Raw genomic sequence first — 72,089 nt, forward strand, 5'->3', positions numbered from 1 at the left:
TGCATATTCTTTGTATAATTCCTGAAACGGAAATTGCATAGTATTAGAGTACCACATTATCTCATACAAAATTCATATCCTTGTTATCATCAAAACTAAGAACATTGATCAGAACAAATCTTGTTCTAACAATCTCCCCCTTTTTGATGATGACAAAAACATACATAAATGATATGAATTTGCGATCAGAAAGGACAGACGGCTAAAGACAATTACACAGCTATAGCATAAGCATATAGACAATGTGTGAATATGTCTCCCCCTGAGATTAACAATCTCCCCCTGAGATAAATAATCTCCCCCTGAAATAAATACTAGAAGAATTTTATAAATAAAAGACTTCCTTGAGTATTTCAGTAGAGACGTTCACATATGCTTAGATCTTCAGAACATTCACAGCTTCTGATTCTTGCTTCCATAGGATAGCTTCAGAACTTGAATTTCCTAGATCTTCAGAGTATTCACAGCTTCTGATTCTTGCTTCCATAGGACAGCTTCAGAGCTTGAATTTCTTCTTGAATCATTGCATGCTAGATTGTATCAGAACATTGTTGAATGTACCAGAGTATATCAGAGCATCTCTACATCCTGAAATGTTACAGAACAAACTAAACGGCAAAAGTCAGCATGAATGAATCAGAACATAGAATATGTTTCAGAACATATAATATATATCAGAGCAAACAAACATAATGTATCAGAGCATATTTTCTAACTAAAAACATGCATCAGAACATATAAAGAATAAGAATGAAAGTATATTCTATCATCAGAATATCAGAACATTCTTCCTTCTTGCTTCTGATCTTGAAGCTTTCTAGCACTCAGCTTGCTTCAATTTCCAAAAGCTTGATTCTTTATAGAATTGTTTTTCCTCATCTCTTTGTTTCTCATGTTGAGCTTTAAAGAGGATCTTCAATTCCTGCAAGACAACACTTAAAAATATAGAACTTTGCAAGTTCTGTTAGAAATGTGGAGCCTTTCTCCCAGCAACTGATAAAATAAATCATATCATTTATCACATATTTCTCCCCCTTTTTATCATAACATCAAAAACATAAAAGATTCAGATGAAAAACGAGACAAACACATAGAAGAAAAGGATAAATATCATTAAGCTCAAAGAAAACAGAAGTGTAGAAGTACAAGAGGATAGTAAAAGAAGATGCAAAAACAGATGCAGCAAAGCAAAAGAGAAAGACAACTAAGACTCAATCTAAGATGACCCTAGCTTTGACATGATCTTGGCCAGCATATCATGAATCCCACTGTTGCTCTCATTCTGCGTTTCCATGAAAGCACGAAACTCAGCGTTGATTGATCTCTGCTCTTCCTGGTTCTTCTGAATAACTTCCAGAGTCCTTGCAAGACGGGAAGGTTCATCAGAAGAAGCTTCACAACTTCTATCCACAGGAATGGCATTGTGATCCGCAGCTTCCATTGTTAGATCATTTGCAGGATTTTCCTCAACAGGAATTGTTTCAGCAACATGATCCTCAGCATCTGCTTCTTGCATAGAAGCGTCTCCATATTCTGCAGCAGGAATCTCAGAATCTCCATCTTCAAGTGCCTGAAGAATGACAGCAAGATTCCTAGGAGCAGAAGGTCCTTCAACTTCTGGTGGGTCAACAACTTCTGGAATGACCAAGCTTGGGTCTTCCACAGAAGGATTTTCCCTCAGAAAGTCAAAGAGCGTCTTGAAGTCTCCCAGCAGAATAGGATATTGAGGTTTCCAAACCACAATTTCCCTGCAAGGATTAGCTTCCATTGCACCAGCAATTCTTGCTTCTTCCAATTCATCCACAAACCGCTTCTCCTCAGCAGCAACACTGTTTCTGAGGGGATGGTAGTAGATACCATTGTCACCCTCCAGAAGATAACCAGCATACCCAGAGGCAGCAGCCACTAGTCTCTTCTGTACTCCCATTGCTCCTACTTGAAAATCCTGGCGAAAGTTTCTCCAGAGGTTTCGCGTAGAAACATCATCAATACCACTGAAGAAAGCATCCTTCAGAAGATCCAGCCTGCTAATCACCTCATGTCTAAACAACTCCAGGTAGATATGGGGTTCAGGTTCAGGTGGGTTGAAGGTGAATTTGTAGTCAGGGTAGAGAAGGCAGTAGAGGTTGGATTTTCTGGTAGGTAGGGGATGGGATAGAGAAGGTGAAGGTGCGGTGTTTGAGGAGGATGGGATATCTGTGGGGATGATTGAGGATGAAGGGATATCTGTGATTGGGGTAGGAGAAGAAGGAATTATTATGATGGGGGTTGATGAAGATGGTTTATCAGAAGGAGTTGGGGGGTGGATACTCAGTGGTGTAGGGTTTAAGACAGGAGAGGAAAGAGAAGGTGGAAGAGGATTAGGTATAGAGAAGGTATTTTGTGGTTAAGAAGGAAGTGGTTGGGTAAAGGATTGAGGAACAGAAGGAGGAGGTGTAAAAACATGCCTTGTAACTATTGCAGAAGGAGCATTTGCAGATCTGGGAGTACGAAACGAATCTCTGATCTTCTACTGCTTGTATTCTGGAGTTTTCACCTTGTCATGATCATAGGTGACCCTCTGCTTCTTGGCTTGCTTGGCCTCATCTTCTTGAGCCTTTCTTTTTAGCCTAGCCTGTTGTTTCTTCTGATCCTTCTTCTGAAGATCAGCTTTGGACAGAAGTACTCTGCCACGGATCCAAGCAGGATCAACTTCTGATTGCTTCCTAACAGAATCTTCCAAGTGATGCTTGACAGCCTTGTGAAGTTCTAGATGGAATAATGTTGGAAAACCTTCAACGGGAACTCTTCTTGACAAAATGTCAGGAAAGCTTGTACCAACAGAAGATACCGTCTGGATGAGATCAAGTCTGAACAGATCCACACTGTTGAAGACGGGACCTTGAACCACTCCAAGAAATTGGGACGCATCAAGGGTCCTGATGGAATCCAGCAAATTGCTTTCAGTCAGAATGTCAGATATCATTCTGGCAAAAGGAATAGTGTTCCTTGGAATATGAGGGTACTTCGCCCTTTCATCTTCTCTTGACTCAAATATAGAAGTTTTCAGATTCTCAAACAGAATGTGAGAGATGTTGAGTTCTATCTTTCTGCCAATGCAGAAGAGAGTATACTTGTGATCCGGACTGATGTAGGCGGAGGAGGAGAACATCTTCTTTCTGTGGTGAAGAGAACCCAGAATAATCTCAGCCCATACTTGATAAAACGGCCTCAAAGTGCCCGTTTTATGAGATTCAGTTCCGAAGGCAAGAGAGATTTAATTTTCAACTTGATACCAGTTAACCGTTCCAGGTTGAGGACCAGTGCAACCTTCTTCATCATTCAGGTTGTATAGCTTCCTGATGAGCTTTTCAGTAATAACCACTTCATGCCCTAGCACGAAGGAAATGATAGCAGTTGGGGTAACCGTTGCATGTACCCAGAAGTCCTTCACAAGTTCAAGATAAATTGGTCCAACCAATCTATCGAGATATTTTGACCATCCTTGCTCTAATATTCTGGCGTCACACAGAAAACCATTTGCTCTGAGGTTGTTGAAGTCAACAGCAGATTCACAAAGAACTTCCAGTTCGTCAGTGGGAATCATGCAAGTTTTCAAAGGAGCATACCCATATTTGCGTAGAAGAATCTGAGTAGAGGTGAGTCTTTCTACTGGGCTTGATGAACTTGAAGATGAATACATGATGATTTATGCTTTGAGTTCAGATCAGAAACTAGGGTTTGAAGGAAACAAATGCAGAGAGAGAGATACACAAATGGAGAGAGAGTGAAAAGGATGAAATGAAGATGAAGCGGGTTATTTAAACGGTTTGAAAAAGAAATTAAAAAAAACTGTTTTAAATGAAATGATTACAAGAAAAAAGACATCAATATGCATTTAATGAGAAATGACGTTAGGAGAGATAATGTGACAAAGTGAAATGATTTGCACAGTTACCTAGGGCGGCGTCTCCTCAACTGCACGCATGCTTGTCCAAAAATAGCGAACACGTGTTCATTTTCTGGAAAGACTGGTGACAGCTGCTTTGCTTTAAAAGAGCTTCTGAATCAACTTAGATAATGAAACATTAGTAATAACAGAATCAGAATTTCTAATTGATTAGTATCAGAACTTCTTATGGCTGCCTAGTCCTAACACATTTCAGAAGATATTCATACAGAGTTCTTCTCATCTTCTCATTCTGGGCACAAATCCATACTGATATTTTTCAGAATGAATTTAAACCTATCTTCAGCCAGGGGTTTTGTAAAGATATCAGCCCATTGATGGTCTGTATCCACAAAGTTTAAAGATAAGACACCCTTCTAAACATAGTCCCTTATGAAATGATGTTTAATCTCAATATGTTTAGCTTTGGAATGTAAGATAGGATTCTTAGATAAACATATAGCAGAAGTATTATCACAGAAAATAGGAATGTTACTCTCATAAATCTGATAATCTTCTAGCTGACTCTTCATCCAGAGCATTTGTGTGCTACAACCAGCAGCAACAACATATTCTGCTTCTGTTGTTGAAAGAGCTATAGTAGCTTGCTTCTTGCTGTACCAGGAGATCAGATGACTTCCAAGAAATTAACAACTTCCAGAAGTGCTCTTCCTTTCAATTCTGTCTCCAGCATAGTCAGCATCACAGAATCCCACTAAGTTGTATTCTTTAGATCTTCTGTAGACTAAGCTAACGTTAGTAGTACCTTTCAGATACCTCAAAATTCTCTTAACAGCAGTTAAGTGAGATTCTCTAGGATCTGATTGGAATCTAGCACACAAACAAACACTGAATAGAATGTCAGGTCTAGAAGCAGTTAAGTATAGAAGAGATCCAATCATACCTCTGTACATCTTCTGATCTACCTTCTTACTTACCTCATCCTTACCTAGGACACATGTTGGATGCATAGGAGTTTTGGCTTCTTTGCTTTCAGAAAGATTAAACTTCTTCAGAAGTTCTTTCACATACTTTGTTTGATGAACATAGGTTCCATCAGAAGTTTGGTTGATTTGAATCCCAAGGAAATACTTGAGTTCTCCCATCATACTCATTTCAAACTCAGCCTGCATAGACTTAGCAAACTCCTTTCCAAGTGAAGCATTAGATGTTCCAAAGATAATATCATCAACATAAATTTGACAAATTAAAATATCCTTCTTAGATGTTTTACAGAAGAGATTTGTGTCCACTTGTCCTCTAGTGAAACCATTGTCCAGAAGGAAAGAACTTAATCTTTCATACCAAGCTCTGGGAGCTTGCTTCAATCCATACAATGATTTCTTAATTTTGAAAACATGTTCTGGAGACTTAGAGTCTTCAAAACCAGGAGGTTGGTGGACATAGACTTCCTCATCTATATAACCATTTAAGAAGGCACTCTTAACATCCATCTGATACAGAGTGATGTTATGTTGAGTGGCAAAAGAGATTAATAAGCGAATAGATTCTTACCTGGCCACTGGTGCAAAGGTTTCTGTATAGTCAATCCCTTCTTGCTGACTATATTCCTGAGCCACCAGTCTGGCTTTGTTTCTTACCACTTCTCCCTTTTCACTAAGCTTGTTTCTGAACACCCACTTAGTACCAATGATGTTGAATCCTTTTGGTCTAGGAACCAAATCCCATACGTCATTCCTTGTAAACTGATTCAGTTCTTCTTGCATGGCAATTATCCAGTCTGGATCTTCTAGAGCTTGATCAACAGAAGTTGGCTCGATCAAAGAAACAAGACCTAATTGGCAGTATGCATTGTTCTTAAGGAATGCTCTTGTTCTGATGGGATCGTCTTTCTTTCCAAGGATCACATCTTTTGAATGAGCTGATGAAATTCTAGATGATCTTCTGACTGTTGGTTCTTCAGAAATCCTGAGATTCTCTAAAGATGCAGCAACTTGATCTTCTGATCCATTGCTTCTGAGACTTTCAGCTTCTGGAGCTTTGCTTCTTGGTTCTACAGCTTCTGATATGTCAATATCTATATCTGCAAAATTCTCAAACTGCTTTGGTTTTTCAAGACCAAGCTTATCATCAAACCTGATATTGATTGATTCTTCTACAACCAATGTTTTAGTATTGTATACTCTGTAGCCTTTAGAGCGTTCAGAATATCCAAAAAGAAAACATTTTTGTGCCTTAGAATCAAACTTACCAAGATGATCTTTAGTATTCAAAATAAAACACACACATCCAAAAGGATGAAAATATGAAATGTTGGGCTTTCTGTTCTTCCACAATTCATAAGGAGTCTTATTTAGAATAGGTCTTATAGAGATTTTATTCTGAATATAACATGCAGTGTTTATTGCTTCAGCCCAGAAGTGCTTAGCCATATTGGTCTCATTGATCATGGTTCAGGCCATTTCTTGCAGAGTCCTATTCTTTCGCTCTACAACTCAATTTTGCTGTGGAGTTCTAGGGCAAGAGAAATCATGGGCAATACCATTTTCTTTGAAGAACTCCTCAAAGAATTTGTTCTCAAATTCGCCATCATGATCACTTCTGACCTTTATAATTTTACACTCCTTCTCAGATTGGATTTGAGTGCAGAATTCAAAGAACACTGAATGAGACTCTGTCATACCCCAAAATTTGCCCACAATTTTTGAAATTATTTTCAAAATTGGATTTTATAAAATATTGGGTTCATTTACATTGACATCCTGAATTTTATAAATATTCGATTTAAAGTCTATTTTAAAATATAATAGTTTACTCTTAAATTGTTTATATTTTAATAAATAGCAAAATGCTAGCCGATGCTTCATATACTTTCAATTGGCTTTTTATTTCAAATAAATAACATAGCACAATTGGTAAGAATGAAAGGCTTTCAAACAGAAGGTCACGGGTTCAATTCCTGCTTGGTGCATTTCTATGTTTTTTTATCTTTTTTCTGCACCTGGACGCACCTGGACACAAGTTCGTTGGGTTGGATCATTTCCTTTTTAGGATTGGTTTTAACCTAATTCTCAGTCTATAAAAAGGGCTCCTCTCACCCTCATTCTTCACTAACAACCACCAACAATTATCTAACAATCATCCACAATTCACACTCCTACCATTTTTTTTAACTTTTTCATATTCTCTTTCAAAATTACCTTTTAAGAGAAAGTCTCCTCCCCAACTCTAAGGATTGAGATTGGTAATCTACTGTATGAGATGCAATTTGATTCGGCTCCGAGAAAGTCTCCTCCCCAACTCTAAGGATTGAGATTGGTTTGACAGCGTTGCGGATTTTGGACATATTTTCAACTTTTTTATAAAAAATATATTAAAATTGGCCAATAACACACATTTCCTTGAATTGGGTAGTTTTACAAAATTTGCTCTAATTCTTTGGTTCAAACGATTTTGAGTTGTTTAATTCAGTTTTTTCAAATTTAACGAGTAACAAACCCGTGCGTTCGCACGGGTTCTGGTACGGGACGCGCATTATATTTTTTAATAGAAAAATGTCTGGTACCCGTTAAAAAATAATAATTGAATGTATAGAAATATGTCTGGTACCTGTGAAAAAATAATAATTGAATGTGTAGAAAAGTGTCTGGTACCTGTGAAAAAATAATAACTGAATGTATAGAAAAATGTCTAGTACCTGTAAAAAAATTAATTAAATGTATAGAAAAATGTCTGGTACCCGTAAAATATTTAGATAAATAATTTTTTTTGCATAAAATATGTAAATAATAGAAGATAAAAAATATAATAAAAAATAAAAGCTAAAAAAATTATGAATAAGAAAAATTAATGAGAAATCTTATGAATATAAAAAAGAAAATAATATTTGAAAATAAGAATAAAAGATAGGAAGATATATTAACTCATTGGGAGTAGAAGAATATTATTTGAATTTGAAATTTATGAAGAAAGAGAAAATTGAGATAAAATATTTGTGTTTCTAAGGAAAGATTTAAAATATTGTATACTATATTATATTTTAGCCAAACCATGCATTGGAATCAATGTATGTATCATCATGACTCGTGTACCTAAAAAAATATTTTGATCAGTAACTTCATGTCCCGTTAATAATCAGTATTTTGATCAGTAATTTCATGTCCCGTTAATAATCAATATTTTGATCAATAACTTCATTTTGATCAATAACTACATGCATGTACAAAAGGTTTAGTAAAACATAATCTTATTTTTGCATCACATTTTATACACTAAAACTAACTTAAAAATATTATTAATTTCATTTTAGAAGCATAAAGTTTCTTATATATTATTTTCTTATATATATATATATATATATATATATATATATATATATATATATATATATATATATATATATATATATATATATATATATATATATATATATATATATATATATATATTTTTAAAAATTTACATATCCCATATCAATTTCAACCAATTATTTTACTTGACTTTTTCATATGCAGTATTTTGATTTATTTAATTGATTATAAGTCTTTGAAAGTAATATCTTTTCAATCTTTATTTTCGAAATTATTACATTTTATTGCATTGGAATGTATTTTGAACCTTAAAATAAAATCATTTATTTTTGTTGGCTAAGTCTATTTTATCACCAAAAAAACTTTAACATTAAAATTGTTTACTACCAAAATCATTAAAATGACTATTATGATAGTAAATGATACTGAATAATAAGATATTAAATGGTAATTAAATTAATCAAATTAATTGAAATTTATTAGCTACCATAAATTAATACAAAATATCATAATTTGTTTTCCGTATAAAAACATATAAGTATTAAAACAAATCTTGTAAATCTTGTAAGTATTATCTTTATATAATTTAATATTAAAATAAATCTTTTAAATTTTAAGCATATAAGAAGTTATTAAAAAATCCATAATTTTATGAATTATTTATATTAGCATATAATTTTAACATCATTTAATTCATACTTTACTTATGCTTTTTTATCCAATATCTTTTTACTTACTTATTTATATATATATATATATATATATATATATATATATATATATATATATATATATTTGGCTCATTAGTTTATTTATTTAAACTTCAAAATAAGACATAACATATGTCAATTCCTTGATAAACATTTAGTATAAAAAAACACAAAAGCTGTGTAGAGTCAAAATGTTGTTAAATATATAATACACAATTATCGATTAAGAAATTTATACCAAAAATTATATATACATATATATATATATATATATATATATATATATATATATCAAATGACACCAAGGTGTCATAGTTTAATTTAACACCAAAATCTCAACCGTTAAATGATTTATCCAACGGTGATACTAAATGAAATAAAATAATGATAAAAAAATACATAGCATATTTTTCTCCTAAAAAAGAGGCTATTTAGTATCACCGTTAGATCAATTCTTTTAACGGTTGAGATTTGGTGTCAAATTAAACTTTGACACCTTGGTGTCATTTGATCCTATCACATATATATATATATATATATATATATATATATATATATATATATATATATATATATATATATATATATATATATATATAGATATATATATATATGGGATAGGATCAAATGACACCAAAGTGTCAAATTTAATTTGACACCAAAATCTCAACCGTTAAAAGAATTGATCAAACGGTGATACTAAATGAAATAAAATAATAATAAAAAAATACATAGCATATTTTTTTCCTAAAAAATAGGCTATTTAGTATCACCGTTAGATCAATTCTTTTAACGGTTGAGATTTTGGTGTCAAATTAAACTTCTATCCCTATATATATGTATATATATATATATATATATATATATATATATATATATATATATATATATATATATATATATATATATATATATATATATATATATATATATATATATATATATATATATATATATATATATATATATATAAAATTTGATTTTATGTTTTTATAAATGTATTAATATTTTACACAAAAATTTAGATTTAATAGATTTATTATTTTAGAAAAATAAGACTTTTTATAATGACAAAATAATTTTCTAAGATAGGAAATGATTGAATAGATTTGGAAAAGTTGCATTAAAAAAAAGAGTGTTTTTAATTGAAATTGATTTGATACATGTATTTCCAAACAAAAGAGGTATTTTGTTCAAATCTCAAAAAAAAAAAAAAAATAGAGAACAATCATGTACTTCTCTTAAAAGTAAATAAAAGATATTAATTTTTTTAAAAGATTTTGAATAAATTTTTCTTACTAAAAAATAAATATATAGATTTTTTTTTCGTAAATATTAAGAGCAAGAAAATAAAATTTCTAAAATTCAAAATAATATTAAATTTGTTTAATTTTAAAATTAATAAAAAATTAAAGATATGGAGTCTCTAAGAAAATAATATAAACTATTATGTTTTTATTTATTTTAGAAAAATATATAAATAAAAATTAATAATGATGATCGTCAATTGATATTTAATTTTAAAATATTGATTGGTTTATCAAATCATTTAATCTATGGTCCACCATTTTTTACTCTTTAATCGCAATCTTCTTTTTCTTTAGGTTTGATGTATTTAGGTCTTTGTATGATGCAGTGACAAAAAAAAATACATGAAAGACTGGGATTATGTTGTACTATAATGAATAAAAGAAATGAGGAAAAAAAATGATGATTTGACAACACAATATGGAAAAGGCATTGGAATAGAGAAGCAGGAAAATGCAATTTGCACCATACTGTCAATAGAATAATAGAAGGGGAAAGCAAATATTTGTCTTTCCAAGAAATTTTTTTTAATTAATTGATATTATTATATTTGTCTTTCCAAGAAGCAATTTTAAAATTTTTGACAAAGCATACGAGCGGAATGAAACGTGATGATTGTAAGAAAGCAATAATAAATAGTGGAAGATGAAGAAGATGTCCACGTCGATCAATACAGAAGCAAAGGGATATTTAGGTATTTTCTAGAGGTTTTTTTCTTATATTATATTTTATATATATATATATATATATATATATATATATATATATATAGGGGATGTATCAAGTAGGAGGAATTTTTAAATAAGAGATAAGAGGATTCAATGCTAACCATTAGATTAATCAAGAGAGAGAATTTAATTATTTATTAAAATATTAATATAATTATTATTTCTCTCTCTTGATTAATCCAATGGTTAGCATTGAATCCTCTTATCTCTTATTTAAAAATCCTCCTACTTGATACATTCCCTATATATATATATATATATATATATATATATATATATATATATATATATATATATATATATATATATATATATATATATTAATGGTATTTTTAAGAACAATGATTTTTTTATATTGTTAATGACATTGACATGTGCTTACATTTTCAATAGTTGATAGAAGTTTTGTTATTTGTTTAGACCATAGACATTTCAGTAAGCCATAGTTCTTTAGGTACCAAAACAAAATAGTCGTGGTAGGGATCCGTGAAACGTGAAACATTGGAAGTTGTGACAAAAGTTGTAAATGGGAAACCGTAAAAAGTTGGAAGAAATAAGTCATCATGAGTGTGTCATATCATATGTAGAGTGTTTGGATCAAACTTCACTTAAAAAGATGTAGTATCATAAAACCATTATGGTAAAGTGTGGCTATTCATACTTTTTAACTTTTTGCTGATACTGAGTCCACATGTGTTTAATTAAAAAATAAGTATCTGATAAAAAGTTTTTAATGTCCCATTTATTAAACTTTCAATCCTATTGTGAGACATGAATATAGAGGCAAAAATGTAGGTTTGTGATGAAAAGTTATAGAAAAATATACCATAAAATGAAAAATAGGAAAACAAATTACATTTGTCCTTAATGTTGGTTGAGAAATCAACTCTCTCCACAATATATTTGAAGAAAAAGATCTCGCATGCAGTATAATCTCTTTTCCATATTTCCAACAAAATCTTTTATTTATTTTTTTCATAAAATCATCATCATTCTTAATATCTTCTCTCTCTCTCTCTCTCTCTCTCTCTCTCTCTCTCTCTCTCTCTCTCTCTCTCTCTCTCTTCTCCTCTCTCCATAAAACAAAAATTAACATTAAAGAAAAAAAACAACACAGTAGGAAAAAGCTTCATAGAGCGGGGATGTTATGAAGCTCGACGGTGGAGCAGATGAACGTTACCATCGGCGCGCGGCAGTCCGGCACGGTGGTTGCCGGAAAAAATTTCCAGAACTCATTTTTTTTTACATTTTTCTTGCCCTCTTTTCAAATCCTGAAATAGTTTTCTAAAATTGTTTACTGGAATTTGTAAATCTATATTCTCAGTTTGAAAGTCAAAATCACATTATCAACACAACTATGCAGAAAGCTTAAAAATAATGGCGGATTTAGCTTATTAAAAAAGGAATATCAACCTTGTAGTGCAAAGAAAATGAAGAAAGGTGGAAAATAATTTTCGAGCGCAGTGGTTGAGGATTCAGGCGGTGTGTTTGTTGTTGCTTCATCAGCTATTCCCGTGATTTTTCATCTCCAAATCTACAGCGAATCAAACCAAAATAACTTTCAATAAAATATAACCCAACTTAAAATTAATCTCAGTCTCATCAAGTAAAAATGCTTCAAGCTTATTTGTGAGATATTGGATCGAACTCTAGTATGGTCGAAGGGTAGCTTCTTGGTTCGACAGGATTAAGCATGAAGTCGAAGGTTGTTCACATGCTTGTGTCGAAGATGCTGGGGTTGTTAGCATGTTAAATTAGGTTTAGTGTTTAAACCCTAATTTGTTAAGTTAGCTTGTTTATTAAGTTGGCTTGTGTAATGGGCCTTGCTGAAAAATCCCATTAGTTAGTATGTTAGGTTTTATTATAAATAGCATACTAGTCTCTCATCATTGTAAGCTACAAATCCTAATTTAGGGTGAGAGAGGTTATTTGTTATTCTTGTAAACTTGTAATCTTGTTTTAAGAGAAAGTGAAAGAATAGCAGTTATAACCAATTCTTGTGTTCTTCTTCTCCTCTCTAATTTCCTACTATACTTTGTTATTGGTATCGTTTTTCACAACAAATTGGTGCGGTGAGCATGGAGAAGATGCCGTCAACAAAGTATGAGATTGAAAAGTTCACCGGAGTGAATGATTTCGGTCTGTGGCGCTTGAAGATGAAAGCCCTACTGGTTCAGCAGGGTTGTTTGGAAGCGTTGAAGGGAGAGGCAGCCATGAATGTTGCATTAACGGCAGCGGAGAAGACGACTATGATCGAGAAGGCACATATCGCAATTTTGTTGAGCCTTGGTGATAAGGTTCTCAGGCAGGTATCAAAGGAGACGACGGCATCAGGGTTATGGGTGAAACTTGAAAGTTTGTACATGACCAAATCGCTGGTAAACCGACTCTACCTGAAGCAAGCTTTGTATTCATTCAAGATGATTGAAGACAAAGTGTTGGCTGAGCAGTTGGATATGTTCAACAAGCTGATTCTTGATCTTGAAAATATTGATGTGAAGATCGATGATGAAGATCAAGCGCTGTTACTATTGTGTTCTTTGCCTCGATCACATGCTCACTTCAAAGAAACTCTTGTATGGAAGGGAGTCCCTGACGTTTGAAGAAGTTCAATCAGCCTTGTATTCTAAGGACTTGAATGAACGAAAGGAGCAGAAACCTTCGACTGTTGGTGAAGGTTTGGCCGTTAAAGGAAAATTCTTGCGAAAGAATGGTAAGTTCGACAAGAAGGGCAAAAGCCAGTCGAAGTCTTACAGTGGCGAAGCATCTGGCATTCGATGCTATCATTGTAAGAAGGAGGGTCACACAAGAAAGGTGTGCCCTGAACGCCTGAAAGATCATGGAGGTAAGGATAATGGCAATGCAGCCATTGTTCAAGATGATTTCGAATCATCTGATGTTCTTGTGGTTTTAAGTAGTGACTCGAGAAGAGAGTGGATTATGGATTCAGGTTGCACTTGACACATGACTCCAAACAAAGACTTGTTCGAGGAATTATGTGATCAAGATGGTGGATCAGTATTGCTGGGAAACAACAAGGCTTGCAAAATTGCAGGTGTTGGATCTGTGAGATTCAAGCTCCATGATGAGTCAATAAGGTTGTTGACTGAAGTCAGATATGTTCCTGATTTGAAGAGAAATCTACTTTCTCTTGGTGAATTCGACAAGAAAGGATATGTTTTCCCAGGAGAGAAAAGTATCCTAAGAGTCATGAAGGGGTCGAAGGAAGTCTTGAGAGGCGTGAAGAAACAAGGCTTGTATACCCTTGAGGCTGAAGTTGTAAGTGGTTCGACAAATGTTGTATCCACGAAACCTTTGTCGAAGACAGAAATCTGGCACATGAGATTGGGCCATGTCAGTGAGAGGGGTCTGGTCGAATTAGGGAAACAAAATCTGCTTGGTGGAGACAAAGTCGAGAAGCTGAAATTTTGTGAACCCTGAGTACTTGGAAAATCTTGCAGAGTGAAGTTCAACAAAGGAAAACATGGAACACATGGATCCCTTGATTACATCCATGTTGATCTTTGGGGGCCTGCAAGGTGTCCATCACATTCAGGAACAAGGTATTTTCTATCCATAGTAGATGATTATTCCAGAAAATTATGGGTATTCATCCAGAAGAGTAAGGATGAAACTTTTGAGAATTTCAAAAGTTGGAAGACTCTGATTGAAAATCAGACTGGCAGAAAGGTCAAGAGGTTGAGAACCGACAATGGCCTTGAATTTTGCAATGAGGCATTCGACAGCTTTTATGTTGCCTCTGGTATTGCAAGGCACAGAACTACTGCAGGTACTCCACAACAAAATGGTTTGGCTGAAAGGTTTAATCGAACTATTTTGGAGAGATTCAGATGTATGTTGACTAGTGCGGGGTTAAAGAAAGTGTTCTGGACTGAGGCTGTTTTGACAGCAACATATCTGATAAACAGATGTCCTTCAACAGCGTTAAATATGAAGACACCTGAAGAAGTTTGGTCGGGACATCCACCAAATCTCGATAAACTGAGAGTATTTGGCTGCGTAGCCTATTCTCACATTAGGCAAGACAAGGTCGAACCTAGAGCTCTGAAATGCATGTTCATGGGATACCTTGAAGGAGTCAAAGCTTATAGGCTATGGTGCCTAGAGCCAGGTCACAGGAGGTGTGTCACCAGTCGAGATGTAGTTTTCAATGAAGCTGAAATGGCTTTTAAGGAAACTGATGATGTTGGTCGAAGTACAGAAACATCTGACGAAGAGCTGGAACAGGTAGAGATTCCTGTTGAGGTGGAGCATGTTGATGCTGAATTGCATATCCCTGATGAAGTCGAAGAAGAAGCAGAAGATGCTGAGGAAGTCGAGGAAACTGACGATGACTACTTATTGTCGAGAGATAGGTCGAGAAGAGTCATCAAGGCACCTCAGAGACTTGGGTATGCAGATCTTATAGCTTATGCCTTAATCTCTGCAAGTGAGGTTCTAGACGAAGAACCTAGAGCTACAAGGAAGTTATGAGGAGTCGAAATAAGACTGAATGGTTGAAGGCATGGATGTTGAAATGAAATCTCTTCATGATAATCACACTTGGGAACTGATCAAGAAACCTGCTGGGGCAAGGTTAGTCAATTGTAAATGGATTTTCAAAGTTAAGGAAGGAATCGAAGGAGTGACGTCGAAAAGATACAAGGCAAGGTTAGTTGCAAGGGTTTTCACTCAAAAAGAAGGTGTCGACTTCAATGATGTGTTTTCTCCTGTTGTGAAGCATAGGTCCATTCGAATGTTGCTTTCCATGGTGGCACAATTCGACCTTGAACTAGAACAGATGGATGTGAAGACTGCGTTCTTGTATGGTGATCTAGATGAAACAATCTTGATGAGGCAACCTGAAGGGTATGTCGAAAAGGGGAAGGAAGATTATGTGTGCAAGCTAAAGAGATCTTTATATGGGCTGAAACAATCTCCTCGACAGTGGAATAGGAGATTCGACAATTTCATGGCACGCATAAGTTTCATTAGAAGTCAGTTCGACCACTGTGTTTACTTCAGATTTCGACTTGGTAATTCATTTGTTATTTTGTTGCTTTATGTGGATGATATTCTCATAGCAAGCAACAATGTCGAAGATGTGACGAGGGTAAAGGCTGAACTCAATAAGGAGTTCTATATGAAGGATCTGGGAGCTGCTTCTAGGATTCTTGGAATTGACATTCGAAGAGATAGAAAGAAGTCTAAGTTATGCTTATCTCAAGAGGCATATCTACGGAAGACTCTCGAAAAGTTTGGAGTGTCGAGTTCGAAGTCAGTTGTGACTCCAACAAACCCTCAATTCAAGTTGAGTATTGATCAGTGTCCCAGTACTGATGTCGAAAGAGCCTATATGAATAGCATCCCATATGCTAATATAGTTGGTTCTTTGATGTATGCTATGGTCTGTACTAGACCCGACATAGCATATGCAGTAAGTCTTAAAAGCAGGTACATGGCGAATCCTGGAAAGGCTCACTGGCAAGCATTGAAGTGGATTTTAAGGTACATAAATGGGTCTCTGAACAGAGTCTTAATTTATCGTGGAGCCTTGGGTGAAGATAGTAAAGCAGCAATCGAAGGATATGTCGACTCTGATTATGCAGGTTGTATGGATTCTAGAAAATCTATTTCTGAATATGTTTTCACTATATTTGGCACAACAATTAGTTGGAAAGCAACACTTCAGAAGGTTGTTGCTCTATCAACCACTGAAGAAGAATATATTTCTCTCACTGAAGCTGTGAAAGAAGCATTGTGGCTTGAAGGTTTTGCAAAGGAGCTGAAACTTCAAGGTCAAGGTATCACTATTAAATGTGATAGTCAAAGTGCAATACACCTATCGAAGAATTCAGCCTATCATGAGCGAACTAAGCACATTGATGTGAGGCTGCATTTCGTCAGAGGAGTAATCGAGCGTGGAGAAGTCCAAGTGCTGAAGGTTTCGACCGAAGACAATGCTGATGATATGATCACCAAGACATTGCCGAGTTGCAAGTTTTTCCACTGTATGCAGTTGATAAAGCTACACGAAGAAAGCTAGTTTGTTTCCTTGATGTTGTAGAGTTAGATCCAAGGTGGAGATTTGTGAGATATTGGATCGAACTCTAGTATGGTCGAAGGGTAGCTTCTTGGTTCGACATGATTAAGCATGAAGTCGAAGGTTGTTCACATGCTTGTGTCGAAGATGCTAGGGTTGTTAGCATGTTAAGTTAGGTTTAGTGTTTAAACCCTAATTTGTTAAGTTAGCTTGTTTGTTAAGTTGGCTTGTGTAATGGGCCTTGCTGAAAAAGCCCATTAGTTAGTATGTTAGGTTTTATTATAAATAGCATACTAGTCTCTCATCATTGTAAGCTGCAAATCCTAATTTAGGGTGAGAGAGGTTATTTGTTATTCTTGTAAACTTGTAATCTTGTTTTAAGAGAAAGTGAAAGAATAGCAGTTATAACCAATTCTTGTGTTCTTCTTCTCCTCTCTAATTTCCTATTATACTTTGTTATTGGTATCGTTTTTCACAACAAATTGGTGCGGTGAGCGTGGAGAAGATGCCGTCAACAAAGTATGAGATTGAAAAGTTCACCGGAGTGAATGATTTCGGTCTGTGGCGCTTGAAGATGAAAGCCCTACTGGTTCAGCAGGGTTGTTTGGAAGCGTTGAAGGGAGAGGCAGCCATGAATGTTGCATTAACGGCAGCGGAGAAGACGACTTTGATCGAGAAGGCACACAGCGCAATTTTATTGAGCCTTAGTGATAAGGTTCTCAGGAAGGTATCAAAGAAGACGACGGCATCAGGGTTATGGGTGAAACTTGAAAGTTTGTACATGACCAAATCGCTGGTAAATCGACTCTACCCGAAGCAAGCTTTGTATTCATTCAAGATGATTGAAGACAAAGTGTTGGCTGAGCAGTTGGATATGTTCAACAAGCTGATTCTTGATCTTGAAAATATTGATGTGAAGATCGATGATGAAGATCAAGCGCTGTTACTATTGTGTTCTTTGCCTCGATCACATGCTCACTTCAAAGAAACTCTCTTGTATGGAAGGGAGTCCCTGACGTTTGAAGAAGTTCAATCAGCCTTGTATTCTAAGGACTTGAATGAACGAAAGGAGCATAAACCTTCGACTGTTGGTGAATGTTTGGCCGTTAAAGGAAAATTCTTGCGAAAGAATGGTAAGTTCGACAAGAAGGGCAAAAGCCAGTCGAAGTCTTACAGTGGCGAAGCATCTGGCATTCGATGCTATCATTGTAAGAAGGAGGGTCACACAAGAAAGGTGTGCCCTGAACGCCTGAAAGATCATGGAGGTAAGGATAATGGCAATGCAACCATTGTTCAAGATGATTTCGAATCATCTGATGTTCTTGTGGTTTCAAGCAGTGACTCGAGAAGAGAGAGGATTATGGATTCAGGTTGCACTTGGCACATGACTCCAAACAAAGACTTGTTCAAGGAATTATGTGATCAAGATGGTGGATCAGTATTGTTGGGAAACAACAAGGCTTGCAAAATCGCAGGTGTTGGATTTGTGAGATTCAAGCTCCATGATGAGTCAATAAGGTTGTTGACTGAAGTCAGATATGTTCCTGATTTGAAGAGAAATATACTTTCTCTTGGTGAATTCGACAAGAAAGGATATGTTTTCCAAGGAGAGAAAAGTATCCTAGTCATGAAGGGGTCGAAGGAAGTCTTGAGAGGCGTGAAGAAACAAGGTTTGTATACCCTTGAGGCTGAAGTTGTAAGTGGTTCGACACATGTTGTATCCATGAAACCTTTGTCGAAGACAGAAATCTGGCACATGAGATTGGGCCATGTCAGTGAAAGGGGTCTGGTCGAATTAGGGAAACAAAATCCGCTTGGTGGAGACAAAGTCGAGAAGCTGAAATTTTGTGAACCCTGTGTACTTGGAAAATCTTGCAGAGTGAAGTTCAACAAAGGCAAACATAGAACACATGGATCCCTTGATTACATCCATGCTGATCTTTGGGGGCCTGCAAGGTGTCCATCACATTCAGGAACAAGGTATTTTCTATCCATAGTAGATGATTATTCCAGAAAATTATGGGTATTCATCCAGAAGACTAAGGATGAAACTTTTGAGAATTTCAAAAGTTGGAAGACTCTGGTTGAAAATCAGACAGGCAGAAAGGTCAAGAGGTTGAGAACCGACAATGGCCTTGAACAGTATGCCAGTTTATTATCCCAGGATGTCAAACCTGTTGATCTAACAAAACTTAGTTCAAGTAAGGAGCAAGCATTGGCATCTTTACAAGCAGAGCCGCAGTCAGATTGGAAGCTGGCAGTGCAGTATTTTACTAACTTCACAGTAGTCTCAATAGTTTTCATAGGGTTGTATGTGCTTGTCCATATATGGCTTGCTGCTCCGAGTATAATTCTAGGGCTCAAGTTTGCTGGACTTGATTTACCAGGTTCAATAGGCGAATTTGTTGTTTGTGCTGTCCTAGTTCTTCAAGGTGAACGCATGTTGGGTTTAATATCACGTTTCATAAACGGATTAAAACTGAACTTCTAGTGCAGACCGAGTAATGCAGGAAGTAAGACGACATTTCAGGCCAGAGCTATTGAATCGACTTGATGAAGTTGTTGTATTTGATCCTCTTTCACATGAACAATTGAGAAAGGTTGCAAAATTGCAAATGAAGGATGTAGCTAGTCGTCTTGCTAAGAAAGGAATTGCATTGGCAGTGACTGATTCAGCACTAGATTTAATTCTTGCCGAGAGCTATGATCCTGTAAGTGTTATATTCATTTATGTACTCAATCATTTTGATATGGAATACTGCAGAAATACTGCAGAAAAAATGGTACTAACTAGGTTTTTTGTTGTTGTGACTTGTGTAGGTAGAAGACTTACTAATATATTATTTGTTGAAGTTACGTGATAAGGTAGAAGACTTGTTTAGTTACAGCCTGCTGCAAGTTGGATAGTATTCGATTTTTTTTTAAATTGGTAATATAACTGAAAATGTTTATTAACTTAATCTTAGATAAATAATTCATTTCAGTATAGGTTAGGTTGGTCACTTGGAGTGCCAAGATTTCTGTCTATCCTTCTTTTTGTATCTTCCTTGTCAGGTAAAACGGAGTTCTGTTAAGTTGGATATAGACAGGAAATTCTCAAATGCACTACTAGTAACGGTGATATCCTCAGATGTTTGGATAGGTTATGAGGTAAGGCTTATGATCAATTTGTTTATTTTGTGCAATATAACATGGACATGGACTTCTTGTAGTTGATAATTGAAGTTATTGTTATATCTCAAGAAAAAACTGATATGCCTGTTACACTGTGTTATATTATGCTGCTGCAGTAGAAAAGAAACCCAATAAATAGTCTAATCCTGATTTTAATTTACTTGCTCTTTCAAGCTTTCTTTATTGATTTTTGATAATAAGTAAATCAATGGTTTTACAAAAAAATTGATTTTTGATAGAGGTCAATGGTACTGATCCATGTAGCTGACCTACCTATTGGAATAAGGCTTGTTATTATTACATTCAAATATCAAGAAAACAAATTATTAATAGAGAAGAGGCAGCTCAAAGACCGTTGTCAAAGAATCCCTAACAAATTAGAAACTAAATGTATACCACTAAACCTATCAGCCAATTGAACAAGAGTAAAATGCATGAACAAAGGAGCATGCAAAAAGTTCACGTGCATTGAAAATAAAGTTGATCCAGTGGGTCATGAATCAAGTAAAATACAATATATGTATGGTCACTTTGTGTTTAAGCTAATTTTCTATGAGAAGCTTTTTAATTCTTGTCTTGGGTCTGATTTAAGGAGTCCTCATGTATAAGCTACATAAATTGGTGCTTTCGTATTTTTTAGACTTTAGAATCAATATTATGGTACTACTTGTTGTTAATGCAGCCTGCAGAAATTGTTTCCCTTGTCAAAATTCCAAGTCATATCCGGGTTTGGGGAATTGATTTTGGAATAAGACAGGTTGGTTTTCTGTTATATAATTTTTTGTTATGAATTCAACATTCGAGAAAGGCCTTAGTAAACTAGGCTTCATCAAATTACTGAGTCTAAATTCGTGAAATTTGATTTCAGATTCAGCAGAGGTACAAAAAAGCTACTGGTTACTTGCCGTTTATTTTCGAGGGATCGTTGCCAGGTGCGGGATAGTTTGGTTATGTAGTCTTGACAGAGAATGAAAGCTGATCATGATTTGTATTTTTGTGTCTATCTCGTAATCATGACTTGTATTCATACAATGTAGATCTTGACACACTCATAATGAATGATAAGATAGAATTGAAAATCAACCTAGAACTTGTAAGATATGCAGAGCAATACAATATGGTTCTAAGTTTTTGAGTAATGGTGGACCTGGTATAGCGTAGAATGTAGACAAAACAACCAGCTTAACACGAAAAGTTTTTAGTCTATTTAAGGTTAGTTTTGTTTATTCTTATATATTTCTCAAACATGATAGATCATTGATCCAATTTATACTAGAATATCCTCTTTGATTGAGAAGATGAGATATGTCCAACACCACAGGGTACACCCCTCCGTCTAATACTGCTAGGGGAGCAAATTATGATATAGATTTTTTTTTTATTTTAGAAATATATTTCCTGCGGATTTACTTGCGGATTATTTCCTGCAGATTTAGCTGCGGAATTTCCTGCCGAAAATGTTACCCACGAAGATTTTAGCTGGGGACGAAAAACCGCAGGAAAGTCCGCAGGTAACGTGTTTTCTGTGAAAATTTAGCTAAATTCCGCAGATAAATCCGCAGGAAATTCGAGTATTTCTAGTAGTGGAAACACAACATTGAAGCATTTAGTAATATATAATTTAAGTAAAAATATACATTATACATTTTTTTCTTATACATGTAAAAAATAGTACAAGAAAATTATAATAAAAGAATAAATCAATATATTTTAATTTGATTTTGACTAGCTATATATCTTTTATTTTTGTTGATAAAGAAAACATACTGAGTAGAAAATTTCATTTTGTCTCCACTATTTTGATTTTTTTTTTGAAAAAGTTAATTTTTAATTATTTATTTAAATATATTTATACACAAAATAATAAACTTAAATACAGTATTTAAAAATTTGATATGTAAAAATATGCAAAACAGTTTTTTAATATGTGCAACAATAAAAATAAATAACAAACTATAATAAAATACAAATGCATGTTATATTTTTAATTTTTTTTATGGAGGGCATGATAAAAAGATAGTGTAGAAAGTGTTAAAAAGAACATAAATTTGCCGTACAAGCAAATAATGAAATTTATTAAAACAAATTAATGTTACTCAATCTTAAAAGAACGGCTAAGATGTAAACTTTCTTATATCCATATTGTTTAATCAAAGTCGTTGGCTGAGATTGAATTCATCAATTTGTATAACTGTTTAAACTTTAAAGGTAACATGGAAAGAAACTACTATTTTTTCAATAGTATTAATCACAAAACTGAAGGATACAACAATCGAACAATTACTTCTTTATACACTATAGAGGTAAAGTGTTTCAAAAATAAAAATTATATGACATAGATGAAATATTAACGGCTCTAAATCACTTCCAAGAAAATATCACAATTGCACTTACGCACTCGTCAAAATTGAAAATACTTCCCTAAACAAAATCACGTTTCTCATAATCCAAACGACCGTGATTCAAATAACACCAATAGTTTGTTAATGGATATTTTTGTTTGTCGAGTATATTCACAAAATAAAAAAAACTAATAATTAGGATAAAAAAGATGGGTTTAATAGATATGCAATGATAGTGTAAAATAGACATGTATTATGGCAACTTATACCGAAAATTTTAAATAACTTCTATGCCAGAATGATATATTCCTATATGACAGTGTCAGTGCATATATTTTTTTTTTCAAAAAATATTTGAAAAATAATAATACAAAGAAATGTCTTCTAATTAGTGAAAAAAAATGAAATTTATTGAAACAAAAGAATAATTATAATTACGAAAATGCCTTGCTTTAACATGAGATATATATATATATATATTTCATTCATTGTTGGTGTTGTCTTTCACCATTGGATTCAACTCAGCAATGAAATGCAAAGAGAAGGAGAGACATGCGCTCCTCACGTTCAAGGAAAGTGTTCAAGACCATCATGACATGTTGTCCACGTGGAAGGAAGGTCCAAATGATGATTGCTGCAAATGGAATGGAGTCCAATGCAACAACCAAACTGGTTATGTTCAAAGTCTTGATCTTCATGGTTTGGAAACAAGTTATTTGAGTGGTGAAATCAATCCATCCATAACTGAGTTGCAACATCTAATGTATATAGACCTCAGTGGTTATGGATCCTATGAATATGTTAATGATGAATTTATTTTTGAATGGAAAAATCATGGTTATGATGGCAAGATTCCTTCTCAACTTGGGAAACTATCACAACTACGACACTTAGATCTCAGCAACAATCAACTCTCTGGACTAATTCCTTTCCAACTCGGAAATCTTTTATCATTGCAGTCTCTTATACTTGCTAACAGTTCTGATCTTAGGATCAAAAACCAAGTTCAAGGAGATGTTGAGTGGTTATCGAATCTCTCTTCTTTGAGAGTTCTTGACTTAAGTGGAGTTCAAAATCTCAACGATTCTTTCAACACACTGCGCAGTTCCTAATGAAGCTTCCAAGACTTGAAGAGTTACACCTAAGAAATTGTAGTCTTTCTGATGCCAATATTCTTCCTTTATCTAGAGCTCATTTGAACTTTTCCACCAGTTCTCTAATTGTCTTGGATCTGTCTGAAAATCAATTGGCATCATCAATGATATTTCAATGGCTGCTTAACTACAGCTCCAATCTTCAACACCTTGACCTTTCGTTTAACTTGTTAAAAGGCGTAATTCCTGATGATTTGGACAACGTAATGCATTCAATTGTAAGTCTCGATCTCTCAGGCAACCATCTAGAAGGAAAGATTCCAAAATCAATCGGGAATATATGCACTTTACAAACATTTGTAGCTGATGATAATCACTTGAGTGGAGAGCTATCAAGTTTCATTCATATCAATGAATCCAAATGTAACAGAAACGTGTCGTTGTTACAAGAACTGGTGTTGGGGGTCAATTTGATTTCAGGCACGTTACAGGACCTTGCAATGTTGTCATCTTTGAGAAGGTTAGAGTTATATGAAAATAAATTAATTGGAGAAATCCCCACGAGCATGGGATCGCTTTCAAAGTTAGAGATTTTGAGGTTGGGTGGAAACTCTTTTGACGGGTTTGTCTCAGAAACCCACTTCACAAACCTCTCTAACTTGAAACTCCTACATTTCTCCGACAACTCACTGCTGACTATAATGCTTAGTGATGACTGGATTCCTTCTTTTCAATTACTTGATTTAGCTCTATCAGGTTGCAATCTGAATTCTAGATTTCCTAATTGGCTTCAAACACAGAATGAATTATCTTATCTTTACCTTTCAAATGTTAGTAATCTATCTCCAATACCTCTATGGTTTTGGGGAAAATTACAAACACTAGTTTACATGGATATTTCACACAACAATCTCACGGGAAAGATTCCTAGTCTCGAACTAAACCTTGCCAACAATTCTTATATATATTTGCATTCAAATCAACTTGAAGGTTCCATTCCTTCTTTTTTATTGCAAGCAGTATCATTGGATCTCTCTAATAATAAATTTTCAGAGTTAGCTTCCTCTCTATGCAGCAAAAGTAAGCCTAGTATTTTGAAAGGTTTGGATTTATCAAACAATCAACTGAAGGGTGAGCTACCTAACTGTTGGAATAATTTAACCTCATTTCAACTTGTTAATCTGGCCAATAACGAGTTGTCGGGAAATATTCCATTCTCAATGGGCTTTCTTGTTAACTTGAATGTATTGATTTTAAGAAATAACAGTTTGAGTGGACAACTTCCATCTTCCTTGAATAACTTGCCAAACAATTTGAAATGGTTGGACCTTGGAGAAAACATGTTTCATGGTCCAATACCTTCATTCATTGGAGAAAGTTTACACCATTTAAGAATCTTAAGCCTGCGGTTTAATAACTTAAATGGAAGTTTACCTTCAAATCTTTGTTATTTGAGAAAACTTCTAGTGTTGGATTTGTCATTCAATAACTTATCAGGAGGAATACCAACTTGTGTGAACAACTTTACTTCAATGACTCAAGACTTCATGATACCAGTTGGATTGGGGTATTTATTCCCATATGTGGATACTGTAAGCATATTATTGATGTGGAAAGGTGTCGTACACACAGTCAATGATAGAGAAGATCTTTTAAAAAGCATTGATCTCTCAAGCAACAATCTTATAGGAGAAATACCAAAAGAAATGGAGTATTTGTTTGGATTGATTTCCTTAAATTTATCAAGGAATAATCTCAGTGGAGAAATCATTTCAAATATAGGAAACTTAAAATCGCTTGATTTTCTTGATTTGTCAAGAAACCATCTTTCAGGCAGAATTCCTTCAAGTCTGGCTCACATTGATCGTCTCACTATGTTGGATTTGTCAAACAATGAGCTCTATGGAAAGATTCCAATTGGAACACAGTTGCAGACATTCAATGCTTCATGTTTTGAAGGTAATTCCAATCTATGTGGAAAACCACTTGATAGAAAATGTCCTGAAGAAGAGGCCACAAAACATCAAGTGCAAACAACAGATGATGAAGAAGATGAGAATTCAATATTTTTGGAAGCATTATACATGAGCATGGGGATAGGATTCTTTACTGGTTTCGTTGGCTGGGTAGGATCAGTATTGTTCCTACCCTCTTGGAGAGAAACTTACTCCAGATTCTTGAACAAATTGATATTGAAAGTCTTCATGTGGTGGAAGCAATGAATCTACCAAGACGGTTGCTTTATAAGGGATAAATAATGGGCAGGTAGTATGTTCTTTATTACTTTTCTATGCTTTAAATGAATTATATTCGGTTTATTACATCGAAACTACGCTGCTTTGATGTTGTTTCCAAATACTGAAGTTAGATTTCATTTTATGCAGGTTCTCCTAATCCCACAGTATGCAATGGTTACATCTATTGGTGTTATAGAATATTGGAGTCAACACACATCTTTGGCCGTTTGGTTATGGATAGGATAATATGAATGAATGGAATTTTGTAAAAACTTTTAAGTTTGATAGTTTTGGAATGGAAATGTTATAGCTTATGTTTTCAAGTTAATAAAGTGGTTCTACCTTTAATCAGAGTAATCAGCGGGTTATATTTTCTTTATTACCACTACTATTCACCAATGTGCTTTTGTTACTGGTAAAAATTTAAATTGATACTAATTTATGGGATTCTTTATATTAACAATGAGTTTCTAAGAATGATTCAAATAAAAACAAACTCTTTGTCCTTCAAAATATCAAATGATTTTCTTATAATTTATGCATAAGTTCAGTTTTTTGTAGGCATTTATTGCAAAACTAAGTAATATATATTGAATTAGTTGATTTTTTGTAGTCCTTTAAATCTGCACATTGTTTCGACACTTGTATACCACAATCAAGTTTTGAAAGTATATTCAATTTAATGAAATTAAAATTGTTTTGATTAGAAAGCTTAGTGTTCAACTCATACCCATCACATTACCAGCATGGATCGTCTCTTTTTTTTTCTCCAGTTTCAATGCTGCTCCAAATCCAATGGTGGATATGCAATAAAGAAATAATCATCTAGCTGGTAAACAAATATAAAACATAATCTAAAGGATAGAATTGGAGCTAAACACAAGCAGCAGAAAATAAGCTGCAGACAATCCAGATCCTCACATTACCGAAGCAAAGTGTTATTTATATTTATTGGTGATGATTTTTACTCTACGACAACGCCTAATTGTAGGAAGATAAACAAACTGTTCTCGTAGAATATAATGGAAAACAAATTTTATATTCCGTTGGAGTATAATTTTTTCAAATATTTTACAACAGTTGAAAACAATTCTTCTAGATGAATAAGAGAATGGTTTTTTATCGCAAAGGTCAATTTTTTTTATAATTTTAATAAAATATTTTTAAATTAAGCCATTCTCTTATGGTTAAAAAAAAAAGTTGAGCTTTATAAAAGACAAAAAAAGAAAATAAGCGCTCAATTTACCCTCTAAAATAATTTCATGTCTTTCCTCTTTCCCTCCCAAGTTTATTTGAAGAAAAATATGAGACTTTTTCTCTAAATCCCTAAACACAATCATAAATTCATTCCTTCAATTTCTTTTTCTTAAACTCACAAACTCCAACTCTGAAATTGTAAAAATGACTTCTTCTCCCACTACAAAAAACACGCTGGGTTGCAGCGGTTAATTTGAGGGGTTTTTAAAAAATCTCCGAAAATTGGAACAAAAATTAATAGTCTCTAGCTATTTTATGGGAAAAATAATAGTTTCAAAATTAAGTGATTTATGAAAGTTGAATTTTTAAAATGCTTTTTATAAAAATCTATTTGAAATAGCTTCAAAATTAAATGATTTTTTGAAATTTTGATATCCAATTTTTTTTCTTCCATAAATAGATGAAATACCTAAAATCACATTTTAATAATAACTATTCAAATCAAATTTTCATTTGAAGCTTTTATAAAAAGTTTCTTTGTAAATTTTTTTTTTTGCAAAAATTTGTAATACTATAAAAATCATTTTAAAAAAAGCCAAAACAAACGGGCAAACAATAATAATATAACACATATAAATAGATATATGTATAAAATAAAATAAAAATAGAGAAACCCTTTAGTTAACCATTCCACAGCTTCTCACATTACTTCATTCTTCAACCTGCTTCTCACAAGACAACACCGATTTTGCTCTCCACCGTTAGCATTCCACCCTTGTCTATTGCTAAGAACAATCTCCGATTATTCTCCGGTCTTCTTTTTCACTAAGGTTAGTTTACTCTTCTCTATTTTCTCTTTGTTATACTTAGGTCCCAATCTTACAAATGTTGTTTTCTCTCTTCCCTATTTCAATGGAAGCATTATTGAATAGTAAGAGGGTAAGTAGTAAGAGAGTTCATTTTCAGAGAAATAAATTAGAGGTTTGATTTGGCAATTTATGGTTTATTAGTTTTAATTTCTTTTTACATTGATTTTTCTGATATGGACACAAGTATTCATCGTGTAATAAAACTCTTCATTCATTACCTTTGGCATTGGTTTTCTTGGTATGTTGATATTTCCAAGTAATAAGTAGTAGCTACTGTTGACAACGGCCTCCTGTCAGAAACATTACACGGCGCGTAAACGTTCGCAAGAGTATACGTACCCTCTTTCCAGTTAATATTGACTCCTACATAACCATACCCTCTGAAACTATAGTTAACAGAAACAAAATCTTTTCTCTATAAAATTACAATACCTCCTTAAGCTCCCTGAGAGTTTGATACTGTCCACTCCACCTCTTTGTTGCCCCAGAAAGATGAAGCTATTGAATCTCCAAAATTGCTCATTTTCGTTTCCTGAATAAAACAAAAATCAAAGTTACTAGATTGAATTATGGTGCTCACCCTTCTCTTCTTTACGATGCTTCCACCTCCTCTGATATTGAAGGAAACTATAACATAAATTCATTTTTATCCTTTATAATTAATTTTAATTTTAAATTAAATAATTATGTATTAAATATCGTTTATGTCATTTTACATTTATAAGTTACTTGAACCGTTAATTTTACGAAACACTTTAATTAACTTATCATTTATCAGCCTCAATCATCAGTCATAAGCTATAAGCTGTCATTCATCAGCCATCAACTATAAGTTATCAGTCATCAACCATCAACTATAAGCTATAAGCTATAAGCTATAAGCTATCAGTTAGATTATCAGTCAACCGTTATTTTTACCAAACAGACTTACATGTGCCTGAAAATATATTTTTGAATTTTAAACACAATTTTAGCTTATCATAAAGGTGAAAGAGACCACCGGTAAATTCCTACCAAAATAAAGTACGATAAGATGTGGTGCTTCGTGACAAAGTCATAACTAAAAAGCCTTTTAAACGTTTTTTAAGATAAAGCAGGGTCTACAAAAGTGAAAAGTAGAAAGTATAGGATGACTAAATTAAAATCAGTGTGAAAGAAACTAAAAATAAAAATAAATAAGCATCTACAAACGAAGATAATAGGAAAATTACTGACGCCAATCCATATGATCTTAAAGGTACTTATTATCATCATTTCTAAATTGTCATGTATGACTGTGCTAGCACATGAAAGTGGGGTAATGGTGTAAAAAGTAGATAATGGAAGAGCAAAATACATATTTTCCAATTCCTGCCTGCCACCATCAACAAGAATATTAGAAAAAATAAGCCCACATTATACATACACACTAAGTGGAGGGAAAGACTTACATTTACGTGTATCATGTATCAGTTTAACCTTGCAGGGAGAGAAAAATTTCTCTAGAATTTACTGAAATAATTTTTTAAAAAATGAGATGTCACTTACACATATATTTAGTATGTTTATGTTTGGGGTGCGTTCGAAAGCATGCCTTCAGATTTATTTCTGAAGTACATTTTGAGACAATTTTTTTATTTTTTTTAGAAGGCAAGAATCAATATAAAAGAGCCAAAGCTCAAAAAAAACAGAATGACAATGTTGCTTATTTATACATATATTTAATGTATTTAAAATGCGTTTGAAAATATATTTTTGAATTATAAGAGCAATTTTGGTTTTTCGCTAGGGTGCCTAAAGCAGCCTTTAGAAATTTGGCAACAAATAAACGGGCCAGCCAAAAATGATAATTCAAAAGATCACATCATTTAATGGACAAGTCAAAAAGTTAAGTTTATTGCAATCAAAGAATGAAGAATATTACAAATTTAAGATAAGAGAAAGCATTAAAAAAAAAAACTATTGAGCATAATTCTTTATATATATGCGCTTGTATAACTCTTAGAATGTAGTATCCATTTGAGAGAATCTGAACTTTATTAAATTAGTGAGATTAAGATGAAAATTTATATTATTCTTATATTATTTCATGCATCAATGGTGGTGTCCTCCATTTTTGGGTTCAACTCAACAACAGAAAATGGAGACATGAAGTGCAAAGAGAGGGAGAGACATGCACTCCTCACATTCAAACAAAGTGTTCAAGACAAATATGGCATGTTGTCCACGTGGAAGGAAGGTCCAAATGAAGATTGCTGCGCATGGAGTGGAGTTCATTGCAACAATCAAACAGGCTATGTTCAGAGACTTGATCTGCATGGATCTGATACAAAATATTTGAGTGGTGAAATCAATCCTTCAATAACTATGCTACAATATCTAAAATATCTAGACCTTAGTTTTTTGAATACTAGTGGTCAAATCCCAAAATTTATTTGCTCCTTTAGCAAATTACGATACCTTAATCTCTCAAATGGGTTTTATAATGGGGTGATTCCTTTTCACTTAGGAAATCTCACACAATTGAAACACCTTGATCTCAGCAACAATAAACTCAATGGAGATATCCCTTTGCAACTCGGAAATCTTTCATTGTTGCAGTCTCTTATGCTCGGGTAAAATTCTGATCTTAGAATCAACTGGAGAACTCAAGGGAAAGTTGAGTGGCTGTCCAACCTCTCTTTTTTGAGAAATCTTGACTTGAGTGGAGTTCAAAATCTCAACAATTTTGCTCATCACACTTTGAAATTCATAGGGAAGCTTCCAATCCTAAAAAAGCTGTATCTAAGTTATTGTGGCCTTTCTGACGCCCATATCCCTTTGTCATCTAATTCCCATTTGAACTTTTCCACTTCTCTTATTCACCTTGATCTATCTCAGAATCAGTTAACATCATCATCGATGATATTTCACTGGGTGTTTAACTACACATCAAATCTTCAAGTCCTGGATTTTAGTAATAACTTTTTAAGAGGTACCATTCCTGATGATTTTGGCACTATAATGCACTCACTTGAGACACTCTATCTAGATTACAATAGTCTAGAGGGCAAGATCCCTAAATCCATTGGGTGTATACAGACCCTGAAGGATTTTAGTGCTGACAGTAATCACTTGAGCGGAGAGCTTTCAGATTTTATCATCCATCATAACTATTCCAACTCTATTGGAAATGTATCCTCTTTACAAGTATTGTCATTACGGGATAATCATATTTCTGGCATGTTACCTGACCTTTCAGTCCTCTCATCTTTAATACGGTTGAATCTTGACAACAATAAATTAATTGGAGAAATACCCATGAGCGTCGGATCGCTTACGGAGTTAGAGGGTTTGTTCCTGAGGGATAACTCTTTTGAAGGTATACTCTCTGAATCTCATTTCACAAACCTCTCCAAATTGAATAACCTAGATTTGTCTCATAACTCGTTCACTATAAAGGTTAGTGATCAATGGGTTCCTCCTTTTCAATTAATTCAAATTGATTGTTCATCTTGTAATTTTGATTCTAAATTTCCTAATTGGCTTAAAACACAAAACGAACTATCCTTTCTTTACCTTTCAAATGTCAGTTATCTACCTCCAATACCTCCCTGGTTTTGGGAAAAACTGCAAACACTGACTATCATGATCATTTCCAATAGCAATCTTACTGGGAGGATTCCTAATTTGGAACTTAAGCTTAAGCAAGGTTCTTATATAGATTTGAGTTCAAATAAACTAGAAGGTCCCATTCCTTCTTGTTTACTTCAAGCAGGAGCACTGATTCTTTCCGATAATAAATTTTCAAATTTAGTTTCTTTTCTATGCAACAAAAATAGTCCCAACATTTTAGGAATTTTTAATATATCAAACAATCAATTAAAAGGTGAGTTACCCGATTGTTGGAGTAGTTTAACTTCATTAATATATGTTGACATGAGCAATAACAAGTTATCTGGAAACATTCCCTTCTCAATGGGAAGCCTTGTTAACATGGAGGTTTTGATTTTAAGAAATAATAGATTAAGTGGTCAACTCACTTCCTCATTGAAGAATTGCTCAAACAAGTTGGCCTTTTTGGACCTCGGGGAAAATATGTTTCATGGTCAAATACCTTCATGGATTGGTGATAGCTTGCAACAATTAGTCATCTTAAGCCTTCGATTCAATAACTTCTATGGAAATATACCTTTGAGTGTGTGTTATTTGAGAAAGCTCCGAGTTTTGGATTTGTCACTAAATGGCTTATCAGGAGGAATCCCAACTTGCGTAAAGAATTTCACTTCAATGGGTCAGAACTTTGTGAACTCAACTGCATCAATGGAGCACTGGTATTCACCCAGGAATGAGACATATTCTGCAAATTATGTTTTCAATTTATTCCTGATGTGGAAAGGTGAATACCAACCCTTCAAAAAAGCAGATGTTTTTCTAAAAAGCATTGATCTCTCATGTAACCATTTGACGGGGAAAATACCAACCGAAATAGCGTACTTATTTGGGTTGACTTCCTTAAATTTGTCAAGGAACAACCTCAGCGGAGAAATCGTTTCAAACATAGGAAATTTAAAGTCGCTAAATTTTCTTGATTTGTCAAGAAATCACTTATCAGGAAGAATTCCTTCTAGTCTAAACCAAATTGATGGTCTCGGTATGTTGGATTTGTCAAACAATCAGCTCTATGGAAAAATTCCAATTGGAACACATTTGCAGACATTCGGTGCTTCAAGTTTTGAAGGAAATCCATATCTGTGTGGAGAACCACTTGGTAGAAAATGCCCTGGAGAAGATCCACCAAAACAACAAGTGCCAACAACCGATGATGCAAGAGATGAGAATTCAGTATTTTTGGAAGCATTATACATGAGCATGGGGATAGGATTCTTCACCGGTTTTGTTGGCTTGGTAGGATCAGTATTGTTCATACCCTCTTGGAAAGAAAGCTATTCCAGATTGTTGAACACATTGATAATGAAAGTCATCACGTGGTGGAAGGAGTGAATGCAGTTGTCTAGTTACTCTAAAGTGGATGAATGATAAACAGGTACTGACTGCTATTGTTTCTTATTTTTTTTTCTAAGTAAAGCATTTCTACAATTCATATCATGTTGCTCATTCACTATCTATACAATTTTGTACAGTTAAGTTATCTTTTATATCCTGACCAATTTATTTGTTGCTGCCCCTATATGCAATGCTTTACTGCTGTTTCAAAGTACTAAAATTAATTTTTTTTGCAGAATGATCTTCTATGACTGCTGTTCGGGATGAGTACATTTGTGCTGTTTTATAATAATGTTGTTTGTTTAGTAATGTGCTGTTCACTGTTTTGTTAATGGATAGGATGGAGGCCTATCTTCGTGTAAAGTTATGAATATATCATTTTGTTATAAAGTTATGAATATGTAATCGAGAATATATGTCATTTTGTTATGAATATGTCATTTTGTCATTTTGTTATAAAGAAATGATATTGTATTCTCCATACATAAGTAATGTTATAAAGTTATGAATATGTAATCGATAATATGCTATCAAGTTAATAATTAATGATATTGCATTCTCCATACATAAGAAAATGGTTTCACCTTTTACAACGAGATAAAAAATAAACATTATATTTTCTTCATTTGTCTGTTTATTCACCCACCACTGCATTAGTTAAAAAATAAAAAAAAAACTTACAACTTCTAATAGTTTATGACATTCTTTATTTTGACTAAGAGAATTTCTTCTAATCATTTCTTATTTTTAATTTACATATTCAAATTTCAAATAAATCCATACAACATAATTTTAAGAGAAGTGATAGACCATACGTTGTTGTTTGTTGTGTGCGTGTGTGGTCTAGTGGTAAAAAGTTTGGGTCTTGAGAGTGTGTTCCCTTCAAGATCTCAGATTCAAATCCGACTAGGCACAAATTGTAATGCTTATGAGTACTTGTCGGAGAATTTTCAAATTATAGATTTGGGAAAATTATATTTTATATTAGTTAAAGTATAGTCAAGCTGTTTGGAATTATTTCTCTAAGAAGTTTGAGGAACCCGACTTAGCAAAGTTCGACTTTTTTCAGGTTTTTTCAAGAGTTTCATGTCAGGGGAACTCTGTCCAAAGCCATATTTGCTTCCTTTATATCTCTGATTCCTCATAAATCCAATCCTCAAGTTCTAGACGAGTATAGGCCCATTTCTCTGGCGGGATGCATCTATAAAGCTCTCTCAAAACTTCTCGGGTGAGACTTAAATTGGTGTTGAACGATGTTATATCTTGCAATCAAAGTGCTTTTGTTCCGGGGAGGTTTTTGTTGGCTAGAGTGGTAGTGGCCAATGAGTTTATGGATTATGCAAATAAATTCAAGAAAGGTTGCTTATTTTTCAAGGTAGATTTCGAAAAGGCATGCGACAAGGTTAGTTGGAATTTTATCAGGTATTTGTTGAAAAGGATGGGGTTCGGAAATTTATGGGTGAAGTAGATGGAAGCTACTGTTTTTACTAGTTGGATGTCGGTGCTCGTGAACGGGAGTCCTACTAAGGAGTTCAAGGTGGGAAGAGGGCTTAGGCAAGGTGATCCTCTTTCGCCGTTTTTGTTCGTTATTGTGGCAGAAGGTTTAACGGGGCTGGTTAATAAGTTGGTTCAATTAGGGGAGTTAATTAGATTCTCTATTAACGGTAAATGTTCGGTTGACGTTCTTCAATTTGCGGACGATACGCTTTTGGTTGGTAATGGAAAATGGAGGCATATTTGGGCCCTTAAAGCTGTCTTACGGGGCTTCGAGGTGGTATCCGGCCTTGGAGTGAATTTCCACAAAAGTAGCATCATTGTATTTATTTTGAGTCCGCATTTCCTTTTAGAGACGCCCTATTTTTTGTCTTGCAGGTTGGAGAATAATTGCTTCAACTTTCTCGGGATCCCGACCGGTTCGAATCCAAGAACGGTGGCGTGGCGGCTCCCTATATTAACTAAGATTAAGAAAAGTTTGGCTTCATGGAAAGGCAGATTTTTAAGCTTGGGCAGTCGTATCACTCTTATCAAACCGGTCATGTCTAGTTTGGCCATTTTCCAGCTCTCGTTTTTTAAGGCTCCATCGAAGGTTTCATGTTTTCCCACTGCCATCGGTGGAGGATTTGGTGGAGTGGCATCCGTACCGGGAGGACAGATACACAACAAGAAGCGGGAACGCGGTTCTTTTCAATCTTCGCTCTATTTTGGGCCTTGATCAAGGTTCTATGTTGGTTGCTCGAGATGTTTGGCAAGCTAATGTGTCTCTTAGAATCAAAGCTTTCGGGTGGAGATGTTTGTGGAATAGACTTCCATCGTGTTGGTTCTCTATTTTGTGAGTTGGCTTAATTTTTGTAAAACAAATAATAGTGTCAAATAATGTAACATATAAATAAAGAACAAGTACAACAAGAGTCCCACTGGAATGCTAAGAACATGTTATGTTGAAGTAATTCAACATCTGGAATAACATGTCATATGGGATGTCACGACATCATACCTAAGCTGAAGTGAAAAGTCTTAATTAACTCTATGTGATTTAGTTACTACAGAGTATTGCAAAATATTCACGTATATAATGCATCAATCAAGGTGTGATTTGTGAACAGGTCAGAAGAATCAATAGTGACCTAAATGTGGTATGTGTGATGTGGGAAAAAATATGAAAAATAGTGACCTAACTATGGTCTATGTGGTATTGGAAAAATATGAAAAATTAGGTACAAAATAAATTACAAGGAAAACTGGAGAAACACCTTGAATTCAATAAAAGTAGCAAACCTATTACATCAGGTAATTAAGGGAACAGATGTAAAAACCTGTTTATCACATCGGGTAGTTGAGAAACTGATGTTAAAAATAATATCTTACAACGGGCCTCTAAGCAACCGATGTAAAATATGACATTTTTTTTAAATTGTTTTTTTTACATCAGACCTAACGTTCAACCAATGTGGTATGTGGATTTTTCACATCGGGTTGTGGACCGATGTAAAATGTCTTTGTTTTACTACATCGCTTGGATTTACATCGGACCCAGACCCGATGTAAAATGTACTTTTGGCCCGATGTAAATGCTTTTTTCTGTACTAGTGGGAGAATCTTCGAAGAATATGAAGATTATATAGTTTCTAAATATGGAGATATTTTAGGAAGCTAAAGATTGAAGAACTTGCTTGTATAAGAAGTTACTACATATGTGTAACAGAAAATAAGCTGCAATTAGAATCCCAAGTGCAATTGGGAATAGGTTATAAATAGAAGCATTGTAACCTAGGTTTTGTAAGCCAGCCAAGTATTAAAAATATGTAATCATTAGAGCTAGGTTAGGTGAACCTCCCGAGTTGTGGGAAGGTCACCGTGTAGGTCTCGAAGCTTTTAAGCTAGAGACATGTTGTTCATCTTGAAGCCTGTAGGCAAAGGTGTATTGTTCTTGGAGAAATATTTTAAGTAACTCTAAGTTAGTGTTCTTAATCAAGGGGCTTGGCTAGATATTATCATGGAAGTATGTCTTCTGAAAGGTTAATTAGTACACGTGAAAGATGAGGGAATTGAGGTGGGTTCCTCGTTCCTTAGATGGATCTTCTAAGGTAGAGATTGCATTGGGTAGGGATTAAGTGAGAAGTATAGACGAGGAGTTTAGCTTCGAATTAATACTGCTAATAGTGGATCATGTTCCTGGCTTGGTATGCCCCCAGATGTAGGAGAGGTTGCTCTAAATTGGGTAAATAATTACTTGTGTTCCTTATGTTTCAATACTGCATAATTTTGTGTCTGTATTTTGTTGTACTCTTCCTTGACAGACCGGATGTCTCGACATCTTTCTCGACATCTGGATCTGTCACACAAGAATTTCAATAGGTATCAGAGCAGGCATCCTGTTTTGTCTCTGGATGAGATCTTGGGAGGATACTTTCTGGTTTTGTAAGGAAGGTTCTAAAAAGACTGCCTTTTTGTGGTGGTTCGATTGAACAGTCCCTAGAAGTGGAGGATGGACTGTTCATGGCGGGTGAAGGATTGGAGGGTGGAAAAAGATACTGTCTATAGGCACCTGAAGAATGATGTAGCTGTGCATAGGCATATTTTTTAATTATGGTCCCTTGGAATGGAGGGTGGACTGGTAAAGTGATAATGGAGTCGCAAGCTGCGGTGACTTATGGTTTAATTTATTTCCAAACCTTAGGAGGCGCTGCTTGTGAGACTGAGTGATATGGTACAAGGAAGGGTGATGAGAAGATGGTAATATGTTTTCCGCTGCATGATATCTCTTTCAAACCTAACCAATTTGGTATTAAAGTTTGATCCTCTCATGAACTGCACCCTGGTAGGGATTGTACAAAGTCGGCTCTTTCAACTGATCAAAGTGACCTACGATACTCGAGTCTTGATCCTCAAGTCCACTCATAAAGGCACTTTGGTATAACTGTTGGTTGCCTCTTCAAGGAATATAAAGAAAGATTGACACCATTCAATTTGGTCTCAAATAAAGTCTTCTTAATTCTCGATCCTTTTCGAGAGGTAATTTTAAATCAGAATATTGTTGGTAGTATTGGGATGCTCGTCTCTAAATCCTATCTAAGAAAGCTTTGAAGTAGCAAATTCTGAAACACCAATATCAGTGTGTATGGAAGAAGAAGAAGAAGAAGCTAATGTTCTGTCAAATGCTGGGACATCATCTGGCATAAGATGCTCTGGGTGCTGAACAAATGTGTGATGACCACATAAGTTTGGAACCTACTCCTGACATGGAAGAGGAGGCATCGAGGCTATGATTCATAAAGGCACCTGAAGAATGATACTTTGGATTGATGTTAATCTTGGCTCAGTATTCTTCTGATCCAGTGTGACAAGTGCTGCTAAATGAAACACTTATCTGGAATAGCAGGTCTCTGAAGGGATGTGAGACACAATGTCTTGACATCATGGTCCTGAGGATTTATTTTCCTCAAAGGTTTGATGCAGATGTTGATTCTTCAACAGAATAGAGGTTGTCTACTCAAACTTGATTCCCTGATCAAGTCTATGAGAACATTGAACTCTTGTTATGTTAATGAATGTTTCCTGTCACAAAGGATCATTTGATGTATCGAAGTGTCAACTCGAAAAGGAGGTTGATGGGTGTTTACAAAGCTGGAGTGTCATATGAATCAGCTTGGATGAATACTTCAGTTTTTTTCTAGAGCAAGGAAGAGTGGTTGTTCCAGTTACCTCTTAGAATGAATCTATTCTATAGGTGCAGAAGGTTATTGGTTGCCCAAAGATCATAAAGTCAGAACTCGAGGATGATCACTAGAAGACTTTGTAAATTCTCTGATGAACAGACTGCAAGAGAGTGGAGTTGATATGTGTTTTCGCTGAAGAAGTTTCTCAGGATTGAACTTAACTTTAGTAGAATGTGGTACAGAAAGTTGCCAGGTCTGGAAGAAAAGTCAGCAAAGTATCAATTGCACTCAGATGAGCAAGGTAAGACAAAAGGTTCTACCTTGTGTGAGAAGGTAACCCTTGTCATACCCCAAAATTTGCCCTCCTCTATGCATCTTCAATGGCTCAAGGTTCAAAGGCTTATTCAAGTCACTCTCTCCTAATCAAAGATCTCCAAAACTAGGGTTTTCATTTTTATCAAAGGATTGTAAATATTCAAGGCCTCAAATGGATCTCAAGGTCCCTCATATGTCTCAAGGCACCTCCATGTCAAAAGTCAAGCTTCTATTCCGAGGATTGCTCACTAAACGGCTCAGACGACCAATAATCGACTGTGTTGACGTAAAAGTCAACTATAGTCAAAATACAGTCAAACTTCAAGATTTTTGGTCAACATCAAGTATGTGAGGTTATATCCATCATCTGATCAAAGGTTGACCATGATCCATCAATAAAAACTCAGAAATGAACAAATGCAAAGGTTCAAATTAGGGTTTTTATAGGAGAAAGTCAACTCAACTTTGACTGGTCATAACTTTCACATGGAGCATCAAAAATTTCCCAACCAAAGCCTATTTTGAAGGAAATTTGATTCTCTACAACTTTGCCTCTCACAAGCCAAGGCCAAAAATGCATCATTTGGGAGATATGGTATAAGAGATTATAGGTCCTCCGAAAAGTCAACAAAAGAACACCTTTTGGGTTAAAGCTCATAAATTGAGCATGGAAGCTTCAATTGAGATGAAACCAAAAGGGTCATTTAAAGGACTCTTTTAGCTTTCCAAAATGTCCAAGAACACCTCCATATGTTAAAAATTGAAGGAGTTATAGCTTGTACAAGTTGGACGATTTTGAGAAATTATATCTAATACAAAGTGGAAATTTTTGATATTTTGTTTTCTTAGGCCTATTTTTTGGATCTAAAACATATCCACAAATAATGTTAGACCTAAAGATTTATTGTTTTAAGTTTTAATACATTTATTTTATTTATTTGAATTTATTCATTTAAATATCAAATAAATTAAGTAAAACATAAAATAATTAGATTAAATCAAGGATTGATTTTCCAATCAAGTTTCAATCATCCAAATATCCAATAAATGGTACAAATCTCATGGAAAAAGAGAGAGAATAGATTAAGTGTAAAAAATAGAAAGTTGGGTGATATATTTTCTCCAAATTTTTAAATGATCAAGAGCTCAATATCCAAGCCCATGCTGAACCCTAATTGATGCCATATATAATCTAAAATATTCATAAGGGCTGGGGGGACGAAAAGGGGGGCAAAGGGAGCTAGGGTTTAAAGATACAAAATTCCAAGAAAAGTTGACAAACGGGTGTTCGATTTCCAGGACCTCCACATCAACTTCAAGCGGTAATTCGCATTCCTAAGGCTCCCAGGAATTAGGCCAGGTCTTTATGATAGCTTAAGCGTCCCCAGGTTCTAACATATATTTTTATGAATAAACATCTTTCTTGATCCAATGCATAGTATCACCAGGAGACATACGATGCCCTTCTAATCTGGGCCATTAGATCTCCTCCAACTCAGATCTGACGCACACAAGGATAGAGGTGCATCATGAACATACAAGAGCCACCACACAAGATCCTGTCCAGGTTTCTTTTATTTTTATATATTATTTATATATTTAGATAATTGTTTAATTATATTTATATATTAATATGGACATAGTTTATTTTAAATAGGATTAGAATATAAAGTTAGGATAATACATTATTATATCTTCCCGATTATTTTGATTACTCGATTATTCAAGTTAATTAATTTAATTAACTTTAATTAACAAAAATCACAAAAATCCTAGAGAGGTCAAGGTATTAGGGTTTGCCGGATCCCATTGCTCCTTTGTCAAACCATCAAACCTTCAATTAATTCTCTCCTCGACCCGACTAAATCTATTAGTCGCATTAGACGAGAGATAAAAAAAATACATAAAATTAAAATAACATTTATCTCGCTAAATGGTTTTAACCGAATCTATTGGTTACGATGATTAGCGTACCTTTTAAAAACTCGTTATTATTTGTAATCGAATCAATCGATTACGAGGGGTAACGATACAAATTAATTATTAAATTATTAAAATACTATAATTCGTTATTAGTAATAATCAAATTAATTGATTAGAATTGGTAACGATACAACTTTCAATCTATTAACTATGGCGATCGAATCTATTGATCGTTGCGGTTAATAGTGCCATACCAAATCAGGGTTGTACGCCCGAATATTCTAAAACACACTAAACCACGACACTACGGATTTTCATCCTTCTCAATCAGGCAATTCAAAATGCCTTTCAAATCACAACTTCTAAAACTACGACAGGTCATTCAAAAGGCCTTAAAATCATATCAAATTCAAATCCTAAGGGCGTACAACCCGTGCCCCGAACTACGTTGACTCTGATCCTCCATAAGGAGGTACGTAGGCACTTGGTAACAAGGCGAGTCTCCCCCCTTAAAATCTCAATTTTTCCCCTATTTCAATTCTTTAGTTATTAAACCTCAATATTTTAGCCATAAACCTTTACCTTAGATTCAAAGCCAATAGGAAAGGGTTGAGGGTGCCTAACACCTTCCCTCGACCTGATTATAATAACTTACCCCGAATCTCATAACTGCGTAGGGTTTCCTATTCGCCCTTCAGAATAGGTGGCGACTCTAAATCTTTAATTTTTAGGGCAGGTTGCTACAACCCTATTGTCATAAAAATAAAAAACCTTGTCGTGAGCTGAGTGTTTATCCATTGAAAAGTAAGAGTTACCGATGATTACGTCGGAGTTGGTTATGGCGGCTGGAGACTTATGTGTTGAGCGGCGGTGCAGCAATGATGGTGAGGAAGGTTGTTGCGGATTAGCGGACAAGATACACTGGTACCTAAACATAACCAATTCAAACTTTACAACACACATAATAACTCAAAAATCAAAACCAAAAAGATAACATTATACAAATCTCAAATCCACTAATATGCGTAGAATATATCTAGCTTACCAATGGATTAGTTTTATTCGAATCACCACCAAGCTTGTTCATTGCATCTCACATACAAGCAAGGTCAACAACATCAGGCACTCCAGTAAAATCCTGATAACAAAATCAAAACCACAATGAATACAATATAAACAAACACAACTACCATTCAAAGAAAGCCACGATATTCACACTACTCACCTGCAAAAGCACTCTAGCAGGCTTTAACAAAATTTTCACCCGTTTAGGAGATGTATTCTTCCAATCAATAATTTTTTCAACATCATCAGCCTTAACTTGAAACTCATCACAATTAAGAATTGCAGATTCCAAAAGTATCCTAATCGAGTAAGGACGTGCATCTGAAAACAAAACAGAAATTTCACAATCAAGATTCATTTTCACATTATTAATATTACAATAAGAAAACAAATGAGTATGACTCACCGATTCTGGAATCGTTGAGAGCTGGAAAACTGTAGTACTTTTCGAATTCACTGCCATCACCGGGCTTCTGTAACGTCTTCAATATCTTTTTGAATGGATTTTGAGTTGCTGAAAAGAAACAATTAAACAAACAAATGAATAGAAAAGTTGAATTTGGTGTTAAGATGAAGAAAATCCTACGAATAAGAGGCGTGGATATGGCCGATGAAGGTTGCTGAGGTTTGAAGAAATAGAGATGGCAGGTGGGTGTTCGAGGGTTGAAGGTTGGGTTATGTATGGAAGATGTAGTATGCCGCAGATGAAGATGAAATGGGCGCTGATAAGGATGCAACGGCGGAAACGAACAACAAGGTTTTGGAAACGAATGAGTATGGTGAAGAATATTAGGGTTTTGTGGAAAAAGGCCTTTTTTACTTCGGTTGAGCCTGAGGCCCGTTGTAACTGCCATGTTATATTAGGATTATATGTTTTTTACGTCGGTTGGGCAATTGGACCGATATAATGGTCTTTTATAACAAAAATATTTTTATTTACCAAACTGCCACCGTGTTTTTATTTTTTTAATAATTGGACTTTTTACATCGGTTAGAAAATTGGCCCATTGTGAGTACTATGTCAAACTCATAAGAAACATATTTATTCCGTCTCAAAATAATAACAGTCTTTTAAAATTGTTATACATAGATAATGATTGAATAATCAAATATAACAATTTTACAAAATTATCCTTAATTACTATTGGTAGTCAGAAAAATATAATATGATGTAATAGTTTTAGAGATACAATTGGTAAAAATTAGTTAATTATATTGAAAACATAAAAAACAACTTTTATTTTAGGACAATTTTTCTAAACTATAAAGACTCTTATTTTAGGACGGAGAAAATACCAAAAGTCAATAAATAATTAACATGGTGAAAAAATCAACCCCAGAAGACAATACACTTTGTTGGGGTGTACATTTTTCACATGGCTAATATTGTTTGTATCCACCCACTTCGCCTATGTAAAGTGTTCATGTTCTGGTGTGTATTTTTCACATGCCTAATATTGTATCTACCCACTTGTCTATGTAAAGTGTTCGTGTTCATATTCTTGTCATCATAAAAAGCTGAAAATAATTTTAAAAACAAATTTTACAAAACTACTTTTCCAGCTTTATTCAGGAAATATATTTTTAAACAATTTTCTTTTTTACAAAACAGAGTGTAACTCATTAACGCATAAATGTGATGTCTTTGTGTCTCTGTTTGGTAAGACATAATTTTGAGTTTATGTTTCATAGGTTATAGTTTATAAGCACATGTGATAATTTAGACCTGTTTAGTAATGGTCTTTTCGTCACTAGTTTATAAGAATCAGATGCTATTATCATTTTTTCTTTCTTTTTTATCTTTATTATTTTAACATAAATTGATTTTTATCCTTTATAATTTATTTTATTTTTAAATTAAATAATTATGTATTAAATATCTTTATGTTATTTTACATTTATAAGTTACTTAAACAGTTAATTTTACCAAACATTTCAATTAATTTATTATTTATCAGTCTTAATCATTAGTCATAAGCTATAAGGTATCATTCATCAACCATCAACTATAAACTATAAGATATCAATTAACTTATAATCAATCGTTATTTTTACCAAACAAACTCACGTGTACTCCCTCTGGCCATTATTATAAGCAAATATTCTCTTTTTAGGTTCATTGAATAATGAATGCATCTGATCTTTTATGTAGACCGGATACATTCATTACTCAATGAACCTAAAAAGATAATATTTGCTTATAATTCATGCCGGAGGGAGTATATATTTGAAAATATATTTTCGAATTTTAAACACAATTTTAGCTTATCACAAAGGTGAAAGAGCCCACCGATAAATTCTTCAATATCAATCAATGGGTATTCCTACCAAAATAAAGTAGGATCTGGATTCTCGTCTCTGCTTCTTCTGTTCAGCACTAATTTCATGCATTAAATCCTAATCTATATCTACTTATCTGCCAATTCATCATTTCTTTAAATGCATACACCCTCCGGTCACATTTATAAGCAAAAAAAATGGTTTTCACGATTATTAAGAAATTCAATTAAGTGTAGTTAACTTTTTAGATTTCGGAGAAAACATTGATTAAATTTACTATAATATCCTCTTTATTAAATTTAATGAAGTGTTGGAAAATGAAATATAGGGGTATCTTAGGAATTACAGCATTAAATGATTTAGTAATAATTGATTTTTGCTTATAATAGTGACCAAGAATTAGATCATTTTTTTTTGCTTATAATAGTGACCGGAGGGTGTACTATCCATTGGATTTGGAGCAGCACCAAAAGCTGAAGAGATATAACAAGAGAAGATCCATTGTGAATAAAGTATGATAAGATGTGGTGCTTCGTGACAAAGTCATAACTAAAAAGCTTTTTAAACGTTTTTTAAGATAAAGCAGGGTCTACAAAAGTGAAAAGTAGAAATTATAGGATGACTAAATTAAAATCAGTGTGAAAGAAACTAAAAAGAAAAATAAATAAGCATCTACACCGATAACAAGAATGTTAGAAAAAATAAGGCCACATTATACATACACACAAAGTGCAGGGAAAGACTTACATTCACATGTATCATGTATCAGTTTAACCTTGCACGGAGAGAAAATTTTCTCTAGAATTTACTGAAATAAATTTTTTTAAAATGAAATGTGACTTACACATATATTTTAGTATGTTTGGGTGCGTCCGGAAACATGCCTTCAGATTTATTTCAGAAGTACATATTAAGAAAAAAATTTATTTACAAAATAACAATATTGTTTATTTATACATATATTTAGTGTATTTAAAATGCGTTTGAAAATACATTTTTGAATTATAAGAGGAATTTTGGTTTTTCGCTAGGGTGCCTAAAGCAGCCCCTAGAAATTTGGCAACAAATAAATAATGGGCCGGCCAAAAATGATAATTCAAAAGATCACATCATTTAATGGACAAGTCAAAATGTTAAATTTATTGCAATTAAAGAATAAAGAATATTATAAATTTAAGATAATAGAAAGCATAAAGGAAAAAAAAAACTATTGAGCATAATTCTTTATATATATGCGCTTGTATAACTCTTAGAATGTAGTATCCATTTGAGAGAATCTGAACTTTATTAAATTAGTGAAATCAAAATGAAAATTAATATTATTCTTATATTATTTCATGCATCAATGGTGGTGTCCTCCATTTTTGGGTTCAATTCAACAACAACAAAAAATGGAAACATGAAGTGCAAAGAGAGGGAGAGACATGCACTCCTCACTTTCAAACAAAGTGTTCAAGACAAATATGGCATGTTGTCCACGTGGAAGGAAGGTCCAAATGAAGATTGCTGCACATGGAATGGAGTTCATTGCAACACCCAAACCGGTTATGTTCAAACGCTTGATCTGCATGGATCTGATACAAAATATTTGAGTGGTGAAATCAATCCTTCAATAGCTATGCTCCAATATCTCAAATATCTAGACCTTAGTTATTTGAATAATAGTGGTCAAATCCCAAAATTTATTTGCTCCTTTAGCAAATTACGATACCTCAATCTCTCAAGTGGCTTTTATAACGGGGAGATTCCTTCTCACTTTGGAAATCTCACACAACTGCGACACCTTGATCTCAGGGACAATGAACTCAGTGGAGCAATTCCTTCTCACCTTGGAAATCTTTCATTGTTGCAGTCTTTTATACTCGGTCGAAATTCTGATCTTAAAATCAACGGTCAAACTCAAGGCAATGTTGAGTGGCTGTCCAACCTCTCTTTTTTGAGAATTCTTGACTTGAGTGGAGTTCAAAATCTCAACAATTCTGCTCATCACACTTTGTTATCCATAGGGAAGCTTCCATTCCTAGAACACTTGTCTCTAAGTGAATGTGGCCTTTCTAACTCCAATATCCCTCTATTATCTGATTCCCATTTGAATTTTTCCACCTCTCTTACTCACCTTGATCTATCTGAGAATATGTTAACATCATCATCATCGATGATATTTCACTGGGTGTTTAACTACACCTCCAATCTTCAAGTTCTCTATCTTAATAATAACTTTTTAAAAGGTACCATTCCTGATGAATTTGGCACTATAATGAACTCACTTGAGACACTCTATCTATCCGACAATAGTCTAGAGGGAAAGATCCCTAAATCCATTGGGTATATACGGACCTTGAAGGATTTTGAAGCTGACAATAATCAATTGAGTGGAGAGCTTTCAGATTTTATTATCCATAATAACTATTCCAACAGCGTTGGAAATGTATCCTCCTTACAATATTTGTCATTATCATATAATCATATTTCCGGCATGTTACCCGACCTTTCAATCCTCTCATCTTTGATAGGGTTGTATCTTTATGGAAATAAATTAATTGGAGAAATACCCACGAGCATCGGATCTCTTAAGGAGTTAGAGGTTTTGTACCTGGGCGATAACTCTTTTGAAGGTATAGTCTTTGAATCTCATTTCACAAACCTCTCCAAATTGCATTCCCTAGCTTTGTCTCATAACTCGTTCACTATGATGGTTAGTGATCAATGGGTTCCTCCTTTTCAATTATCTGGCTTTGCTTGTTCATCTTGTAATTTTGATTCTAGATTTCCTAATTGGCTTCACACACAGAATTATTTATCCGTTCTTCGCCTTTCAAATGGTAGTAGTCTCACTGGTCAAATACCTCACTGGTTTTGGGAAAAATTGCAAACACTAGGTTTATTGGACATTTCAAATAACAATCTCACAGGCATGATTCCTAGTTTGGAACTCAATCTTGCCCATTGTCCTATAATAGATTTGCATTCAAATAAACTAGAAGGTCCCATTCCTTCTTCTTTACTTCAAGCAGGAGCACTGCATCTTTCCAATAATAAATTTTCAGATCTAGCTTCTTTTCTATGCAGCAAAAATAATCCTAATAATTTAGGAATTCTTGATCTATCAAACAATCAATTAAAAGGTGAGATACCTGATTGTTGGAGTAGTTTTAAATCATTACAAGTTGTTAACATGAGCAATAACATGTTATCTGGAAACATTCCCTTCTCAATGGGAACCCTTGTTAACATGGAGGTTTTGATTTTAAGAAATAATAGTTTTAGTGGGCAACTCACTTCCTCATTGAAGAATTGCTCAAACAAGTTGGCTCTTTTGGACCTCGGGGAAAATATGTTTCATGGTCAAATACCTTCATGGATTGGAGATAGCTTGCAACAATTAGTCATCTTAAGCCTTCGATTCAATAACTTCTTCGGAAATATACCTTTGAATCTATGTTATTTGAGAAAGCTCCGAGTCTTGGATTTGTCAGTAAATAACTTATCAGGTGGAATCCCAACTTGCATACAAAATTTTACTTCAATAGCTCAAAACTTCGTGAATTCAACTACATCAGTGGAGCACTTGTATTTTGGAAGGAATATGACTTTTGGTACACTATATAATTACGATGTCATCCTGATGTGGAAAGGTGTAGACCGATCCTACAAAAATGCAGATGTTTTGCTAAAAAGCATTGATCTCTCTTGTAACCATCTGACAGGGAAAATACCAACCGAAATAGAGTACTTATTTGGGTTAACTTCCTTAAATTTGTCAAGGAACAATCTCAGCGGAGAAATCGTTTCAAACATAGGAAATTTAAAGTTGCTAGAATTTCTTGATTTGTCAAGAAATCACTTATCAGGAAGAATTCCTTCTAGTCTAACTCAAATTGATCGTCTTGCTGTGTTGGATTTGTCAAACAATCAGCTCTATGGAAAAATTCCCATTGGAACACAGTTGCAGACATTTGATGCTTCAAGTTTTAAAGGTAATTCTAACTTGTGTGGAAAGCCCTTTGATAAAAAATGCCCTGGAGAAGATCCACCAAAACATCAAGTTCCAACAACCGATGATGCAAGAGATGAGAATTCAGTATTTTTGGAAGCATTATACATGAGCATGGGGATAGGATTCTTCACAGGTTTTGTTGGCTTGGTAGGATCAGTATTGTTCGTACCCTCTTGGAAAGAAAGCTATTCCAGATTGTTGAACACTTTGATAAAGAAAGCCATCATGTGGTGGAAGGAGTGACTACAGCTGTCTAGTTGCTCTAAAGTGGATGAATGATAAACAGGTACTGACTGCTATTCTTTCTTATTTTTTTCTAAGTAAAGCATTTCTACAATTTGCCCCTATATGCAATGTTTTGCTGTTGTTTCAAAGTACTCTTTTTTTTTTTTGCAGGATAATCTTCTATGTCTTCTGTTCGGAATGAGTACAGCTTTTGTTGAATTATAATAATGTTGTTGGTTAATGGATAGGATGGATGTCTATTCTTGTTGTGTACTAAATAAAATCAATGTCATTTTGTTGTTAAACTTTCGTGTTTGGTAGTTTTCGAGTGAAAATGTAATCGATTGACAATATGCTATCAAGTTATTAATTAATGATATCTTGCTTTCTCAATACATAAGAAAATGGTTCTACCTTTTATGTTGCATTCTCAAATTAATGAAATTAATATTATTTTTATTAAATTCATACTACTCATTTTGTCAAAAAAAATGAACTCCACTTCATGTAATTAAAGCTTCACATCGCTCATTCTAAACATCTTTGGTAAAATTATTTATTTTTTCAAGTTTTAAATATAAAACATGGCTTATTTATCACCTAATCCTAATATTACTACATCTCGGCTTCAAAATGTGTGGAAGAAAATACAACTGCAATACAACATTAGAGCAACAACCAAGCAGTGCAGAGGAGTACTTATCGGAGAATTTTCAAAATATAGATTTGAGAAAGTTATATTTTATATTGGTTAAAATATAGTATATTTGACATTGAAAAGGTATATTTAAGGGATTCAAATTTGTAACCTCTGAGAATAAAAGGCTTCTGTCATAAGTGTTATCTTTGAACCATTGCAACCTATTTTATATGATGCCCATGTGATCCAGGTAATTTCACTCCTTGAGTGAGTGTGGACTCCAAAAATTTAAGAGAAGAAATAAAGAAGAATTCAGAAAGGGATAATCTGCTCAAAATTCATCGTGTCATGCGGACTACAAGTACATTGCATATAAAGAGATGGTTGCATAAAATCTTCAAACAAACTAGTGTAAATTTCAAGAGAAGAAAATGGGAATAACAAACACTAAATGGAAATAATAAGCAGACCCACTACTGCTGTCACCATTCTTCTACAACTTTAAAGTGCATACAAAATTCTTCAACCGTTTGGGCTTCTTGGACTACCTTTTGCCTAGGCCTTGTTCCTCTTCTTCAATGTGTTTGGGGCTTGTGATCTCTTCTTGAATTAGATCCATATCACTTCCTCAACCTTCAAAAATCACCTACAAGGACCTGTTGTAGGTGGAATAGTCAGAAAAATACTTCTTTAATGCTTCCTCAGGAGGACAGCCTGACCATTGAACAAGGACCTGTTGTTGCAAAATTCCATGCGCCAACGCAGTTCAAGTAATAGCAATAGCAATTGGTATTTCAATTGGTTTATTGGACACACTATCATGTAGTAAAGTGTGATGTGGAGGGACAGTAATACCTCAAAATGTTTTCAGTGTGGAGACATGAAAAAATGAATGGATGCGACTATTTTCCATTCGTTCGAGGGACCATAGAACTTCTTTCAATTCTTTGTCAACTTTAGCTGGCGCTGTTGGCGAACTGAAACTTGGCAATAAGGTTCTTAATGTACCAGCACCAAGTCGCCCATCGAAAAACTAATGTCGCGATGGTGTAGATTGGCTTGTTGAACCATACAGTTCTGTGCAGCCAACAAGTTGCCTTTGAGACACTACTACAAATATTACATTTTATATTTTATTACATTTTATATTTTATGATACAACTTTCATCTCACTCAACAAAAAATCAAAGTAAAATTCCAAGACGTGATATGTTTTTTTTCTTCAAGAAATTATCATCTATTTTCTCGATTTAACACTACAACACGGAAGGCCTACGAAAGCGCTTATTTTTGGCTTTAAAAGCGCTTTAAAGCGCTGTGAAAGCCAGCGCTGGCGTAGGTAACAAAAGTGCTTCTAAAAGCGCTCTGGTAGACCCCCCCTATAAGAGCGCTTTTCTGGAAAAAGCGCTCTGGTATCCCCCCCTATTAGAGCGCTTTTTCTGGAAAAAGCGCTCTGATAGCCCCCCCTATAAGAGCGCTTTTCCAAAAGCGCTTTCGTAGGTTGCGTTTTTTATTTTATTTTTTATGCTTTTTTTTTATAAACCTATTATTTTTATAATTTCTAAACCTGCATTTATGGCAGCATTCTTTCATGAACCTGTAATTTACCATTGTTATCCCATAAACCTATAATTTACAATCGTAATCCCATTATTTCAGTAATCTCATTATTTCAACAAAGAAGCGATTTCGATTATATACTAAACATGCATTATAATTATACCATTGTAATTAATCCAAAATATATATACACCGATTCACATATTTCTAACATGCATGAAAACAACTAAACCAATTCACATGACATTATAACAATAAGAAAATCATCCCTAAACAACTAAATCAACTAAATCGGTCCTAGTCCTGCAAAGTCTGAACATCTTCAAATGACTGAAAATCTTCACAATCTGCAAAATAAAAATAATATAATCAAAATAAGATTATTATTATATAAAGGCTCTAAAATAGGAAGGTAAAGAGTAGAACGAGTATATATATATATATATGTCGTGTAAAAAGAATAATCAAATTAAATATATCAATAAATACAAATTAATTTATTAATATTTAGGACTTTATATATCTAACTTGAATACATGGAATGGAATATCATTTATTGTAAATTAGTTCAACAAATTTTGTACATAAAGTTTACCTTAAATTTAACACAGCCACGTCATATAGCCCAGAGGGATAAAGCAATATAGATCACTAACAATAATCCTGTCACAGACACCCTCAAGAACAACATTAGCTACATGTTATTGATAGGAACACTATTAGAAACTCAACCAACAGCATGTCAAACAATTACAGAATTTGAGAAGTTGTTACCAAATTGATCAAAAGAGCCCAGTATCCTTGTGAGCTTTCTACTATCTCTTAGCAATATAAGAAGTTTCTCTGCAACAACAATTAATGTAAAGTTCACAACCAATTGACAGGAAAAATTAGACACAAATAAAAGTTGAATATTAATTTCTATGACAAATAATACATGACAACTAGTTACTACTACTTACCCTTCAGCGTTTTCCTTCATCTTTGAGCTATGCTATATCTACACTTATTTTCCTACACTTGTATATTACACCGTATATTTTAACACAGATAGATACTTGTGCACAGAAATTAAGATAGAATAAATTAATAAAAAATGAATTGTATACCTTGTATGTAGAAAATTACGGTGTTGGTGTAAGCTAGGGGTGTATGTTTACTCAATCAATAAATGTTGCAATAATGAGAAGGGGTTGTTGGACTAGAAATTTGAAGGTTTTGTTGGACTTAACCTGCATCGCCTCATTTCTATCCAAGTTGTATTGTGTCACAGAATATGAATCAAATAACTGTACCCCGAAGGATCCTGCCACAGAAGACTTCGGGGTACAATACTTGATTCATATTCTGTGGAACATAATCGGCAGGGGCACATTGTGTTCTATCCTTTACCAGTCCATCCACTGTTTGAAGCTCAACCTACAATAGAAAAACGTGATTATTACTAACTACATATAGAAAATCTTGAATCATGTTAATTTCCAGATACATTATATTGAAAAAAAAATTAGAATGTGAAAGCTAAAAGAGTTCAAAAGTGATCAATCCTGGAGGCCCTTTAAATCAATTCATACTAATTAAATTAAAAAGTGTATAAAACTATAGATAATACATCTATAGATGTAAATACTAACTTCACGGATCTAATGAAACTTTTATTCCAAAAACAAATTACTTGAGTTTTTTTTTTCTGCATAAAAACCTAACAAACTTTGTCTTCAATACTCTAAATCACTGATAAAAACCTAACAAACTTTGTCTTCAATACTCTAAATCACTGATAAAAACCTAACAAACTTTGTCTTCAATACTATAAATCACACTGATAAAACCTAAATCAATGATAAATTAAAAAAGCCCCAATAATATTAACTATAACCCTAAATAAAATTTTGTATTTTTGAAAGCAAACAATGAAAAGAAGGAAAATTTCCGGCACAAAACCCTAACCTGAACAGAGAAGAGACGGTTGAAGGGTGGCGATGGAGTGAGGAAGGCGGTGGCGGAGTCGGTTGAAGGCTGGAGAGGGAGTGAGGACGGCGGAGAGGGAGTGAGGACGGCGGAGCAACGAAAGGAAGAAGAAGGTTCGCGTGTTTTGGATCTGAAACAAAACGCGTGTGTTTGTAAAATATATAATTTTTTAAATGGGCTACCAGAGCGCTTTTCAAAAGCGCTTTAATAACACCCCCTACCAGAGCGCTTTTATCCCAAAAGCGCTTTCGTAGACCCCACCCTATAAGAGCGCTTTTAAAAGCGCTTTCATAACCCCCCTACCAGAGCGCTTTTTAAAAGCGCTCTCATACCCCCCCCCCCTACCAGAGCGCTTTTTGAAAGCGCTCTCATAACCCCCCCTACCAGAGCGCTTTTTTTGCATCATTTTCCCTTGTTTATTAATTTTGTTTTTAGCGAGCCCTACGAGAGCGCTTTTGCTAAAAGCGCTTTAGTAGCTGCGCTGCTACAGCTTAAATTTGGCGTAGTGTAAGAACGGAAGTGAGGGGTAAACTAATTCAGGGTACATGATTCTAGTCTCAGCAACTACCGTTTTTATTTTTTTCTTTAAAAGTGAGGTCTTTCTTATCATTTAAGATTTTCTTTTATTATTAAATATTCTATTCCTCGGTTTCTCAAATTACCGAGGCGTATGATGCCTAAATTTTACTATAAAATAATTATTTCACTAAGTTTAACCCTAAACGTACCTAACTCACATGTCCAGTTGCTTCATACTCTTAAACATCATTCTTTCTAATAGAATGTGAGACAAAAATATTTGTGGGTTTTGTATTGTTGTTCTTCTTACACCAACGAACAAATCTTTTTTTTTCTTGTAATCTATCTCACATAATGGTGTTGTTTAATTGTTGTTGTTTCCACCTCTTGTCAATGTTTAATGGAATAACTTTCCAATGTTTAATGAAATAACTTTCTAATACTGTTAATCAAAGAAAACATTCTATAATAAATATTGATTTCTTTGATTGACAACATTGAGAAATTTATTCTTAATCATATTGCAACACACAAAGAAATTGGTGAATGGTAAAAGATTGAAAAAAAATGAAACAATACATGTTACTTCAGTTTTTTTTCCTTTCACTATTTTTGTGGCAATAGAAGTAATCTATTACCTCAGTTCCTTTAAAAACAGAGGTTTAAAGTATTTAAAAAGAAAAACTTTTTATCTCGGTTTTAAGTTGAAGGAAAAAATAAGCATGTTTATTGAGTTTCTTCACAATCCTTCAAGAAATCTTTGTCGTCTATTTAGTGAGTATCAAGGCTCAAGAGACTGCCATTAGTGATCCACGTGAAACCTAAAAGACATTCATTTTGAAGGCTCATGCCATATTATAAAACCATTCTAAATATCAAAAAAATGATCATGAAAGCATTTGTCATGAAAACATTGAAACTTATAGAAGCTTGGAAAAGTTCTCTATGATGGATTGCAAGAGTAGAAAAATATTTAGGTTCAAGGTTTATGTCCTTAAATTTGGGTTCATTAAAACTTAAAATATTTGTGCTCTTAAATATTTGGGTTCATTGAAACTTAAAATATTTGTGTTCTTAAATATTTGGGTTCATTGAAACTTATTTATCTAACCCTTCTTATGTTTTATATTAGAAACAAATGCCTAAATTTTCCAACATTTGATCATTCTAAAGATTCAATGTGTTAGATTCATGGTTTTATGGTTAACATAATTTTTTCTAAAACATGGTTCTAATATGATGTTGAGCAAGATGTTGTAACATCTTGATCAACTGTCATGACATGTTCTGTTGTCATGTGTGTTGACAGATGTTCGGATAGATGTTGTAAGATGTTACACCATAATATCTTGACAGTACAACTGGTTTAAATCCTTGAATATTTGATTGAAAATATAAGATACTGGAGGATTTTGGTACTCATACAAGCGCAGCCAATTAAGGATATTTTAGGAACAGTGCAGATTTGATTTGTTTTCATAAAAAAGATTTTTGAGACTTTTTAGGAAACTTTGATTTGATTTGATTTGTTCCTCTTTTTTTTTTGAAGATCTTGCAGCTGATTGAAAAGGAGAATATTGGATCTCACTACCAAAAAAACATCAATTTGCCAGGTAAATAGCACCCCGCAAATGCAAATATCACCCTGCAACGTAACAATTGCGGGGTGGACAAAACACCTCGCAAAAACGTTAGTCGCAACTTTTTGCAAGGGGAAACGCACTTCGCAAGTTTGCCAGGTGGTTTTCACTTCGCAATTTTGCCAGGTGAAAAGCACCCCGCAAGTCCTTTACTAGAATTACACGCAAAACAGAGCAGAGAGTACAAGAGTGCAGGGTGGTTCAGAGCAGAGCAGAAAAAGATTAAAACTTGCGGGGTGGAAATCACCTGGCAAACCGTAAATAAGCTAATAAAAAATAATATATTTACATTATTCTAAATATTAAATTATTAATATTTAAAATAATATAAATATAATAAATCATAACTATCAACAGTAATCAAATCATAATATTATAATATCATAACTATCATAAATATATTAAAAATAGTAATAAATGTTAGTAATACAATATTTATGTTTAGCTTATAATAGAGAGTAATAATATTTTGTTTCTTAAAATATAATATTTAATTATTTAACATATAATAAAAAATATTCTGTTTTAACAAATAATAATAATATTTTGTTTTTTTATAATAATAAAATATTCTGTTTTATAAAATAAATAAATAAAAATTCAGTTTACTAAAAATAAAAAAGTATATTCTATTTTTACAAATTTCAGCATATATTCAACATACAAAAATCATACAACATATTTTTATACTCATTTCAACATATATTTCTACACATGTTCATAAAACATACAGACCAATTATTTCTATCATACAAACCAATTAAAAGAATTTCTAAAATAACAAACAATTTATAAATATGTGTACCTTTGTAAATGGATTTGATAAAAATATAGAAAGCAGATTCGAATCCAACAAATTTTTTGAGTATTTGGATCTTGATTTTGTATTAAAATGGAGAGAATTGAGAGATATAGAGGAGTTGGGAAAGGGTTGGAGAATGAGAGAAAATGGGTTTGAGAGAATAAGAGTTTGAGAAGTTTTGAACAATTGTTTAAGTTTACTGGTGGACAAAAGAGAAAGACGCATGTGATATATAAAGGAAACTTGTGAGGTGAACATCACCCCACAACTTTTCTGACTGTTGAGATTTGCGAAGTGCAAATCACCCCACAACATTAATGTCAGAAATTGTACATAACGTTCACCTACCTCTCTGTCAATCAATGACTGCAATTAAAGCTTTTCACCCACTTTTTCAAAAAAAACTTGTGACGTGGCTTTAACCCTGCAAATATTATTTTGTTGGAAGTTGAGACGTGGGGTTCACCCCGCAAATTCTTTTTCCCTTTATGACATTAAATTTCTCCTGCCACTACTGATGCATCAATAATTGCACAAATAATTTTCCCCCCAAATTTTTTAAAAACAATTGTGGGGTGTTTATCACTTCACAACATTCTTTTGAAAAAAATTAAATTTCCCTCTAACTGTTGCAAAATGGAAAAACTTATAATATATTTTTTAAAAAAATTGTGTTGCGCGGTGAATAACACCCCACAAGTACGTTTTTTTGCGAGGTGATTACCACCTGGCATAGTCACCTGGCTAATGAGTTGTTATCTTGTAGTGTTTAATTCAAGAGTCCAAGCCCATATTGCAAGAGTCTATAAATAAGAACTTGCTAAACCTATAAGAGCAAGCATTCACAAAAGGAAATACTAGGAGAAAATAAGGGTTTAGTGTTTTGGGAGTCTTATAAGATTTTTTGTTTTTCTTTGTATGTCACTCAAGTATCTTCTGATACATTGAGGTAGATTGATTGTTCTCACTCTTAAAGCTTTTAAGCAAAGAGTTGAGTATTGTTCTTAGTTGAAGCTTTTAAGCAAGACTAAGTATTATTTATTTGAAGTGTAATCTTCTATTTGGGTCTTTGGTTATTGTGACAGGTTGTGACTGGTTTATCACTGAGGTGATTAGGTTGTAGGAAATGAGATGGGGATCTCATATCTAGAGGGTTCTAGGTAGAAGTCGCACAAGGTAGTGATTAGGTGAGAAGTTTGTAAACTAAGACTGTTTAGGCTTTGAACTTCCTGGTTTGGTAGCCTCCAGAGTAGGTGATGTTACACTGAACTGGGTTAACAATTGATTGTGTTCTTTTACCTTCTGCATTTTAATTATGCATAGTTCCTATTTTGGTAAAAGTATTTTCTGTCAGCAGGTGATGTCATAACATCTGTCTTGACATTGTATTGGGTTGAGACATCAGTTTTGACGTTTGAATTGCAAGTGTCAAAATTTCACAATGAAAGAAGGATCCTACATTTGATCTTCAGTGACAGTGATGACGGTGAATCGAATTCAAATTTTGTTATATATTTTTAGTTTAATATTATATGCAAACAATGTAATTTGCAAACAATTTAGTTTAATATAATGTGTAAACAATGTAATTTTTATTTTTTAAAATAATATTTTTCCCTCGGTTTAGGTCATAAACCGAGAAGGTGTGTGATGCTAGTTTTGAAAATATAAAAAATTGTGTTGCAAGCGATTGACCTAATAACCATTTCAAGTATCCCCTCGGTTAATCAGAAACCGGGGGTAAAGGGACAAGTTTTTATGATGCCCTTTGTTAATTTTATTGTATCACCAAGGTAAAATCTCATTCGCGTCCGAGGTAACATGTGTTTTTTGTAGTAGTGAGAACATGCAAAAATTCATCGCGTTTGAAAACATAATTTGATACATAGTTTTAAAAACATAATTTTTGTATTTTTAGGTTCAAAAAGTGCAGTTTCTGCTAGCCTTCCCCGCCTCATCCTCACTTTTAGTGTAGGACGAGCCAAGGTTTTAGGTCCGTACTCTCAACTTTAGCCTCCCCGATCTGTCCCGTTTTCTGTGGGGTTTTGTGGGGATGGCCTAAACAGGCAGGCGTGCTCATTTGCTACCCCTTTTTGTGATATATAGAGTTCTAGTGAAACTCAACCCAGGAAAAAAGTGTAACCCAAGTAGAAGGTTTGGCATGTGAAAAATCACATGGTATTATTCAAGACAGCAGTATACCACCTCGGATCTGCCATTTATCTGAGGCTTGTAAACGTTACTCATAGAAATCTTATTACCTATAAATTTAAAGAACTTCCGCCAAAATACACTCAATAATATCAGGTCGCTGTCGAAGACAATAGAATAAACGAAACCATGATGGCAAACTACCATGGAAATAAAAATTTCAACAACTTTGGAGGTTGTGAATGATGTAGGGAGTGAACCAAAGTGAGAAGATTTGGATAAGCGGTCGACAACAAATATGATGGTAATATCATGGAGAGGGGAAGACCAGCCACAAAATCCATGGTGATGTCTTCCCATATGCACTCTAGGATAGGCAACGATTATAATAGTCCTGTAGAAACTTGATTGGAGTACTTGATTTGCGGATACGTCAGGCTTGAGGCAACATATGATTCTACAGTGTATCACATTTTTTCCAAAAAAAAGTTAGCAGCAACACGGGATAAAGTGTGATTAACACCAGCATGATCGCCACTTGGAGTGTTATGAAATTCACTAGGGATCTGAGAGCAGAGGGTACAAGAAAGGCTAAGCACAAAGCGTCATATGTGAACCACCAAGCCATTCATAACATAGAAAGGGTATGTTAAACAACCTTATGAATGCTTGTGGAAATAGGCTCCGAAGCCGCAGCTCATTGGCCAGAATACACAATAAGGCATTTGCGACCTTGTTAGAAACACTCGGCTTGTAATCAATTCAAAATTGGAACCCCTGTTATTTGCGCACATATGCTTCTTGTTCCAGAGTTTGAATTACTTGCTGCAAGAGTTCACGAATGCGCTTGTGATTTGTATGGATAATAAAAATGATTGAGCAAGTATCTTTTCCCCTTTAGAATGGATTAAGTAATAGCATAGAGTTCCTTAATGTAAATAGATGTTGCCTGTATTTTTGGACTCTGTTTTTTTACTAAAGAATGCAATAGGATGTCTTACTTACATCAATACAACTCCAATACCTTAATTTAACGCGCCTGTCTTAGTAATAAAGTCTTGAAAGATATTTGGAAAGTGAAGGATCGTGGCATCCTTCATAGCATTTTAAAATGCAAGGAATGCTAATAGTCTCCAAACACAATCACAACCTGGTTATTCTATCTAAAAATGAATATACATAAAGCATCATAATACCTAACGAGCCTCCTCCTACTAGATCTCACAGTCTTTTAGAGATGAGAAACCCACCCACACACAATAATGGTGACTTTACTAGAGGTTGAAGATGAAGTTACTCAAAAAAGAACCTCACACAACACTTAATCAAATATGACGAAATCAACACTCAATGAAGTTTTTCTTCAAGTTTCATTTGAGAGAGAAAATTTGTGTGATTGACAAAACATTCTTGGTTTGTCAATAGTTATGACAGTTAGGAGGTATAGAGAGAAAATTTTGTTTGTATATGTGCTTGAGATTATGCACTAAAAATGAGTAAAATTTACCATTTGATTTGATTCAAAAGCAAAATAATTTATTTCAGCCAAATGAGAGAATGACTTGAGTCAAGAACATAAAATGAAGAATTTACAACTTTGATTCCAGTCATGTGATGCTAGTCAAGAAAATCTTTGATTCGAGTCACATGTCTCGATATGAACTCCAAATGAGAAGTTCAGTCATGTATCAAATCAAGTTGTCATGTGATTTAAGTCAATCTCTTTTCTAATTCGAGTCAAGAGATTTTGTGATTCGAATTACATTTCTAGTGGCAACCTCTTTTTTTTTTCATTTAGTTCATGATTCATGTCACACATTTCTTTGATTCGAGTCATGTTTTTTGAATTGCAATCTAGTGAAAAATAAAATGTTCATTACATGAATTGAGACAGTGTAATCATGCTTATATGATTTTTTTATTTAAGTTGTAGATTTATTGAGTTAAATCATTTTTCATCGACTATAGTTCAAAAGCCTAAATTATGCATTCAAAAATATATTTTAATGAAAATGTTCAATTCTAAAATATATGCAAAAACCTATCATAAAGAAACTCATTTACTAAAATGATAGTCAAAACATGCAATCAATAGACAAGCACCAAAATCCTAGGAGTCATTTCACTTTGTCTAACAAATTATGGTTTTTGGTGTGTTTGAATCTTTTCATTTTACAACAGACATAATAGTGTGGTACTTAGTTAGAGTTCTCATTATTTTAAAATGATCCATTAATCAATATCAATTAATTAAATTATTTATTGTTGTTAAAATAAAATTTCAATTTGATTTACTACTTAATTTGATTAATTATTAATTAAAACTCTTAATTGATAACATTAATATAATTAAATAAAAATGCATGTACATATAATAAATTTATAATATAAGAATGAAATAAATTTACTTGATAACAACCAGAAATGACTTAGTAAGACAACAAAAGGCAAATGTTGCTAGTTATGAATGAGATCATGTTCCAAATGTTGTAAGCACTTTGTGTTTGGCCCATAAATACAAAGATCTATACATGTTGCTTACATCTACCCCCAAACTTTTATAATCACGCCCCATTTTTTATTCAAAACACCTCAATATAAAATCAGTATGTTCTTTACAAACAAGCTTAATAATATCTCAAACTATAAATATAAAAATATATATAAATATTAATTTTGAATATTTCTTTAAATAATTGGTGTTAAAATTTGAAAAGGAAAGGAATAATGAGAAAGGTGTATTAAACGGTACAGTTGATCCTTTTAATGAAAACATTCTCAAAATTGATGTAAATAGGGTCCCATAAGCATTCCAAGTCACCGACCAAGGCTGGCCATTTGGTGTGATTGTGTTAAATCAAGTGGGGGGACCTTAGACCATCTACAATGGTTGAGAAACTCAACACCCACTTTTTCAACTCCCAACACTCCACATCATTTTCTCTTTCTTCCACCTAATAACTCAACACCCATTCAACTTTTACCCTCTCCAATGGTTTTTCACTCAACACCCTACCCCACCACTTTTTATTTTCACATTCTTATTTAAATTTTATTTTTATGATTACATAAAATTACAATTATCGATTAAAATTAAATTAAAATAATAAATACTTAATAATTTATTTTTTAATTTTTTGTAATAAAAACAAAATTTATTTAAATAATTGGATACGATACAAATCATATTAAATTAATTTAAAATACAACACACAATTAACGTAATGATTATTGGGATCTATTTCACTAAAAAAAGACACTTAACTTCAAAATAAACACTAATAGAAAGATAATAATAAGATTAAGATAGTGAAAAACTTGATTTTTTTTTCTGTGTCCAAATCAAATGAACCAAATCTCTATTTATAGAGAAAAAAAATCATGAATTTTGGTAAAAATAAAAAATAAAAAAAAATAATTTGCAACGAAATAATTGAGTCTAAAGTATTAAATGGATAAAAATCTGGACAGCCAATCAGAAACAGCCAAGTGGCATTAATTATCCCTTTTCTCTTTCTCTCTCCGCGTGGGATAAAGCCCACTCTCACTGCCAGAGAGTGGCTCACACGCGCCTGCTTTGGCCCAATCATGCGCTGCCAAGTCAGCCTCTGCGTCAGTTTACTTGGTGTTGAGTTTTCTCAACATCTCTCTCCTCCAACACACATTCAACACCACTTTACACACACCATTGCACTTGATTTTCCCATGTTGACTTAAAATCAACCCACCATTGCACATGGTCTTAGCCATATTATTTTGGCTTCTTGTTCCCAAAGCAATGCCTTTCGATTTTGGAACCATCTTCATTTTCATTCTCTCATTTCTCTTTTTCATCATTCAAAGCTTTGCTTCTCTTGCATCGAGATTTTACTCACTTTTTCACCCACCAAAAATCATGCAAAGTCGGCTTTCAAAGTGATCATGTTGCTATTATTGTAATGGTTATTTATATTAACCACTACTCCATCCATACTCAAATATTAACAAATACTAGTATCTGTGAAATTATGCATTCAAAAGTATAGTTGATTTTTTAATTCACTAAAATATAATTAATTAATTACTTAAGTTACTCTCATAAATTAATAAAATTGAGTCATTAAATCTACAAAAATTCAAGAATTCTTAAGTGAGATGGTAAAGGTTTCTTCACTCTTAATCATAAGTAGATAAGTAGAGCGGTTAATATGGACTACTCGGCCCTAAACGGGCCGGCTGGTGGTAGGCCAAAAAGACTCTGTGTAATATGGGTTCGAGATTTACTATCTGATTCCGGCCCTAGATGGGCTTCGGGCTATCCGGTCTTAAATGGGCTTTTTATTTAAAAAGATTAAAATAAAAACTCCATAATATTTATTATAAATAAAATTAAAAATTATGTTGTTTTAAACATAATACATGTCTAAATTGTATAAAATAATACTTGAATATTTATTAGAAGATGTCTAAATTGTATAAAATAATACTTGAATATTTATTAAAAGAAAAAAACTAATATAATACGATGAAAAAATGTTGATTATATTAATGTATAATATTTAAAAGAGAAAGATTGGATAAAATAGAGAAAAAATTTAGTGAAGTGAGAAAAATCAATATGCTATTTTGGAGTATGATAATATAAATATTAATATATTTTTTAAAATTTATAATTATGCGGGCCTGATGCGCTACCCACAGTCCATAGGACTAGTCCTAATGGATAACAGACTTTTCAGAGTTGGACTAAAAAGGTCCTGAAAAATATGGGCTCTAATTTTAAGACTCATGCCCTATAATATTTCGGGTCTGACGAGGCAGCTCATATGGACTAGCCCATTTTGACAGCTCTAATTATAAGTGACGGGTTTAAATTTACTATTGTGCATGTAATTGGTATTAAATTTTTGAGTGAAACTTTTGTAAATAAAAAATATAAAAAATCAATTAAATGACTATTTAAAATAAAGTTTCTTTTATAAAGAGATGAAGTATGTATTATTTGATTAGACATTAGATATTATAGACATGCTTCAATATGTGATCGGACACTTTGTAATTAATGGATTGCTATATTATAGATCATATGCTTCTATATCATAGACTTGCTAGATAAGTGATGGTACACTTCTATACCAAAGGCACGTCGTTAGATTCACACTGCTAAGACCATCATATAATTTGTTCTTCTTAAAACAAGGACATATTGATGGATCACATTGTCATGTATTCTAGAATCATGTTGAATGTTGCTTCGTAGTCATCTTTTAGTTCACTCAAGTCACAAGTAACATACTTGATACGGAAAGGAGAGGACACTTTAATCAAAATTTATGTTCGTAGATTATTTAGTAAACAAATAGTTCTTTGACTTTGTATATCATCAAAACACATTGATAGTAGGCATTGTTTTTAGACCAATCTAATTCTTACAAAAAAAATTTTTTAATTTTTGATAAATATATATATATCAATCCTATGTAATATAAACGAGTTTCATATTGCCCCCTAAAAAACCCCTTTATAATATCAAGATTTCTTAAATATTGTCCCAAAATTGACTATTTCTATTTTAATCATACGTGTCATTAAACTTTTATTCTACGTGGTATTTTTAGTTTTCATTTATATACAATATTATTTACCCTTGTAAAAGCTAGGGTTCCAGCTTCGAAGCATACGAACATTAAACTTTCGTCATCTTCGTTCTCATCTTCGAAGTTTTTCAAATTCTCTGTTCCCACCTTTGTTGTTCTTCATCTTTTCGGTTCCCTTTTTTTATCTCCATCTTCTTTCTCCTTCTGTTACAGGCTTCGGGCAATTAACAACTTTGGGTTTGAAAATATGGGTGGAAGCAAAACTTCATTAACTGACAACTCAAGTGGGTTGAGTTTACCTAGATGTGGATGTAATGAACCAATAAAGATGTGGATGTAATGAACCAATGAAGATGTGGGCATTTAAACACCATTTCCAACCCTAATAGGAAATTCGTTATTATTGAAATGCAGGGGTAAGAATCTGTTAATTTTTTTTTCTTTATTTTTCTATTTAGATTAACTCTTACTTTTATGTTGTACCTAATTGCAGAGTGTGGTAGGCTGTGAATTATTCATTTGGGACGATGAAGTAGATCAGGTTCAAAGAACTCAAAAGATTCCTATAAATTACAATAATTGTGAAATGATAATGCCTATTTGGGGAAATTTGAGAAGGGCATTGGCAAAGAATTAATTTGGCAAGCAATTTGGTGTAGAGTTCAGTTCAAAGAAGCATGAAAAGACTAAGCAAAAACTTGAAATGGAGAAGAACAAAAGTTATTGTTTAATGGTTTCACGTATGTTGTCCTGGATTTTATTCTCCACTGTTGTCAAGTAAATGTAATATTTAGTGTATCAGATGATATTGAAGCAAATTTGATGTATGAATTGTTAATGTAGAAATTGTTATTTTATCTAATGGAAAAGTTGGTTTTGGTTACACCTGTGATGCAGTATTGTATTTTGTTTTAAAATTTTGTTAAATGAAAGTGTGAACCTATTTTAGTGCATCAGTTCCAAACAAAATTAAAATTCTATCAAACGAGATTAACAAGTCAGACTAAACCCAAATGTGATTGTATATATGGTAAGAAGCATATAAAGTGCATAAGTCATTACAAAATGGATTACAAATTCATTACAAAATAGCGATTAAAAGTGCATCAAATTTAACAGAATAATACATAACCAAGTTCCTTAATACAGACATAGCTTAAACATAACAAAGTGCAAAAATTCTTTTACATTCAAATCATCACAGTGAAGCATATAAAACTCGATAGTTTTGAAAATTACCTTTCATTTTAAAGCATTAGGATCTTGTGTAGGGCTCTTGCATGATATTACATTTGTGCCCAAATGTATCACATTTGGTACACTTATAAGTTACACCAGGTCTTCTTCTCCTAGCAACATCCTCACCATATTCCCTGATCCTAACTTTCCTAGGTCTTCCTGGTCCATTTTTGTACATGGGAGGTTGTAGTTCATCAGTTTGAGCTTAAGGCTACATCTCATGCTCATTTATAGGACTCATAAAAAAACCATAACAGAGTACATACTTTTGTCTTGAATAACAGTCATCCATAAAATCATCAGGGTTTTATTTCCTATAACTCAATGTAACAACAACATGCCTACATGGAATTCCAACCAGTTCCTAGAAATTACAGCTACAAGATCTTTTGGCAATGTCAATAATAAATTCTTGTATGTTGAATGAATGTGTAACCGGGAATTGTTCAGCAATAGACCAAGTTGCCAGCCAATGACCACGATTGAATACCTCATTATCTAACCTCTTCCTAGGTATTGGAATAAACCTATGTTGCCACTTCTCAAGTTTGGTGGTATATGTTGCTAACATATTCATAAGGTGCTTTCTAATCCACTCACTCATGTTTAATATAGGCTTATCCCTAGCAACTAAAATAGTGGCATTAAATTACTCGGCAATATTGTTCATTAAAACATCACATTTAGGGTAAAAACTAAATGCATGCTTACACCAACATTTGGTAGGAACTCCCATTAGCCAGCTTCAAGCCTTGGCATCCAATTTCTTCACTTCATTCATCTTTTAGCCAACCTTGATAGTAAATTGTCATGGCAGCTCTCATCATCAAATCCCTAATAAGTGTTCCACCTCCAAAAAAATTCTTAAAATTTGCATTCAAGTTTTTGAGACATAACCTATGCTCAATTCTTTGAAACATCTATTCAAAAACAACCATTAATCCCTGTAAGAAATTCAATATATGTCATAGGTTAACAACACTTATAAGGGATGAAATGAATTAAAAATATGATGTTAACTACATACCTTTTGTTGAGGATTAGGGACATCCTGGCGACCATTAGGGACATCCTGCGTGTGTTTAGGAATCCTACCTGTGAGGTTTTGATATGGGACAGGAAACCTTGACTCCTACATACCATTTTCTTCTCCAGATTTGGGGTCAGACCTTTATTTGGTCTGTTCTCATTGTGCTTAATATTTTGGTATTCTAAAACGACGGCGGAGCTTTGATCCTGATACTTTTGGGTTCTATTCATAAGTGGTACAACAGAGGTGCTTCTATCGGCGGGTAATTGGTTCTTGATTGTTCTGAAACTACGCCGAGCCTTTGAACCTGGGCAGGGTGATTTTGCGGCAGTTCAACTATATTCAGTATTGTGGAGACATTGGTTCCCATCATTTTGCATCATTGCATATTTACTTTTAAGAAAATGATGCAAAAAAATAACAGCGTACATGTTTCTTCCATTTCCAAGAAATCATATCTTTAAGCCTCGTATTGAGCTTTTCCATCTCTTGCTTGCTAAATAAATCAAAACACGAGGATTTCTGGGAAATTGAATGAACATGGCATTGCATTCATATCATGTATCCCATACATTTCATGCATAACAGGTGTTCAGGGTTAAAGATTTCTTATTCAGATTTGATACTTTCACCAGACTCATAGACTTGACTTGTTCTTATTGTGTGTATAAAGATTAGTCATAAAACAACTTTGTGGGGTGACCAAGAAGAAATATCAGTTGGGGTTGTTTATGAAGACATGCAAATTGTGACCCATGCTCAAGGAATCTTAGTAAGAAAAACTCAGGGAGCACTTCGTGGATCTCTTCCACAATTTTGTGGTTTCTGAAGCTCCTAGTCAGCGGCTAATCTCCTTTTCTCTCGTGAATTCAAGGGGTATGTTCTTAGCAAAAAAAAGAGGCCTGGAAGATAATTCTATCGGATTCTCATATCTTATGCTCAGTGGCTTCCATGCTTGCTTTATTTGCAACTGGTTAAGCTCCATACTGTATTGATGTTTGCAAATTCTCTACGTGATGACGATGACACTAGGTGTGAGTTATATTCTAGGACACTTGGTCGTGATGTTAGTATCTTCAAGTCTTTGAAGTTGTTTGGGGCTCCCGAACAAGGGATAAGCAAGACCATTCTGTCTTGAGCTTGCACCATTTGTATTGCTCGAATCCCTAAAGCACTTACAAATTCAGTGTGACTTCGCCAGAATTTTCTGCCAGGCAGTAAAACAAAGTGTTCTGCAGGCACACCTCTCATTCTCAAGGTTCTGTTTCATATCCTGGGTCACCTCCTCCTGGAGTTTCCTTTTCAGTAGCCTTTGCTTATCAATATAGACTGAAATAATATGAGAAACAAGTTGATGTGATCACAATGCCCTTGTGTCCAGTTACTTCCCTACTGGTTGGAATTTTAGTTGATTAAGATCCATGCTTTGGGTATTCCTCACCACATACAGTTCTCCTGATTTCGAAGACTATACTCGGTGTTTTCCATTATGGGGCACTCTGATCATAATGTCAAGCTTTATAAGGTGTTGAAGTACGAAAAGTCTAGGACTTGCTCGATGCAGGGAGGTTCAAGTTTATTCATATTGGTTTCTACAAGTCAATCCCATTTCATACACCGCAAGTAGAATGTTTGATCCTCCTCAAGTAGTAACTCATGACAATCACTTGCAACCTGTATTGCCAGAGGCTTCCTTCCCAACAACCGTTGGGTGTTCTAAGTAATGTCTTTGATGGCCAGGTGCAAATCTTATTGTTATTCGCCGATAGCAATGCAAGGTTCCTCCGTTCATAATGGTGATTATTGATCCAACAACTATATTTAGGGCTCCCGACCGAGGGATAAGCAATACGCCTTGTATCTTGAGTTTTTGCACCACTGGCACAGCTCAAATCCCTAAAGTTGAGCACTTATAACTTTTGTATGGTCTTGCCGAAATCTTCTTCCAGGAAGTAATCTGAAGGGTTCTGCAGGAACAGATACTAATTCTTGGTTTGCTTTCCACTTTGGGGAACTTGGTTATCTGATTGAAGAATGTCAGACATTTAAAGACAAGGTTCAAGACCTGATTGACTCCAGGGTTATCACATTCACACTTGAGGGCCAGAATTGAAGTTCTCCTTTGACTCAATGGATTTTCTGAAGCAATAAGTCCATACGGAGAGAATTTCATCATTCTTCATTATAAATTCAAATCCATTAAAGTTCATTACTAAAAAAAAGTCCACATTCATTACAAAAGGGCTAAATTCAAATACATTTAGACCCATACATAAAAAAAAAAGATATATTATATAAGCTCTGTGTGCTCTAAAGCCCAAGTGGATCTTCGCCCAAAATCCATTTCCTATGCTAATCTTCAATTTCTTCAACCTTCCAATTGGCTCCATGTGCAAGAATGCGATGACGTGTCTTAAGCGTTGTTTACACTATGCTTGGTGAACCTGCATAACCACAAGAACAAAGCGAGCAATCTTCACCAGGGACGATAACAAAAAACCACAAAAACGTAACAAACTTCAGACTCTCTCAGAATCTTCTCATCATCATCGTTCTTCCATCTTCTTCATGATACCACTCTTCAATCATCACCAACGCTTCAACCTTCTGAATTCACTTTCTTTCACTCTCCAACAACCTTCACTCATCAAGAATCTGCGAAAGAGAAGAAGGAAAGTCACAATTCATTGCAAATCATAAGAATCATCATCATGACCAATTTTCATGGAATTATCAGAAAATCTTCACTCACCTTCAGATTCTAAACCTTCAACCTTCTTCATTCTCTCGATTCGACCTTTTCACTGAGACTTCAACAGAAATTCATCACCAATCTATCAAATCTTCACAAAATCACAGAGAAAATCACATCAAAAAAAATCGGTAATAGAAAAGGAAAAGAAAAGGAATATACCTGTAACAAACTCTCTCCATTCACGATCGAAAAATCATCATCGAATCTTCTTCATCTTCTCCACACTTTTTAAAAAATCTTCTTGAATTCAGACTACAACTTCAACCTTCAATCTTCAATTTCTCTCTCGATCCATCATAATTCAACAGAAAACTCTCTCAATCTTCAGTATTCATTGAATCTTCATCCACGCTCATTCTGCAAGTTTCGTCACCTTCATCGAATCCTCACATCGATCTTCACAGAATCTTCAACAAATTCACGTTCGAATTGCTTCTGCAACGCAACAAAATAAGAATGTTGAGAATCTTCACCAGATCGAAATCGTACATACCAAAACGCAAAGAAGAAGATAAGATCAGAAAATGAAAAGAAAAAAAGAAGAAGTGAGAAGAGGAACAACGAAGCTTACCTGGGCTATTGAAGAATCTCTCTGTATTTCTCTTCACCTTCATCAAATTTGAAGAAGCACCAGACCTCTCTGGTAGGTAAAACTTTCATCTCCTCTGTATTACATTTTTCTGATTGAAGCGTGGACGAGATTATGGAATCGAAGAGGTTAGTTAGCGAAGGATTGAGAGCAGAGAGGGCGAGAATCGGAACAGAGAAGAGAGAGGACGTGTCGATGGTGGCGGACGGTGACATTTCACCGTCGAAGGAGGGAGTCAGCCGCTGTACGTTCGTTGACAGAGAGAAGAGGAAGGGTTGATGCTTCACATGTAAATCCAACCCTAATCCCTTTTCAATTTTAACATTGTGTTTAATTTGAGTAATTGCTTTTGATTAGGGATTAATTAACATGTTAATGGAATTAAAATTCTAAAAAGAGGTTGATACAAAATCTTGGGCCAAGAAAACGAAAATCCTGGTTCACACCCCCTAGGCCCATGAACCATATCATTTTTGGCTATTGGAAAATGTGAAACAAAAAAAACAAGTTGTTGGACCAATTTCTTGGGCTGTAGCGCCTGATTTCCTCCCTGCACCATACTTCCAGCATTTCACCCCCTGTGTACATGAAATTCATATTAGATTTAGTTATTTTTAACTAGTTTGTTGTCTATTATTTTTAGCATAGAAAAATGTATGAAAAACAATATTTGATTAGACTTTTGCATGATAAAAAAGGAACAAAAATATGTAATCTTTTCTTTGTTAGGATTTATTTGTTTTGTTACATAGTTTTGTTCTAACTTTTAGATGAAAATGTCATAAAAAACAATTTAATATTGTTAGATTTTGTTCTAGAATTTGATTGCTATTGTTTTCTATGGCGGTGCACGCTTCCTTGTTATTACTGACTTGATTGTTAAGATGTGCAAGGTACTTTGAAATAGTTTCGATTGCGATTTGACTTGCTTCGTGTTCCATTTTATTTGTGGGACACAAATTCGCTTCCAGTGCGATTGATTTACATCTTGTTCCAATTTATTTGTGGGACACGAACTTATTCCCGATGTGATTCATTTGATCTCTCATTCGTTAAGATGTATATTCTTGCGATGTATGTGTTGTGTTTCTCTTGCAGGTTGCTTGCGTGGTTATGCTTGACGCGTACCACTTGTCGTGCGTGATTTATTTTCACGATGATGCTTTCTGACTTTGCTTGATGTTGGTTTATGCAAAGTATTCAGGACTTCTTTGCTTTCTCTTGCTAGCTCATTGTGAATTTGCTATCTGCTCGGTACCGCTCTTTGTCCCTTTTACTCTTTCGCGCACCATATCTTTCCATGAGAAGTAGGGTAGGCATGTAGCATCATATTTGCCATGAGAAGTAGGACCTAGGCATTCATCTGGCCAAGCCCTCGAAAGAGGCTCTGTTTTTGTTTGTTTATTATTCCTTGCTTCTTTCCGTTTTACTTTCAGCCTGTCTCGGGTGGCTTTCCCCGTTGACAATAGCTTCGTGTGACTTTCCCCGTTAGCTAACAGTCTGTGATGTTCCTGTCTCGGGTGGCTTTCCCCGTTGACAATAGCTTCAGGTGGCTTTCACCGTTAGCTAACATTCTGTGGCGTGTCTATCTCGGGTGGCTTTCCCTGTTGATAGTAGTTTCGGGTGGCTTTCCCCGTTAGCTAAGAGTCTGTAGTGTATCTATCTCGAGTGGCTTTCCCCGTTGATAGTAGCTTCGGGTGGCTTTCCCCGTTAGCTAAAGCACTTCCCCTGTCCCCCAGGTCACTACTTCGGTAGTTTGTTTGCTCTACGAGCTGAGCTCGTTTGTGTGTTGCATTTGCATTGATTACTACTTCGGTAGTTTGTTTGTTTCTCGAGCGCAGCTCGATTGTATGCCATATGGTTGTGATGCTGGTTCACTATCTTTGTATCTGTTATGCTTGTTAGTAGGATATCTTTGTGATACTTGTTCACTATCTTCTTATCTGCGATGCCTGTTCGTATGATTTGTGATGCTTGTTCACACACCTGCACATGTATGCCTGTTACATGTTGTTTGCGATGCCTGTTCGCATTTTTATTCGTGATACTTGTCCACATTTGACGTGTATGCTTGTTACATGTTTGCCATACATGTATTCCTGTTACGTGCATGTCATTTATCTACTATGCCTGTTAGTATGATATCACTTGTGATGCCTGTTCACACACTCACATTCGTGTATAACTGTTACATGTCTATTTTTTGTTTGCGATGCCTGTTCGCATATTTTTATCTGTGATGCCTGTTCACAGGTCATGTTTTCTAGGATCTTTGTGATGCTCCTTGTTTGCATGCTCCCTTAGGGTGCTCGGTTCCGTTTCTCTAGGAGACGCAAACCGAGATAGAAAAGAAACTTTTTAGCTAAACTACGACGCTCTGATTTCTCCATTGCACGTTGGAGGCACGTAGGCACAGGGTACGGACACCCTAGCGAGCGAACTTTTCTTTTTTTTGTTATTTTGTTCGAACTTTTCTTTTTTTGTTAATTAGTTCGAACTTTTCTTTTTTTTGTTGTTTTGTTCGACCTTTTCTTCTTATCATGTTTGCGTACTATTTGCATGTTTCATGTTATCTTGTATATCCTTCCATTGCATGTTTCCCTTTGCACATAGCATGATACACACACACACACACGCGCGCACCTTTAGATTAGAAACTAGCAAGAATGGATTCTGTGGAATACCACAGACATGAGGGGTGCTAATACCTTCCCCTCACGTAACAAACACCCTTACCCTTTCTTTGAGACCTGTGCTATTATTTGGTTTTCTTCAATATTTTTCATTCCTGTGCGTAGGATAAATATATGTTCGATGGCGACTTTATTGTATTTTGTTTCGATGAGTTTTCCAGTTGCTTCACACACCAAAGTTCCCGTAATGCCCATTTAAAAATTAAACTAATTAAAAGGAGTTTATCATGGAAGGTCAGTCATTTTCCATTGTAAATCATTATTACTTCCAACTAATTATCATCCTATTTTATATGGAGATTTTTTTAATAATAATTGGACCATTGGTTTTCCCCAAACATTGTTTCACGCATGAATCAAAATATTTTGTCATTTCATTAGTTTCAATGCTTCCTTCTCATTATCATTTTGCCTAAGAAGTTGTAAAGTTCCTATTTTTTCGAATGAACATCAATTGCAGCATTTGCTGTAAGAACAACCCACATGAAGAACTCCCCTCATTCTCCAATTTTTTACTGTAACTAAGTTTCTTCTTTTTCCACAGAACCGTAAATTTCTTCTTTAATACAATAGAATACACAGACTCAACAACTTGCTTGTTGATTCCCCTACAACATTTGGATGCGCTGCTAATTATTTTTTTCGATTTTATTTTTAGTGTTGTATGTATTTCTTACTGTTCATCCGTTTTTCCTAAGAAGTGTTGTTGTTTTCTTCATTTTATCGTTTATTTTTGCATCAGGTTATTACATGATTCCTGTGCAACTTTTAAATTGCTATTGTTATAATTTTTTCTTCGTTTTTATCATTTTCCATAAATATTGTTGTTGTTGGTGATTTTTGTGTGGATTGTTTTCATCAATTTTTATGTTGTTACTGATATCTCCGTTTGTTTGTATTGTTTTTCATCAACATTTTTATGAGTATTACATGGTTTATAGTAATATCGTTTCCATAAGTTTTCACAAAATTTTTGTTGTTCATTATTATTGTATGCAGCCCAATATGTCTCGAAGATTCAACATCGTTAAGGACATATATGATTCCAAATAGACATGGCATCTGATTGTTCGAATCCTAGATGTGTGGACACTAAT

General features: G+C 34.1%; 2 protein-coding genes and 2 pseudogenes across 2 annotated transcripts; all 4 read left to right on the plus strand.

Annotated features, from left to right (window-relative positions):
• The first annotated feature begins 19,243 nt into the window (after window positions 1–19,243).
• LOC131649688 (uncharacterized) lies at window positions 19,244–20,281 on the plus strand. Its single transcript, XM_058919447.1, has 4 exons — window positions 19,244–19,699; window positions 19,809–19,886; window positions 20,043–20,138; window positions 20,201–20,281. Exons 1-4 carry the CDS (start codon window positions 19,493–19,495, stop codon window positions 20,279–20,281), a joined length of 462 nt encoding a protein of 153 aa, XP_058775430.1. The 5' UTR covers window positions 19,244–19,492.
• Window positions 20,282–21,619: 1,338 nt separating this feature from the next.
• Window positions 21,620–26,183, plus strand: LOC131649696 (receptor-like protein EIX1; annotated as a pseudogene).
• Window positions 26,184–27,733: 1,550 nt separating this feature from the next.
• On the plus strand, window positions 27,734–33,285 carry LOC131643617 (receptor-like protein EIX2; annotated as a pseudogene).
• An 11,598-nt stretch (window positions 33,286–44,883) lies between these two features.
• Window positions 44,884–48,175, plus strand: LOC131612967 (receptor-like protein EIX2). The gene is made up of 2 exons (XM_058884703.1): window positions 44,884–47,888; window positions 47,999–48,175. Exon 1 carries the CDS (start codon window positions 44,912–44,914, stop codon window positions 47,843–47,845), a length of 2,934 nt encoding a protein of 977 aa, XP_058740686.1. The 5' UTR covers window positions 44,884–44,911; the 3' UTR covers window positions 47,846–47,888; window positions 47,999–48,175.
• The last annotated feature ends 23,914 nt before the right edge of the window (window positions 48,176–72,089 follow it).

Source organism: Vicia villosa, linkage group LG1 (genome assembly GCF_029867415.1).
Source record: "Vicia villosa cultivar HV-30 ecotype Madison, WI linkage group LG1, Vvil1.0, whole genome shotgun sequence".
In the NCBI taxonomy this organism is placed as follows: Eukaryota; Viridiplantae; Streptophyta; class Magnoliopsida; order Fabales; family Fabaceae; genus Vicia; species Vicia villosa.

Excerpts from the sequence above, each read along its gene's own strand:
- LOC131649688 (XM_058919447.1), top strand. The coding sequence starts at position 19,493 with ATGCAGGAAGTAAGACGACATTTCAGGCCAGAGCTATTGAATCGACTT. Across the intron at positions 19,700-19,808 it reads TTGCCGAGAGCTATGATCCT|GTAGAAGACTTACTAATATA; the intron begins GTAAGTGTTATA and ends TGACTTGTGTAG. Across the intron at positions 20,139-20,200 it reads ATGTTTGGATAGGTTATGAG|TTGATAATTGAAGTTATTGT; the intron begins GTAAGGCTTATG and ends GACTTCTTGTAG.
- LOC131612967 (XM_058884703.1), top strand. The coding sequence starts at position 44,912 with ATGAAAATTAATATTATTCTTATATTATTTCATGCATCAATGGTGGTG.